The sequence below is a fragment of the Argentina silus genome (assembly GCF_951799395.1).
Source record: "Argentina silus genome assembly, chromosome: 15".
NCBI classification, from domain to species: domain Eukaryota; kingdom Metazoa; phylum Chordata; class Actinopteri; order Argentiniformes; family Argentinidae; genus Argentina; species Argentina silus.
The window spans coordinates 9,594,091-9,654,090 of NC_139669.1; the positions used below are offsets into that span (position 1 = coordinate 9,594,091).

Sequence of the window (60,000 nt, forward strand, 5' to 3'; positions counted from 1 at the left end):
CCTTTCTTCTAGATACATTTCTTCCTTAAATGTATTTACTATGGGTACTAATAAGGCATTATACAGTATCACGTAGTATGACGACAAATGAGTCCCAAAAGACATGGCGAAAACCAGGCGTGTTTGGGGTTCTGCTCTGTGCATGTGAACAGGGGATTATCAGAGTGGCAGGAGAGCACAGACAACCACTCGGCAATTCACTCCAGTTCTAGTGTCACCGCGGTAACAAGCTGAACAAACAGTGCCTCACAGGGAGGTAGGAAGAAGGAGAGAGAGAGAGAGAGAGAGAGAGAGAGAGAGAGAGAGAGAGAGAGAGAGAGAGATAAGACCAGACAGTCAAGACAAGACATGAGAGGCTAGGTCCCAGGAATAGAACCACCTCAAACATTCATTATTGCTGTGATGCTTGTGTGTCTGTGATGATGCTGCTGCTGCTGGCCCTAAATTCCATAGGATGGAAGCAGACAGCCGACATGGGGCTATTTCTGGCTCCAGCACAGATGAATGGTTATGTCAGAGAGAAACTCAGCGGAATCTGTGACCCTCTGGAATAGGACAGGTTCAGATGGGACATACAGGGACACACACACACACACACACAACACATGCGCATACGCGCACGCACACACACATGCACACACACACACACACACACACACACACACACATACACACACACATACACACACACACACACAGGCCTGCATGATCACAAGGGTTTTTGGCAAGCCTGAGCACTGATAAGCAACAGAGAGTCTGGCTCACAGAGACACACACACACACACACACACACACACACACACACACAGGGACACAGCTGGAGGGAGTGTGGGAATCCAGGTTTAGAATTCAAGCGCACTGAACATCGGAAGCAATCCGTCATGTGCCCCTACTCAAACAGAGCAGAAAACACCTCTCTCCATCTCTCCCACGCAGTCATCCAAGTCAAGGCTTCACCGCAATAGCTTAAAAAGGGGCTTGATCTCACCTGTCAGTTATATGAGATCAGTGCAGAATACGGAGGAGAACGAGGGGAAGGAGACACTTTTCTTTATTGAGATACAGTATCCCTAGAGTGCAGGAGAGGCTGGTGGAGGTAGAAATCGGAGGACAGGCTCATTGTAATGCATGGTGTTTGACACCATTCCTTATTCCATTCCATACATTACAACTGTCCTCCTGTTTCTACCTCCTGTTTTTCACCCCTGCGAGAGTGAGAGGTAGCATGAAGACAAACAAACTGTTGTTCCAACAGATACTGTCGACCACAGATATCATACAACAATTCTGTTCTATCGCTATGCTGTTGATCACGTTGACAAAGAAATAACACAGTAATTGCCGTAGACACCTCATTATGACAGCTGGTGACAGATGACCAAGTACTAAGTGTGTTGTCATGACCTGTCATGACCTTTGTATTATGTCATCCCAATGACAGCTCTATCTAATGGCCTTACGACACACTGCATCAAGTCAAGCACGACGCTGGAATCACAAATGAAACAATATCCGGTGGGCAGATACGAATCAGTGAAGCAGGAGACTCGGTCCGAGACGCCACCCGCTTCTTAGACCATCTCTCTTCCTCCGAGCGACGCTTGGCACTGAGGCGTGGCTAAGTGCCCCGATACACGATTGATCTTCCGATTAAAGAGCCAACGTACACTAATCCATGGAGACACTTCGAAGTGATTGGTCACCACTTTGTCCCACAAAACGGGCCACATTATTTCATTGTCAGATGCTCACAGTGAAAATGCATTACCTTTTGAAGACTATTATCCTTGAAAGGTGGATTAAGAATTAAGAACAAAGTGTATTGAGACCTTGGGAAACGTCGTAGTACATTTCACAAGTTCTCAACGCTCTGAAAGCACTTTTAATGGTATAGGAAAAAAACTCCCCCTGATTCACCACCCACGTGTAGCAGCCCCCACCTGAAGCCAGCGTTGCCATTTAAGGGTTGATGTTAACCATAGCCTATAACTAGGAGATTGTGTGTGGGAGAGGAGGAGGGGAGGATTTCTCCAGAGTAGTGTGTTAATCTGCTCTGTTTCCCAGCTTAGCCTGGACTGCTCTATTCATCACTAATTCAGTGTGTGACTAAACTCCCAGGCTTAGCCTGCTTCGCTAAATCATATGCTTTATGTGACACAGTCAACATTGAATTTGTTGACATGTAATTGCTAAAAATACTTCCACGTTACTCCAGTAAGACTTTTACAGACTGCTTATTCGACGTTAATAATACTGCAGTGCCTGAAGAGCTATTAATATGGAATCATATCCAGTCCCCAATCTCCAGAATCAGAATATGTGAACAAAGTGTGATTAAGCCACTTAGAAAGCATTTGATTAAACCAAAGCGTTTCCCATTACTCCTTCTGACAGGCTCTGTGAGCCAGACTCTCTCTGTTGCTTATCAGTGCTCAGGGTTACCAAAAGCCCTTTTTCACATCTAGGCCTGTGTGTGTGTGTGTGTGTGTGTGTGTGTGTGTGTGTGTGTGTGTGCACACGCGTGTGTGTGTGTGCATGCGTGCCTGTGTGTCTGTCTGTGTGTGTTAATCACGGAGAACTGTTAGAAGGCTAGTTCTGCTTCAGTACAATGGGGGCCATAGGGGAGATTGATGACTCATTGGATCTCAGGAGACAATAGCGGACGTGGTAGATTTGTAAGGAGACATGCAGGATGGCGAAGGCTGCAGATGGCAGTGCTCTGGCAAGACTCTGGCAGGGGAAACCGCCTACAGGGCAATGTATGGATGTTACTGAGAGATTGCTATTGAAGTTGACATTGGCCTGTCCCCTGCAGCACAGTTATCTCAGAACAAAACAAGATGTTGACTCCTAAAGGTATGGGATTCTACTATATTCACACTTTACAAACGAACGAAAGATCTCTTTTGCTTGAAAACCTCACTTGCTGTATTTTGTGATTAGATCTTTGTATGTTTGCGTTTATCTACCATATGGAGGAAATGTGATTTCACACTCTGTCAGTTTCAAAGGTTCACAAAAGGAGCCAAGACCAGAAGAGTTTATCTCTGGACATCAGAGGAACATCAATGCACTTCAGGACCAGAGACACAATCAGCAACCAGCACTGAGAACTGGGTTTCCTCACAGGGGGTAAGAGCTATTTTCCAATCATGAGCCTTTGGAACAATAACAATCCATGGGAGGCGTGTGCGTGTGCGTGTGGGTGTGCTTGTGGGTGCATTTGTGTGTGTTTGTGTTTGTGTTTGTGTGTGTGTGTGTGTGTGTGTGTGTGTGTGTGGTGCACATTGTGAACCTCAGAGCAATCACACTTGAAAAATATGTTTTTTCCCACAAAGATCCAACAGTGAGTTATTTATCCTCTGATGGCTTCTCTCCCCTCGCGCTGGTACCCTTGACTAAGTACACTTCATCTTCACCTTTCATCCTCAAACAGCCAGGACTCTGGAGACTTTTGTCTTTTTTACCCCCTTTAAAAGACAAAAGGGGTCTGGATATTCTTTTCTTTTTCTTTTTTCTTTCTCTGCGCCTGAAAAGGTTCATGCATTTTGCAGTCTGTCTGACACGCCTCCCACCAAGGCCGGAGCAAGCAGGGGCATTGAGTGTTGGTTTAATTTTAGGCCTGTGAATGTTTTATACATGGTTACAAGCTCGTGGCTAGGTCCTCTCAACCTTGCTCTCTCATCAGAAAAAAAATGAAATAAAAGGATGTGTGTACATGAGAACGTTTGCTGCCTGGGGTGTGGAGACACTAAAGTGCAAGACCTCATTGAGTGCAACATCGTCCCCATCATTGACATCACTGTCTGTCTGGGATAGAGAGAAACAGGCCTCAGCATCCCTGGATGGCCAGCTGAAGGAGCTGAGATCTAACATTCTCAGACAAGACAGAAATAGCTGAGGGGAATTTAATACTCATGAGTTTTAGAGCATTAAGGCTTGTGCGTGTGCGTGTGTGTGTGTGTGTGTGTGTGTGTGTGTGTGTGTGTGTGTGTGTGTGTGTGTGTGTGTGTGTGTGTGTGTATGTGCGTGTGTGTGTGTGTGTGTGTGTGACTGCGTGTGTGTTTGTATGTGTATTTACAATTGAGTTAAGATCAGGCTTCCTCTGTGAGGGGTCTGTCTGACTAGAGGACACTTGCTTTTTGGGGTTGCTGTTTTTTCCACATTTTGTGACAAAAGTACTTATAAAAAGTGCTATAGGAACAGACTTTAATAGGTACATTGAAGAGAATAATGGTTTTCTACCAGTATCACATACAGAGAACTGTACAAGTGGCAAGGCTCTTGGCCTCTGTGCTCCAACCTACTGTAGCATGTGATGCAGATTCACTTCTTCACTTTAAGTGGAAATGTAAGGGAGAGATGCTGGAAGACAGATCAGAGAGATAATGGCAGAATAAGAAGATGTGGCTGGTTACAGAACCCAAATCTCTAGCCGCCGAGAGATGGAGGATAAAGCTGGGATTGTTTTATGAAACACACCTGTTCAGCAGCTTTGAAGACAAGATCAAAGCGTCTCCCCTAATGATACCACTTAAAAAAAGTATCTTTCTTCACTTCTGACTGTCCTAGGTGTAATACCTACTCTCATTCATTTCCTTTTATGTCACATTTACGATACAATACTGGGGCCCTTTTGAGCATTGATCTTCAAATGTGTGTTGTTGTTGTTTTTTCCTTTTTCCTGTTCAATGGAGCGCTAGTCTGCTCTGCTCCCGAGTGCAATTTACACTGAAACCCTTCTCAATCACCCTCTCACTCATCCATGGACGGGAGGGGAGAGGACAGCTAGGAATACATCAGTCACTTGCATCACACAGAGAGGATGCAGAGTTCAGGGGCTTTGATTTGCTTTTCTATGGCAAAAACCTGCTACGGGCTAGACAAATGTAATGGAATTGTAAAAGTAGAGAGACATTGAATTCCGGTTAATGTCATGTACAATGAAGTTGGTGCTCTCTAATGTTAGGAGAATGCATCGCTGGAAAGCACAGGAGAAGAGGAGAGGAGAACACACACACACACACACACACACGCACGCTTTGTGTCAGATGTAAGAGACCTTCAGGATTAAGTGTATATTTGTTGTTTATCTTACTGAAGTATGAGAAATGAGGCTAATGGCTGTCTTGGCAAGCTTGATACTGATCTCAGAAAGTCTCACACAACCAACATCTGCCCCCTACTGGTTAGACAGCTGCTACAACATGACTGTACATCATACACTAACCTGGTCTGATCTTTTATTCACTGAAGCATTCATGATGAGGCAAACAACTGTTATCTAACTCAAAGGAGTTTAAAATGATACATGCTGATAAACTCTTAATATGTCTAAAATTACATCTGAGATGTTTCTTGAGATGTACAGTATTCGATAAACAAATAGTACAGTTATGCAAATGATAATTAATCTGGAAAACGAGTTGCAGTTACTGTACTGAAGTGAATAGAGAGGTTATTTCTACATCTAGTGGACCTTTGGAGTATTGCACGAGGCAAAAGCAAGATGATGATTATGGTTTTTGACAACTGAAACAAACTGGGATATACTATGACTAATGCTGATAATTCATGAGTAAAAGCGACTTCATGCGACTGGAAACAGAGTGAATGACAAACCAGTATGGGAACAAATGAGAGTTGTCCGTTATCTCAGGTAGTCTGGGCCACCTGAGCCTGTGAGAATGTGCCTGTCTCCCCAATTTGAGTTTCCCTAAAAGACTCATACTGAACTCCTGGGTAATCTAAACCATCAAGAGAGCTCGCTATCGGCCTAATGCCGGGTTTCATTTCAAAATGGAGGCAGGGAAATGGACTGTGAAATATGTGCTAATAGTCGCAAGACTCCACAGGGTTCTGTTCTGGGCTGCCAGTGAGCTGCTTAGTGAGGAGGAGAGAGTGAACCCACTCATATAATGTCCTCAGTTCGTTATCGTTAAGTACACAAGTACAATTTCACACAGCGCTGGAATAAAAATCACAGGATAAGCACAATTAAGCCGGGGCTTGCTTGAAGTAGAGCCTGGCATTCTGCAATTTTAGAGAGTTCAGGGACAAAACAGGGGGGGGTTCATTAAATCATTAAAGGTCTACAGTTTATGGATACAGTTTAACTCAATACATAAGGCATAGTCTCTGTGCCAGCCAGCAACATGGAAAACACATGTTAACAATCAAATGAAATGCAAGATGTGTTATTTGCAGAAAATGTCAAATGTTCTTGTAAATATAATTCTATGTGTTTAAAGTAAGGCACAACACCTCTTCATTTGGCCACCCAGTTGACCCACACACACACACACACACACACACACACACACACACGTATCCATGTTATTACAGAGATAGAACAGTACAGCTCCAGGCCATAGTATGACTCTAGGCTTTTAGACATTCTTTCTTCTAAGCACTTTGGAGAGATAAGGGAGCTAAATAGCACAGTGATCGGCTTACTGTACACTGTATGTTATGGTTCGTCATGTAATGACACCGTTTAATTAATTTCTACTAAGACCACCAGCATGAAAGAGAAAACCACAGAGGGGCAACTTCAAAGCCTCCAAAGATTATCAGCCGACTGGTTAGACCTGCCTAACCCCTTAACTCAATCTAAAAAGAATTAAGTCACTACCGGCCACCCTCTGAGTTTGTGGAGTGAGTCGGCCCAATGCTACGGTCATTTTCATCGAAGCAAATAATCAGATGATGTATTATAATTAATCATTAAACCACTTAAATTAAGATGTTGTTATTCATCTTAATAGCAGTGCTCCTGTTTAAATACAGTGTAGCCTGAATCTATATGGAAAAGTGAGTCAAATATTATAATTTAATAAATGAGAAATAATGATAAAATTCCCTCAAGAAAACTAGCATCAATTACTCGGGCTAAAAATAAATACAGTAATACTTTTATGAAGAGCTGGTGAAGGTTATTGCCAAACACTGAATCAGAGGACAAAATATAATTTTCAACATAGAACATTTAATTGGTTCTGTCAAAAAATATGAAAAATTGACACTTCACAAATGGATATACAAGTCATAAAATATATATTATATTTATTTAATAAATATTCAGCACTAAAATGGGGCAATCTGGGATTGGTACATCAATTTTTAGGCTTTTCAATTATTGATATAATAAGCCATTGATTCTTGAAGAACGTAACTTATACATGAGTTTAGTTCAATTGTCTGACCCCATCAGAACTAACATTGTCTGTAAACACTGTACAACTTCAAAACATGATTAAAACGATCATTTTGATCTCATGGATGGTCAGTCCTTGCATCCATAACTTTGTCTATATATTTGAGAGTGGTTACATTTCTCCAACCCCATCTCTCATTGTTACTAAATGTTATTGTTTGAATCCCAGATTGCCCCTTTAACAATTTGCAAGTATAGCAAAAATATACAAGTATTGTCAGTACTGTACCTTTGACGCAACTTAAACAACTTCAATATGTGACTTTTCAATGGGACTCATATATAAGATACATTTAATGAATTATTCCAAATCATTGGCTCATCAAACATGTTTGATTATTCAAGGTATATAGCTGAAAAAGCAATATCATCTGTTATGACAAAACTTTCTATAAAGCATGCCATTTTGGTATCAGAATCAGGAGGACTTTAGAAAACATACAGGAAGGGTAATAACTGTAAATCAATAATCTCAGTATAAAACTAATCTGGTATTCATGACAATAATCAGACACATAAAGCAAAATCAATATTCCACCTTACCGCAATTAGTTATCTTTGGTATTGAAAAGCTTTGACAAAATGCACAGAAGACTCTGTGAACTGATGAACTGCCAAAGAATTCTGGAACACACACCACCGAGAGAGAGTGGCACTAAATGAGTTAAGACACTTGTATGTTTACCCTGCAAAAAATACTGTAGTTTGTATTTTTTGAATTATGAGACTGACCTGGGATGTTGGGAACGGGCCTTACAATCAGGACACTTAGATACAAATGTAAATGTTGGCCGACAATGTTTAGGGCACCTGAGCAGCAATGTGTAATTTGAACTCAGATTGTAAAGTGCATTTTACAACATTACTACTGTACCCCTCTCCATTCAAATACACACAAACACACACACCAGAAATCCCTCCACAGTGTACTGGTCTCAGGACAGGTGGAACAGGCCGTAGGTCATAGGTGAGGCGTACATCCCCAGGTGTGCGGTGGGTAGCAGAGGGGTTCGGCGGTATGGATATCCCTGTCCGTACAGCGATGATGGTGCCGCTTGCAGATTAACACTGAGAGGGAATGGTAGCGAGGAGAACCCGGAGTGTAACATAGGTTTGGCTCCAACACCAGCAGACATTTTGAGTTTCTCTACCTCGGCCTCCTGCAGCCTCTTGGCTTTAGCTCGGCGGTTCTGGAACCAGATCTTGACCTGGGTCTCGGAGAGGGTTAGGGAGGAGGAGAACTCAGCCCGCTCGGCGATAGATAGGTACTGCTTCTGGCGGAACTTCCTCTCCAGGGCCAGCAGCTGGGAGGTGGTGAAGGGGGTGCGAGGCTTACGGTTGGTCTTGTGTTTCCTAAGGGGGCAGGGAGGGGGACTGAGCTGCCCTGCACAGAGGACAGGAGAAAAGAGTAGAAAGAGTCATGTTGAGGACAGGACTTTGAGAACTAACACTTAATTAGATACCTAGTGTCTGTTAAATGCCTCACAAGTACAATGTAGCCTAATGTAAATTATATATTAAGCAGTATAGTCTCTATAGTTTCTATAGATACTCTTTGGACATTAATACAGGTGTAATGTTGAAGAACTAACAGTATTGTTAATAATAAATAATCAAAAATGTGTCAGTGACAATTATTTCACGAACGAAAATACAAACACAAATTAAATTGCCTATCCTAATGATGAACAGTGAAGTGTTATAACACCTTTATAAGGGTTTTGTGACATAAAACTATATATAGTCATTTTAAACAAAGTATAGACGTATAAAATGTATAGGCTGAAAGTTTCCCCATGAGTTGAAGCACTTACGGGTCGGCGGAGACAACTTGGACAATGACATCCAGGACGCACAGTCCCCAGGTTCCGATGTCTCTGATTTGACAGGCGAAGCTGGGACAAACTGTGGAGGGAACTCCTCTGGACTGTGAGACTCTCTGGAGACATAAGAAGAATAATTCCCCCGGGATGTGGCGATAACCGTTCCACCATGTCGTCTCGCTACATCGCAATGTGTCCTCCTGTCCGACATTAACGCTTCCACGCTGAAAGGTAAAGGCGACACCTGCGCTTTGCGCTCTTTTGGCTGCGGTGGTCGAGTATCCTCATCGTTTGAAAACCCATCTCTCGAATGTAATGGAGAGGTCATGCTTCCTTTTGTGACAAAAGTTGAATGTTAAAAACACATTTAACTTGTTATATAATGAAAATTATGTTAATCTCCGTGGTGACACGGAGAGGGTAAACTCGGAAACTAAACTCTGCCAAAAGAAAACTTTTTTGAAGTACTTGGATTTACAGCCAATCATAACTGTGCCAAAACTACAGCCTCAGAAGAAGCCTTATGATTGGCTAGTGCGATTCAGGGCACTCGGGGTGGGGTCCTAAGGTTAAAGAGACCCCCGGGGCCACACTCCCGGGTCAGGTAAACATCAGCCTAATTTACCGCTAATTGCGCGAGGAAGAGGGAAAATTGCTGAAAATGATTTTCTTAGATGAAGTTCTCACAGTTTATTTCAACATGTAACATAACTATGACTATACAATCCATCTTACAAATTAATTTGATGAAAAATACCTTGATTAAGACAAAGACAGTAACCTAGTCCTAAATGATTGATTAAAATAAGGCTATACCCTTGATAAAAGACTATAGGTTGCTTATTATTATTGGTGTGGGATAGAAATAATAGTGCTGTTTTGGCCAAAGTCAGTCCAGTGCTGATAGTCTGGGCTGATAGTAGAGGCATTTTGAGTAGTATGCCAAAAGCCTGCCCTTGTGTCTCCTCCTGTGTGTGTCACTGCTGTTAGCCTGATTGATTTGTTTGGCTGTAACAGATTGTCTCAGGGCGTCGATGGCACACAGATGAAAGCAGTTCAGGGTGACATCTTAAGAGCTGTGTTGTACTTGCACCAATAGGTTCCTTCCCCACAAAGGAAACAGCCACAGGTCTCTGGAGGCTGACAAAGCCCTTGATTCATGTTGAAACTCGTATAACCTAAGAGACCACTAAAGGGAGTAATCGCAATAGTGATCAATAAGAATTATGGCAGTTTTAGACTTCAGACCTCTTCATGCACTTACCGAAACACTTGACTGTGAAAGGCACTTGAGAGAAGGATTATGGTTTTAGGCAGGCTTGAAAATGACTGTCATTACATTGTTATTATTAACACCTTGTAATTAGGCCTGTGGAATCCGGCTCTTTTAAGCAGGATTTAACGGTAATGACGGAAAATTGCTACCTTCCTGAGGTGTGTGGCGCCCGCTGTGATTACCTCTAGTCTAACGTCTCCCAGCAGAGACGCAGCAGGTCACATGACTGTTTGATGCTCATACCTGTAGGGCTGCAGGCAGCAGGTATAAGGAGACACCACCAGCAAGCCAACAGCATCATCTGACTTTCAAAACGAAGTCGTAATGGTGCTATTCAAGCAAGCACCGAATCCGGCAAAATCCGGAATTCAAGGGAAAAACAGACCACCGTTGCTCAAGTTTGCAACTCATTATGATTGTGCACTGCAGTGATGCAGTGCATTTATATTCTGCTTGCTGCAAAACCCTGCTTGCTGAAATACCTCTTCTTCTCTGCTGCTTCTACATGCTCTCAGTGCTCTCTACATGCTCTGCCCACTGTTCAGTGGGTAGTGGGTACCATTCTGCAAAATGGTTGCGCCACCTTGACTCCTTTCCTTCGTTACCACTGACAGATGAAACGTCTGGATAACTCTACGCTACATCGATTTCTCATGTCAACATGTCTTTCAGATTAGTGCTCCTTCAAGCAAGGAGAGAAGTTAAGGCTAATTGGGACACTGTCTCCCTCCCTCATTCACTCCTATTAGTGAACTACTGGGGTGCTCAGTCTGCCCTCCCTCCCCTTATACAGTACGTGCGCCCACACTGCACACGCACAGACACGCGCACACGCACGCATAGGAACATTTAAGTGCCTCCTATGTGTCTGAGCCTTTGCTCTGTGATCAGGCCCCAGAGGCTCTAGCTCTGTAATCAGATGCGGATTATTACAGCAGTGTCAGGAGCCTGCCACCGCCACCCCCCCCCTCCACACCCCCCCGGCCCCTCAGCCCCTCAACCCCACAGCATCATTAGACCCTGTACTGTATGAATCAGTGTGTGTTCACAGCGTGAGCTCACTCTCCTGTAAAAGCATGCAAATCAATTAGGGGCCTTTCTTTCATCCTTCTTAGTTTCCCACCGCTAACTTTATGATCTGTGTGTAAGTGTGTGTGTGTGTGTGTGTATGCGTGTGTGTGTGTGTGTGCCTGCGTGTGTGTATGCTTGTGTGTGTGTGTGTGTGTGTGTGTGTGTGTGTGTGTGTGTGTGTGTGTGTGTGAAAATGAGTTGGGTCAGGAATCAGTTGGAACATATTCACCTCAAGGGTAATAACAGTAATTTAATTACTTGAGTAGAGGAAGCAATTAGCTGGAGATGCAGTTAAGGGGAGAAAGAGCCAGAGGTTGACATCAGATCTGTGGAGGAGGAGGTGGAGAGAGGACTGTCAGAAGTCTATTATTACACCTTCATGTTCACAGTACACTGATAGTGAGTTCATTAAAAAAAAAACATAAAGCTCGATTAAATATTGATACAATGATTCCCTGTTAATGTAAAGTGCATCATCATAAAGTGCATGCCATGGATGTACGGGATGGGAAATCTCAGTAAGGGGAAAGAGTGTAGCCCAGGAATAGAGTAAACAAGTGTCCACTGACATCCTTCTAGTTTCCACCCATTAGGTCCTATCAGTTGAGACCTCTCCTGTCCACTGCCCCTCAGCCTAGGGGGTCTCTGCCCGCCCTGCCCCTGTTGGGGTGGGCAGAGGGGACGTGTCAAGCCCAGCAGGGGTCTGTCTGGGGGTAGACAGTATATCCCTCTAATCTCTTGCTATCTTTTTCTCTTTTTTTTCTCTCTCTCTTTCTCTCTCACACACACACACACACACACACACACACACACACACACACACACACCTCTTGGGACAGCCTTAGGGGGTAGGTGCCGACAGCTCTGGGTAGCCCTGACTGTCCAGCCAAAGGTTATGGTGTCATGGTCTCAGCATGAGCCTCAGGATCAGCAGACAGGTAGAGCGGAGGCCCACTGATTACCCTAAACACCAATTAGCACGGCTCTCCTTTCCGCCTGAGCTCAGTCTCACTGTCTCTACAGGAGATGGGGGAGAGGATACAGACGCCTGCTTTCGCACAAATGGTCATTTATTTTTACATTACTAGTCACCGAAAAGACTTTAGCAAGTTTTTCTATAACATTCTTTATACAGCAAAGACTACTCGAAGGACCGTAGGTGTAGAATAACCAGAATGCTTCATTTCTAGACCCGGTGAGAGCCTATAGGCTTAGCTGTGGGGCATACAGTACTATAGATCGTTCTCTGTATATGCCATTTAGCTGACAATTTTATCCCAAGCGACTTACATTGAGTGAGTTACATTGCAGTGAGTGCATACATTTTTCAGTATATATGGTCCCAGCGGGAATCAAACCCACAACCTTAGCCTTGTTAACGCCATGCTCTACCAACTGAGCCACAGAGGACCAGTCTCTGTCTCCTCTATAATCCAGTTGTACTTGAATAATGTTTTGTGACAACGTTATTGACACTGAGTGCTTCACAGAAATCCTCTGTTCTAAATCTACTCCAGAAGCTGGCCTGAGGCGACAGTAGCACTGACAAATTTCCCTAGGAGCAGACTACCTTGATGAGAACCCTTGACAGCCACATTCTAAGGTCCAGTGTATGGCAGCAGTGTTCAGGGTACGACAACCCATAATCTGAGCTGTCAAACCTAAGAGGGTTAATAACCCCGGTGTGTTCTAGGGGCGTGAGCTGTGTCAGCGGCTCTTGGTAATCATTAGTTTAGAGACAGGTTCAAACTAACCACTGAGTTAAAGACAGTACCCTCCTCCAAAACAGACTGGCCCATAACCTCTTTCACTGTGTCTAAAGACCGTTTTGAGGCTAAATAGACAGAGGTCTTAGCCTCATTTTTCATTTGGAACCTGTCAAAATGGATCCAACGGAAAGAGCCTTAAGAAAAGTCAAAAGTTAACTTCAAGGTAACTAAAGTTTGATGTGTAGTTTGGATCTGAGCTTTAATCCAAACAACAACAACAACAGTGAAAAGGGTACTTTCCCACGTAGGAATCAACTTGGAAAAGAGTGTTCTGGTCCATTTGGGGCACACAGAGACATGCAGGCTTTAGGATGAATTCACTGTTATAATGCTAACATCCATCACTCCCAAAATGGCAATTAGCTGCATGACCACAGTGAGTAAGCGTGAGTAAGCGCGTGTGTGTGTGTGTGTGTGTGTGTGTGTGTGTGTGTGTGTGTGTGCGCGGGCGTGTGTAAATGTGTGTGTGGTGTGTGTGTACGACCATGTTCTTTTACTCCTGTTCCCAATTTCTGAATAACCAATTCCAGAGAAAAATGACCACAGTTCTAACATGCCACTAGGTCCTAATTATAATGAATGTAGCTATTGCAACCACTTTCCAAAAGTCCATACTGTAAGAATAATTGATGGTGTATTTAGTTTTTGCTCTTTAATTTTTCCAGTGTTTGCTTCGTGGCACAACTCATCAAACTGAACCAAAGGGTCCCAGAAGAGGCTAGAGCCACAGTCATGGGCCACAATTTGTCAACAAAATCAGACCTAATTTCTAATTAAGGATGTGAAAATAGGAATACCAGTAAGTATTTCAAAGCAGTTGCTGTGTTTGGACAATGCCGGGTACAATGGCTGTGCAGTGTAAACCCTTGGACTGTCTTGTTTATTTTGATTGTGCTATATGTCCCGAAGCGCTCGCTATGCAACTCAACAAACAGGCTGGGAGGACCAAGGAGGGAACAAGCTACAATTTGAGTGTAATTATCTCATGGAAGACTTGAAACAGACAGCGGTCGGATGTGTTTTCTACTTATTGGTCATTTAGGCCCTTGATTTCTTGCATTTATTGCTTCATGGTTAGTTGATGGATCTCATTGGTGCTCTGCCTTATTTTCACATACTATCATTTACTGCACACAACTCAATTCATAATGTGAAAACCCAAACAAAACAAATCCCTTGATTGATGAAAGCATTTAAACTTCAATCCCCACCTCACCACATCAAATTGCAGTTGTGTACATGCGTAATGTGCATAATGTCTGGTTGGTGTTTGTCTTCAACTTTCTCAGGCTTATTGTAGCTTTACTGGGCAGACAACAGATTTTATTGGACCCCAAATCCTCATAATGTATATGACAATATGGAAGAGAATCATAAAGGTGGGCTGGAGCAGGTAGGATTTAAAAAGCAAGTTCTTTATTTATGTTTTTATTTCTGTAGCATACAGTACTAGTTTGTACTTAATATAAAGTTCATGCAGCTTAATGCCTTCACAATAGGCCAATTTCTCCACGTCAGGCTAGAGTGAAATATAAGCAAACAATTTAGCACCATTCAAATCACCAGAGAGAACATTACACACAGCATGCAGCGCTATCATGATGGGTGGGTGGTAGTCGGACGGAACATTTCTCTCCTCCATCATAAATGGTGGGGGGACACTGTGTCTCGTCCTACATGCATGACCGTGACATGAACTAGAACCAGAGAAGGTTCAAGGTCCCTTTCTGAAAGAGCAAAAAGACATCTATCAGTTTGACAGAGTCTGCCTGTCTCCATATGAATGCAGAGACAGTACTGTATGTCTCACACACACACACACACACACACACACACACACACGCACACACACACGCACACACACACGCACACACACGCACACACACGCACACGCACACACCATCTGCAGTCTCTCTGAGAGTGGCGCCTTCGTGCTGGCTCCTCCAGGCAGGGTGTGATTATACAGTACCTGTACTGTACCTCTATTCAGGTGATTTAAAGGCAAGACACTCTGAGTGCCACCTCACCTCCTATCTCCTGCTGAACTGGCACTACTGAGATGGGTTGTCCCCCCACCTAGAAATACAATGCCCTTTAGGCATTGGGAAGGCACTGTTTAAATCCAATCTGTTATCATTGTTCAGGGTAGACTAACAATGATTAAAAACATAAGAGGTTTCAATGTCAGTACCTGCAGACCAGTGGAGGCTGGTGGAGGTAGAAATCAGGAGGACGGGCTCATTGTAATGCATGGAATGGAATTAGGAATAGTATGTTTGATACCATTCCGGATTCCGTTCCATGCATTACAATGAGCCCTGTCCTCCGATTTCTACCTCCACCAGCCTCCACTGCTAAAGACCTCTCTCCACTAGTCTGACCTGGGCTTCACACAAGCCCTGTAGAAACTATGCTGAAGTGTACGCTGCTGTACAGTTTCCAGAGCTTTACAGTAACTGATGTTTAACTGTTGTAAATGTTTCTTCATCTTAGATTCTTTTCATGAGAGCAAGCATATGCAGAGAATTGGATACTGAAACCAAAGAATGGAAGAAAATATGAAACCGTAACAACTAATTTGTATGGTATGTTGTTTTGGGTGTTTCTGCTGCAAAACTGTAATTTTGACAAATTCTACCATTTCAAGCTGAGCTAATTACAAGGTAGGTGAGACACTAACCGTTTTGAAAAAGAATGATCTGTTTTAAATGATTGAGCTTGTTTGATCTTCCTGCAAATTATGGCAGTTTAAATGTGAAATATGGTAAACAAGCTGAAAGACGATAATCTTCAAAGACAAACCAGGGAAATTGTACATAGAATGTCTCAATGTGTGGGATTCAGCAAGAACTTAATTAGTTAAGTCACGATCACACATGTGCGCATGCACGCACACACACACACACACACACACACAATCACCTTTACCAGATGTAATTAACCAGCCAAAAATAATTACTGTATATCCTTGTTCTACCAGTTGCAAGCTTGTGAACTGCATGTTCTGTAGCTTAGGGTGTGGCACAATACATGTATATGCAGAGAGAACAGAGTACAGAATGTATACATTGATGCAGAACACTGACTGTGTCCTCAATGAGTTAGTGTGTTTCTCTAAACACCATAATAAAGAAATAACACTTCAGGGTAGCTTTGCTTGCAGCCAATGAGAGTCCTCCTTTTGCCGCAATTAAGACCTACGGTAAAAAGGTGCGGCCGAGTTTGCTCTGCTGCGTGTCTCAACACACAAGCCCTGAAATGAGGCAGGCTGTGAGTGTAATTACAGGCTCATCTGGTGCTGCCTGGCGCCCATATCAAACGCACTAGGTAACATTATTCTGCTGTGGTTTGACAAACCTAGCGTGTTTTTCTCATCGTCCTGTCTCCCAATGTCTCAAGGGAGGCTTGAAAGGAACCAACAGCTTTTGGGAATGTTGTCTAACCTGTCGGATTTTAATAAGGGCCCTTGAAAATGCATCAAGCGTGTTTGTGCAACATCATTAGATAATCTCACCACATACTTTAATCTTGTTAATTGGGGTGAAAAGAGTCACCCACAGACAGTGCTGAAGAAGCAGGCTAGTGGATGAATTGGTGGAATTGGTGGCTATTTGTTCTGAGTAAGCCTAGATGATGAAGGCATGATCAAGAGGTTTGACGTCGCACAGGAAACCAATTTGTTTTTAAATAAAATCAGTGAACAACAAAATTGTTTACATAACCTTTAATCACTGAGCCGCCTTCCCTGGGACGGTCCTGCTGTAAGGATCATTGTGTATAATAATCAGCTTCTGGAATCATAGCTCAGTTCTACACACAGGGCTCAGTGGACTCTAGCGATTAATCCCCATGTGGGCCTATGTTAGTGATGTCTCTAAGTCTGGGCAGATGCTCTATGATTGGGACCCTGACATACATATGCATGCATGCGCAAACACACACATGCACACACACACACACAGTCCATTCATTTGGTGCACTGGATGCATTAGTGGGAATTATGTTACAGAGGGGACTCAACAGTAATATATGTCCTCAACAACTGCTTAACTCAGCATACCAGTGCAAGAAGAAATGTCTCTCCTTAACTTTTAATAACCTCTAACACCGTAATTTGTTTACACACAACGCTCTAAGCGTACAGATTAATGATGACAGCTATTGGTCTGGAGTCCTCCATTCTTGTGTATCACAATATAGAGGCTGAAACAACCACAAGTAATATGATAAAAAAGTAGAATTGAAAAATGTTGTCCAGGGTTCTTTCCATAGTTTACTTTCAGACTGCAACATACTTCCACTTTTTGTTGACTACAGTATTTTCAGGGCAAGCCCAATACCCCAAAACCCCATAGTTTAAAAGTAAAGCCATGTACAAATGTCCTAAGGCTTCTCCACATAAACAAAGCTGTGGACCGCAGGGAAACAGGCTGGGCTATGTGGTTGGGAGGTAGAGCTGCCTTGGTCTGCCAGTCTCCATCTCAGACCACAGCTCTGATTAAAGGTCTATTTAGCTCCTAATCACCTCCTGAAAATGCACTTATCCACAATACTGTAATCACACTCAATAAATTGCCTGTTTATTGGTGCAAAACCACTAAAAGCTACACAGGATCTACAGGAACTACAAGAATGAGAAAGTGTTCCTCCACCATATGAGATGGCCGTTGTGGAATAGGCCTGTGTGAGAGTTCAATCTGTTTCCTAAGCAAGAGTTACTGAAAAGTTAGCCCCCCGCAATTAAAATGCAACAACAAAACCAACTGTATAATTTTGGTTGTGTATTAGCTTCTCTTAATCACATTTAAGAGGTAAAGCAATTAATTAGAGAACGTAGCATGTAATCAAGTTTTAAATTACAGATATCCTGCTGAAACATGTCTGATAATAGGTATAGCCGAGGTGAGGGAGTTTAGAGGTCACATGGAAGAATCACATCAACGAGTGAAATACATTCAGGACATGGGAGATACAGGCAACTCATGTGGTTAATAAATAAATACATTAATCCTACATTCTTACATTATTCCTACATATTATTCTGAGGTATGTATTTCTGCTGTGTTCCACACTGTACAAGGGAACCACACATGAAGTTCCCTTTGGGACGAAAAAAGTCTGTTCATTTCTAATGTTTAGCCTTACTGGTCTTCCATTCCACAGAAGTGTTGTGTTTTGTGAAGTCGAGGGCATATGGGGCAAAACAGCTGGAGTGTCAATTATGGAGGTAATGAGGCCCAGAAATCAAAACATTATAAAACTGCAGAACAATTAACACAGTAAATTATGCATAGCATAACAGCAATTATTTTGCAAGTTCAAATAACCATGACCACATGTTGGCTTTCAGTTGTGAATTTGCTAATGTGTGACAAAGATAAGGAGCAGAAAACCTAAACAAAACTGACTCTGAACTCTGTTGAGATTATCTAACTGAGGAGATTGGTGAACTATCAAAGGTGAAAGACCAAACGCAAATACATCTACTATCGCTTACAGACTAAAGGGCTGACCAAAATCATAGCGTGCTGGCTGTGATATTTTCATTTCACATTGTCCTTTCCAGCACTGTGGTGATTGTGTAACCCATGAGGGTTCCATTCTCAGTCCATCCCTGTTGGGAGTTCCCCTGATGGTGACACATCATCTACTGTGGGTTAGAAGAAGTGATAGTTCCCTCTAGTGGTTATCAATGAGAAAGCACACTCTTGTATTCACTAAGGACTGACCATTAAATTCAAAATACTGAATAACAATGATGACAGAAATGGCTACTAACAACACTTTCAATAAGGTGTTTTTTTATTCAAAACCCACAGGCAAGAAATCAAATGTAGGCCTTCCCATTTCTGTCTACATTTTTTCAAAATAGAATGTCAACCGACTTCCCATTTCATTCTGGGGAATTGTTATTTGTACACATTAAACATAGATAAGAGGACAACCTAAATATGAACTAAACCTGCAACATTTCTACAAGCATGTCTTTTGACTTTTCAGGTAGACCATACATTTGGGCAAAACAAGATCATAACATAAACAAGAAATAATTCCTGGGTTTGTGGGTTGAGGGAAAAGTGCATGCTTCATAATGTTTTGATGAATCACAGATTGGAAAGAAACTTGGCTGACTTCAAAGTCAAACTGCCTTCAGGTCAGTCTGACAACTGGCTGCTGTTGGCCTGAGTCTGACTAAGAGAAAACAGCCTCCCCCTGATGCACCTGTTCTCCTGGAGCATCCTGGAGATGGTCCTCAGGACAGCCAGCTTGGCATTGGTCTGCTCAGGAGAAGGGGAACAGAGAGAGCTGTCATCATTGATTTATAATTTCCAATATGCTTGCTTTGGCAATGTAAGAAGATGTCTTATCACGCCAATAAAGCTTATTCAATTGAGGGAGTGCACGCACGCGAGAGAGAGCAGACAGAGAGATGTATCATCATTTATGTTCTGTTCTGTCATCACTTATTTAATACGTTATTATATGTTTGTTTTGTCAATGTGAGATAATGTCTTGTTGTGCCAATAAAGCTCATTGAATTGAAAGAGAGCGAGAGAGAAAGATGGATACATCATCATTTATGTTCTGTCATCACTTACAATTAATAAGTTCTTATGTGCCAATAAAGCTAATTGGATTTAATTTGAGAGAGAGAGAGAGACTGTTTGTGGTGCTTACCGTTCCTTTGGTTGAGAGATTGTCTCTCTGGGAGAAAGAGAAAATATCTTCCTTCATTCCGTGAGGACCACCTGTAATTGACAAAAGTGAGATGCTTGTGTTAAGAGTATAGCGCTTGGCGGTTTGGTCACAGCCAGGTGCTGAAAAGCCAGTTGCTAGCTAATTGTCTAACTTTACCTCCTGGGCTACACTGACGAGGTCGCTGTCTCAGCTGTGATTTCACTCCACTTTGACTGACAGCCATCGTTCTTTTTACCGCAGGTTGAGTAGGTATCGACCTCCTCACTAATTTGCCTGTTTTTAGTTTCTTCATAGATTTGGGCTTGTTACATTCCATCAATTTGACCTTCTTCTTTCGTGACAAACCACCTTGGCTGTTTGTTTGCCTCGGTGTTGTCGGCAATTCAATGTAATACTCTTTCGTCTGTTGCCCATCTCTTGATTGACCACAACGAGACGACTGAGACCCAAAACGCGGCACATAAACAGCCTTGAATTGAGTCATTGACATTTTCGTTATCTGAGGTATCAATAAAAAAAGTTGTAGAGTAGTTTATGACAGCCACCAATGAAGAACAGTTGAAAGCACTTGCGAGCGGTAAGGGATATAATTTCACCCTTCTCGTGCCCAGGTCGTGTCCAACGGCAACCCATCGTCGCATGAGACAACGTTATAGCTACTTCACGCCAGCAGGTGGCGATACTGGCCAGTAAATCTGCTGATAATCAGGAAGCCTACATACCCTCTGCTTCAATGGGCTACTTAGCAGGCCCATGAGCAGACCCCTCCACAGTGCAAAGTAAAGTTGTCAAGGAATGCCCTAAGATGATATGATAAAACCCCCTTTGTATTGCACATACATCATGAATAGTTTGCAGTGTAGCCTACAACAGTTTTTTCATAACTGTTCTGTTATAAAGGCCTACTTTATATTGTAGCAGAAGAGGTCTACAGTATGTCAGTAGTATGGGTAAGTCCCTGTGATGTTTTCTAATAATGGCTGTGACTGCAATTCAGTCAGGCTGTCGTTTAGACTTGAATGACTCCTTCATATTAAGTGGAGCATGAGTCACATTGTGTGTGCCACTAGAACATAGAACACTGTGTGCCACTATTTCCAAGATCTCCAATATTGTAATGAATGGATTGTCTGTTATCACTAGTACATTCCCTTAGCATTCCATTATTTGACAGTATTGTTGATATTGGAAGCTAAAGGTTTGTAGTGTGCTGAAGCATTCGATCTGTTCAATAGCCTTCCCCCTCATTAAAGGCATCACACCCTGAAACAGACTGGAACTATAAATACCTCTGACCTGATTCAGCTCAGTGAGCCAGATGTGCCAGAAACCTCTGCTGCTGTCGCACAATCACAGCTACACTCGTGGAGGTACGTACTAATTGTAATAACCAGGAGTTGTTCAGTGTTGATTAAAACACACATTGTCTATGTAACATTGAATTAAAACATTCAACGCCCCGGCCCAGCCCAATGAAGATGACATCATCCACACTGTCTTCCTCACAGTTGAGTTTTATTCGTTCAACATCTCACATTACAAATACTTCAAATGTATGCATACAGTTATAAATAGTTGGCTGCAAATGATTATGACATTAGATCTTTGTTTTACTTCAGTACTACAAACCAACTATCAAAACTGACGTCCGTATCACATAGCATAACTTAATCAGGAGGAAAATATAAAAATCTAAACTTATAAATGTGAAATGACATAATAAAAATTAAGATGATATCTCAAGTAAAAAAAGTTATATCAATAAATACAACCTTCCCAGCATACAATTAAAAACTATTGAAATTTCGCAATCAAGTAATACTAACAGACATATCAATATTTTTTTTCCTCTGAAAATGTGGAGCACAATACAGCAATTAGAAAAACTAGACACGTCAACAAGTTAAACACATCACCCAAAAAATATAACAAAAATCTGATCAAAATGATAGTTATACATTTCAATTGAAAATATAACAAATGCTAAATACATTATCAACCTAGTATTTACAATGTTTTCAATCACAGTAGCATGGTTGTAGCAAAGTAAGTTAATAAGCACAAAACTAATGTTTAAAAATAAATTCAGTTATATATTAGTAGAAAGTTCCTTTTTTTTTTTCTTTGCAGACACCAGCATGAACAATATGAAAATGAAAACAGTATAATGTTTAAATGTTTGCATGGTTTATATGGTTTAAATGATTTACATTGCAGAGACTGTTTCTGGAAAGAATAAGTATTGCACATAATGGCTCGAAGTTAACTTGCAACATTAATCACATTCAAGTCTATGTCCCAAAGCATGCCACATCACAAAGGGGGTCAAGTGATCAAGTCTCTTCAAGAAGTGTCCTATACATAGCAAAACTCATCCAAGTGTATCTCATCCTGTGGTCTGCATGTACAGTATGTCTGTGTGTGAGGAAGGCAGACATCATTATGTAAAGAGAGGATATTAGGAGAGGTGATCCGAAAGAGAGAAAGGGGGAGGGGAGGGAGGGGGGGGAACTCAGCAAAGAAAAAAGGAGATCTAGTGCATAACAATAGTTCCTGCATTTACACTAGCCATGTTATTTTGTATTACATCATGCATGCCAAGAATAATTGGAACCTGCAGGCAGTTCCAGAATGAGAATCTACGTATTTCAACACCGGTCATTCATTCTGGTGGTACAGGGGAAGGTTTAACATCGACCAAAGCCAAACATTTACCCTATATTGTCCTTATCAACTACAACTAGAAGCTGAATATCGGTATATATGTTCAAGACTATCAAAATCAGTTTATAAACGTCTTGTCATGCCTTAAGATCCTGTACTTATGTCTATTATCACAGAGGAAAGTCTGTACGTGATTGGCTAATCTTAGTTGTAGCCTTTTATCTTTTATCTACAGAATCACATCAATGCACCAGACAAGTTTAAGATTTACCAGCACTTAAATATATAAAAAGCTAAATTGAAAATTATATTAATATCATTCGTTTTTTTCTTTTAAATTAAGTTTACCATAAATGCAGATCTCTTAGTAACAAAGGTACAAAATTATTTTTCACCAAGTGAAAAAAATGAGGTATTGCAAAAGGAGTTCTCCCATCTGTGAAAAATGTGCCTAAAATGACTATTGAAAAAAATATTTAGAAAAGTAGTGCATAATAAATGTATATATGTTCATGACAAAATAATCAGCTATAAAACACTGTACAAAAATCAGCAGGCCATGTATAAAATAATATCTTTATCTCTGTGACAGCAAATTCTTCAAAGAGTGTCCAGCAGCTACTACCGTATCCAACCATAACACCTAGAATAGAAGCTCCAGTCATAGTTGAGTGCAGTGGAACACCATGAGGACAGCTCAGGGAGACTGGACCGTGCATTCCCATTAGTTAGTACTACATTAGCATGTTAGCTTCCAGTGCTAATATCCCTGACAATATAAAGTGAGCAAATACTACTGCCAATACCTGAGCCCTGAGGGCTATGTCTTTATCATCTGAAACCGTTGTCTTTTTTTTTTTCATTTTTTTTTTCTCTCTCTCCCTCTCTCTCCACAATCTGAAACTGAAAACGCACAACTATCCCATCATTCCATCTGTTCCTCCTCTGCCTGACTGTGGAATCATCATCCTGACATCCCTCAGATCAACATCTGCTTTTGATCACTTGTTTTAGGCCAATCTTTGGTTTGCCCATTCTGGCTACAAAGTGTCAATTTAAACCGAGATCGAAAAAAAAACCATGCCGGCAATCTAAACACGCATGCCAGACTGAGGGGAGATTTTGTTTTACGTGAAGTAGCCTGATCAGGTACTGTATTCTGAACTGCTTGAATAAGGAAATCGCCCACCCATCATCTGCAGTAGTGTTCTTTGTCTGTTTAACCCAACCAGTTGCACTCAACCTTTGGTTAACCATACAGTTGTTTTCTAATCCTGCATGCGAAAAGTAACAAAATAAGTGCACCCTTCTTAAACGCAACTTTTATAGTCATATACTGATTCAGGTGCGACACATTACCTCACTCAAATTTTATATGTTACTCTTGACAACAAATGTAAGCAGCTTCGCCAGCTAATGCGAGAAAAGAAAGTACAGTCAAGTCAGAAAAACATCTATTTTCAAATCTAATGCATCCAAGTACTCATGCACACCTTAACTTAAATTCAAAACATAAATGGGATTTCACTTATTTTTTTCTTAGCATTTACTTCTCCTAGAAGGTCCAATTATAAAAAGAAAATTAAAAAAACAAATTAATTAAGCTTTGAAGTTCTTTTTTTCTTTTTTTTTTTAAACAAACTAAAAGAAACCAGCAAAAAGAAAAGTGCATTTATTTTCTATGACATACCGTAGCCCGTTACCCTCCCCGCTAGCCTCTCTTCTACATCCCTCCCCTCTTTCCCTTCCCTCCCCCCTTTCTCTCTCCTCCTCAGTTCCAGCGGAAGGAGATGTGTCGGGGCCTGTCCCCCCCCTCCTTCACCAGGGGTTTGTGGAACTCGCGGCCGGCCCTGGAGTGGATAGCAGCCCAGCAGTACTCACAGTAGTACTGCAGGCAGGTCACGTTGGCGCAGAAGAAGGGGGCAAACTTGCCCCCGCAGCGCGTGCCCTGACACTCATCACACAGCTGGTCATCAAGGACATATGGCTTCACTTCCACCTAGGGAAGGTGAGGGGGGGAGGGGTTGTGTTTAGGATACACAGTATATAGGATATTGCGATATAGGAAATACTATATATACACATGTATACGTTGCTACTGAACGGCCAGGTATCTACACGACTCTCCTACCGTTGGTTAAGACTATGAACAGTAACTCACCCGTTTATCGATCTCCCCGTGCTGCAGCTGGACGAATCGAGCACTAATGGCTGCGATGTAGCTTTGCTGATTGGAGAAGGCCACTCGCCCCGCCCCTTTAGGGTACTTCAGTTCCGGGTCGGTGTCGATCCCAGCGTAGCACACGCCACCATACAGACGGTCCATAATCATGGCCAGCTCCACTGGAAGGACAACACACACACACACACACACATTAGAACACACCTTCACCTACTGAACACAACAACATCACTTACAGCAGGGGAGGCAGAAATCGGAGGACAGGCTCATTTTAATGCATGGAATGGAATGAGGAATGGTATTAAAAACACACGTAATAGATCTGGAAGGAGTGGATGAGTGTAAGCAAAAATACATGATTCTAGCCCTGAAGCATTGGACAGTCTTCCTTTAGTGGCAGATACAGAGAATGGGGGGGGGATCAATATGGGATGTCAAATCTATCAATCTAGGATCCTGACTAATATGCTCCACCCCTGGTCATCACACTTATTGGCCCCTTCTCAATAGTTTGAAGCTCGATTCCTCCGTCCTCTACTCAAAACGTACTGCAGGAAAAGTTCTAGTTTCCTTGATTCCCTTAGGTATTCTCCTCCAGTGCTTTTTGAGAAGGAAGGGAGAGGAAGCGGGGAATGGAGTTTCTAACCACTGAGAAAGGGGCGCATGCCTCTCCAACGCGAGTCACACTCCAGTACCTGCGCGTAGGGGACGTGGCACACCCCCCACAAAGATGGTCTTCCTGGGGTCCAGCGGCTGAGAGCCGTCCATCACAAAGTCACTGTCATTCAGGTTCCAGGGCCGGATCTGGACCTACAGAGACACAGGGAAATGTCCACACAACACTCAGACAACACATTGACAATGTCCACACAACGCAGACAAAGCCTTTTTAAAGGGAGCCAGTTCACTCCGCTGCCATTTTGGCAATGCCTCTTTAGGCGCTTATTTTCAATGAGAAGACCAAATGGTGTTTTTTCAGACAGGTCATCTATGGGACGACAGGACAAACTCTACGAAAACTGCACTCACTCCAAAATTATATGGAATAGCAATTTTTTATTTTATATATATATATATATATATATATATATATATATATATATATATATAACTGAAGTGTGTGCAGTCATTTGATCAAATTTTAAAAAAGAAAAAGGAAAAAAAAAAAGAAAAAAGAAAAGTCACTTTGGCTTAAAAAGTCACTTTATTTGGCTCTGTCCTAGCCTTCCTAGCCTCCCTAGCCTCCCGCTCTAGTCGTCCACATACGTTGCTAGGGGAAACGGGGAAAGAAAGACGTAATCCTAGCAACACAAACCTAGCTATGACAACTGTCAGTCAAGCTAATCTATAAATACTTGGCAATTGTTCAGAAACGCATCCCCACGTGGGACTGGCGCCATCTTCCCCATCTCTTGCAAACCAATAGTAAATCAAGGGAGTGGCATACATCTAGTATATACAATGGCTGGCTCAGACAACACATTGACCATGTTTATTGACGATTCCCTCATTCACTTACTCACTCTCCCCTTGGGGTGAAAAACTGACTAAAGGACTGTGGACATGAAAGCAGTGATGCTAATGGTTATGGATTAAGGAGTATTTCCCATTCAGTGGGATAATACCATTTCTTGTTGAGGCTGTTACAGATTCAGATCAGGGGAGGCTGGTGGAAGCACAAAACAGAGGACTGGCTCATTTTAATGCATGGAATGGTATCAAAAAAACATGTTTGATACCATTCCATTCATTACAATGAGCCGGTCCTCCCAGCCTAGATTCAGATCTACAGTAAAGGGGGGTGGGTCTCAGGTCCACATGGTGTGTCAGCTGGGGAGAAGTCACAACTATTTATACATGCATCCGTCTGAGAAAAGAGGACAGATGGAACATTCCACATTGGTTTCTGAAGTTATAACAATCATAGCAGTTATAGTGTGGGTGAGAGTCAGACTCAGACAGTCATGGACTTGTCACTGTGAGGCTGGATGGACACACACACACAAATACAAACTCACAGGCTTGTCTTTGATGGTGGGGCTGGAGACACACAGGTAGAGCTTGCCGTCCTCCTCGATGCAGGCGTCAATCAGAGCCTGCACGGAGCTCTCATCTTGGAACAGTAAGAATGCATAACCTGGACGGGGGAGGAGAGGTCAGATCAGACACGCACAATTCCTTATCTACTAAACATCTCACATGTTTGGATTGGCAGTGTGGAGTGCAGGTGGGAGCATGGTGCTGAATCCTGGCAGGGTATTGGTACAGAATATGCTTCACCGGTTTGACTCACCTTTGGGGGGGAAATAGGACTTGCTCTCTGCCTTGTGAGGCCAGTCCACAAAAAGGTGACCGAACCGACGGAAACTGGCTGTGATCTCATCTGACAAGAGGGACAATCAGGACCGATTAGATACTATTTAAAACATCCGTCAGAAGAACAAATTATAACACTGAGTGAGAGAAAGGACTTCAAGGGTTAGGCTAATTCAAACAGTTTGGGAAACACTGGCCTATGCAGCTGTAGTCATACACCTTTAAACTGATGTTGTCAGGTCAACTCTATTGGCCTTACCTTCATCAATGTCTGGGGGCAGCCCTCCGACGAACACCTTGCGCGAGTAGCGTTCCACGCGCTCACCGTTGAGGTGAGGGAAACAGTGGGCGGAGCCAAGCCCAGGTAGACCCTGGTCACCTGACTCCTCCTCTCCGAAGGAGCGCTCATCCTCCATTGGGAACAGGTTAGAGTGACCTGGCAGGGGCAGAAAGCTTGTTAGAGACACCTGAAAGGAGAACATCTGAATGTAAAGTTACTGCAATTATTGCATATATGGTTTTGGTGCAAGTTAACCATTTTTGCCTAAAATGTCTTAGGTTGGTATTCAGACTAGGCTGCCATGCAGTGATACAATTTATTCAAATTACCATTTAGAAATGTTTTTTCTGTTTAGCAAATCAAATAGCCAAATCTTGTGTAAATCAATAAGTAGACTTAAGGAATGACATTGTGATAGTGATGCATCAATTATGATGAATGACAGATCATGATTTCCTCAAGCCTTTGCAACATTTGATTCTTGGCACAGGTAACCCCAGACACACCAGCCCAACAGAAAACGAGCCCCCCCCCCACCACCACCCCCCAAAAAATCACAGACAGCGCTTCGCAGCAGAGATCAGTAGAGGCAGGCAGCCACACTGAGTGAGCAGTCAGCATTTGAGAGGCAAACCACACAGGCCAAACCAGACAGTCAGCATGATGTCAGTGTAATGGCTTTGCTTTGCAAATGACGTTCCAGTATGTAAAACAAGACAAACACATCCACAGAAGCATTACCTCGTCGTCTGCCATAGCTCCTGGCTGCATGTAAAACAAGACAGAATAACCCTTGATACCTCTCCTCAACAGCACACGTTATGAAGTTATGACATGGATCAAGCCCCTCACCCCCCACCCCCGCACCCACTACGTATACATACCATTCATAGGTAGAGACCCATCTCCACCCTGGTGGGAGAACCCATAGCGACCTGTAGAGGAAGAGACATGAATTTAACAATACTCAAAACAAAACAATACTCAAAACAAACAATACTCAACCCCATGTCCGCCACTAGTCCTAAACAATAAAGAGGATTTCCTGTTCGATTTTCCACATATCTAAAATACCAAGTCTGTGCATTCCTTTGTGATGCATGTGGGTAAATTGGGTCTTCATATGATGAACAGAACTATCTAGATGTATAGAGAGAATTCTGACTTAATGGGCAACCGATAATAAAACATTTTTAGAGGGGAAAATATGTTGTGGGGGGGGGGAAATCAGCATGCGTGTATCGACTGGTGAACATTAACATACTTGTACTGTGAAAGTCTTTCAGCCGAGAAGTCTGATTCACTGTGATTAAAAACAACTTAAAAAATGCGATGCGACAAAACCTAACCAGAATGTTTAATTCATGAGAGATCCAAGTGCCAGCACAACAGTAGTTTAGCAGGTATGTGTATCTTGTAGCAGGTTAAGACAGAGCACAGTAATGCGCTGTGCTCCTACAACTTTCAGAGTTAGCTGTCCTAAGTAGGACTTCCTCTCCTAAAGCCTGCTCTCTGCATTATTGCAGGGGAGGGGCATTGAGCAAGATACATTTGACAATGACTTGATATACAGACAGATTACCTAGGAGCACTCGGTTCAAACTAACTTCTGGTACATCACTGTAATGCATGGAATGGAGTGAGGAATGGCATAATTCCATTCTATGCATTACAATGAGCCCATCCTCCGATTTCTACCTCCACCAGCCTCCCCGATACATACTACACAGCGTTTGTGTAGGTACAAATGATTGAGCTGCACTGCCATCTTACTATCCCTCAAGAATTGGGAGACATTTTGTATTTCATCATAAAAAGATCAATGTGCATATAATATTTCCTTATTGAAAACTTGCTGTGAATTGTATGCTATAATAAGATGTACATTCACATCAGGTTTAACAGGCAAAAATCAATAGCCGATTCTGTGTCTGTAAGAAACCAACCTTTCAAGGAATCCTGCTCAGCCCTCATAATGTCAATCAGGGAGTTCTCCAGAGAATGCATACTGAAGCCATCAAAGGAACGGGTTCTGTCCTGCTGGGAGAGGAAGAGAACAATTAGCCTTTGGGGGAAACTAGGAACATCTCCTTCTCTAGAACCTGTAGGTTTTGGAACCTTGACAGAGAATGCTGTGAAGGTAACAGCTCACAAAAGGTGTCGTTCTTATACTTTTCACCTCCACGGGGACATCCTGTGGCGATTTCTATTGTCTAAAATATCCCCCGGAATCCATTTCTCTAAATCTGCAGAGATACCTCCATACCTACCCAGATCACTTAGAGGACCTGATTGAACACTTCAGAAATGCATCTTTTCTTCAAGCCTTTTTAGAAAACCACAGAACTTTCATCTGATTTGTCATGAAAGGAGAGAAGGAAGAAGGTTCTTGGAGGTGAACTTTGATCTAAGAGGGCAAATACCCTGCAGGAGCGAGGTGGCAGCACAACATTAGTCTCACCGTGCAGTTCTGATCAAAGTTGTGTTCTCAAACAAGGACAGAGGAAGTCTGTGTGATTATCAGATTAAACCACAGTGTGTTCTTACAAGGCCAACTGATCTAGCTACAAGATAACGTGCACACACACACAACTAGTTCCATCAATTGTATCATAATCTGTTCGGTTTGGTTGGTTCAACTGTCACCTGCAGTATCAGATGCTCTACTTACTATATCCTGTTTACATTGATGAGTTAGTGCGTTGAGTGTTGTGTTGGATGTAAAGGATGATCTTAATCAGGCATACTGTATTCATCGACAGGGGTTAACCTGGGGGTTTTGTGGATAGTGGAACGGAACCCCAAATTGGTTGTTGTTCCATGGTTAATGTCTGAAAAAAACTATTTATTAGTTCCCACTGCAAGTCCACCCATTTCACACCTGACCACTGTAAATGACAGCCTTAGTGTACTGTAGCAGACTCCTCACCTGGAAAGGAAAGACGTTGTCACTGCGGCTCATGCTGTCCTCCATCCAAGCTTTGTGGTTGAACCCAGAGCTATTACGAGGGTACTTCTGGGAAGGAACCTGTAGAACATGGTAGGTTATACATGACAGTATAATATGGCACATGTACAATGGTATTATACAGTATATGATAGATGGTATCATACTGTACTAAGAAGTCTGTCAAATTGATAAATGGCTATGGTAGGACTATTGTAATAGTGTCTGCCCAGGCAAGTATGAAGTATGGCGACTTGAGCTGGTACCTGGTTGTTGGGGAAGGACTTCTTTAGTGGGGAGATGGAGTTGAGGGCTGTCACTCCTCCGTTGAGCCCCCTGCGGTACTCCCGGACCCCCTGTGTGCCTCCCCAGCCACCGTAGCCCCCACCACCAGGGCTCCAGGAAGTGGAGGTTGGGGTAGAAGGGCTCTGGTAGCTTCCCCAGGGGGAGGGGGGTTTGCTCTGGGCTGGAGCCAGGTGGGGCAGCTGGGTAAAAGCTCCAGAGCGGTGGGGGTGTGGGGGAAAGGAGGGCTGGGGAGGGTGAGGGCTAGCTGGGGACCGTCGGTGCTGCTGGGGGACCCCCTGACTGTGAGGGTGGTAGTGGTGGGGGTGAGGAGGGGGAGGAGGGGGGTGGTGCTGGGAAACCGGACCAATCTGGGGGGAGAAACTGCCCCCCGCCCCAAAGCCAGGCCCGGCATGGTGGGAGAAGTTCTGGAACAGCACGGGAGGTCCATTTGCATTGGAACCACCATGGCTGAAGAACCCTCCAACGTCCTCGCCCACCACAGGAGACGGGTTGGAGGGGATCGCAGAGGACCAGTTATTGAAGCTGGTGAGGGAGGAGGAGGTGGTAGACTGGGCACAGCTGGTTCCCATACCCAGGCTGTCCTGGTAGTCAAACCCACCCAGCACCGGTGACTCCATCCTCAGCTTCTCCTTCCCACCGCTACTCTCGAGGGACCCCTTCTCCAGTGAGCTTTCCTCAGGTAGAGCTCCCTCCAGCTCTCCTAGGCCTCCCCCAGCCTCCTGCTGACCCGGGGAGAGGGCCTGGGACTGGGGCTGGCACTTCTCTTGCATGTCCTGGAGATCTAGGGCCTTGGACTTGTCTGACTCCAGCATCTCATCTTGCATGTTAGAGTGGGGGGCTACGGCAGGGAACAGCCAAGCACTACCCCCATTGGTGGCTGAGGTGTTATTTACAAAGGTGGGGGGGCTGGGGGGGTTGGAGGGGTGGTGGTGGGGCTGGGGTTGGAGGTGAGGGGGGATCCTCACAGGGAAAGCAGATTTATTACCACTACTGTTCTTCACCAGGACTCCGAACCCGTAGTCCCCCATTTATGAAACCCGGTATACAGTATCCTCAATTGACTTTGTCTTTTCTCAGTGTCTTCTATTTCCTATAAAGTGGGTAAAGAAGAGGGGACAGGGGAGGGGGAATGGGGGAGAGAGAGAGAACGGGGGAGGAGGAGGGGGGGGGGACAAATGCAAATGCTGTTACACCACAATTTGATCTGGCCTCAAAAAACACAACCCTTGCCAACTGCAGTGACTTTGCTGCGACTGCAGCCTGCCTGAGGCTGGTCTTGTGATGTAATCAATGAGATTAAATCATTGACTCGCTTAGCCACGGACGGTACGCCTACATATTACACTAGCATAGCAGGCCACCAAGGAAAACATCCAACCATAACCTGCGTAGGCTAGGATAGCCTGCCTGGGCTACAGTGTAGCTGATGTCTCCAAAGGTCGTTATGTGGCTAGCAGCAAGCTAACAGCTGCTCCGCTGCCCTCCATGTGCCCCATAAATCATACAAGATTGCGATGATCAATTTTAGCGTCGGTCCATGCATTGCAATGAATGTGTATGATTGAGGGCTATATGGAGGATAAAGACACGGACACCTACCGAATATCTTCCTTTTTTCTGCAATGACCTCCTCCGACGCGACCATTTAAATAGAGGAAAATGCTGATGACGTCTCTTGTCTGTTCTGAATCTAGGGTAGTTCCCCCTTATACAAGCCGCTAGGATAATAGCCCAAGCTGCTAGCTACTAGCTACTGTAGATACATTGTAGCAAATTTGCTAGCCATCGAGCGAGCAATTGACGCAGATCGGAAACAATGTCGACCAGAAATAAAACAATGTATCCGAAAAAGAGAACGCCAGCGGCAGACTGGCAAATCTGCGGTGATATCAGCTTTAAATGGAGTGTGGCTCTTTAAACGACCTCGTCGGTTTCGTGTCCTGTATGTTCAATGTCACACAACCTAATCGTTGTCATCATAATTTGTTTGCTATTTCAAAGTACGCACACAACCTACGTGCAGTTCACTGATATACGACTAAATATATGTAACGGATTTATATTTCGTGCATAGATACCTCTACTTTGATGGCATGACCTTATCGTTTCTTGATGTTGCCATATTTCAGCTTTTTTCCATTTTCTGCATTTCCCAGGCAGCCGGTGTAAATGGTCTCTTCTCTTCGATGACAGCTGGGCCAGTCGGGGGACACTTCCGGCTCTTAACCCCGCCCCGTCCATCAACCACAACCAACCATAATGCGCATAGTGCCAGGGTTTCCCTTTACAGCCCCGCCTAGTTTCACAGATGAATGTCGTTTAATTGGATATTTTTTTAGGAGACCACACCTATCGCACCCCTTTTCAATGAATGGCACATGCATTCAAGACGCTCTCCTCCCAAATAAGGATGTCTAGAAATGAATGGGAGGAGTCTGATGTGTAAGCAATGCACAGTCATCACCAGGCTTATGCAGTCTTGACATACAGTAACCTTTGAGAACATATTCTCTTCCCTGCATCATTGTTATGGGATTAATGGCCTATTCTCAAACATCTTGTCTGTCAAGACATTTATTACATGTAGTTATGTAATAGATGTTCTGGTACAATGCATATAGCATAGGCTTGTCTTGTATTTTGTCTTTGATGTCAACATGGGTGTGAGCTAGTAACAGGTGTATGCCCTTTGCAGAATAATGTATTTGAGATACAAATGTGGACACACGCAGTGGGTGTGTACAAACCGGTATGCACTGGGTGAAGGATCTCTCTGTATCTGTTGTCAGCACTGAATTATATTGACCTAGTTACCCTTATTCATCCAGTCCATGGCCAAGAAGTGATATTATATATTTATTGAGTGCCATCCACCAAAAGGAGAGAGGTTACAGGGAAGGGGGGGAATGTTGATATGGTACAAGGCACAACTAATACACTCAGTAGAACTAATCAAAACAGGATAATTCTTAATTTGTAAATTCTTAATAAAAAGGAGGCTATTTTGGCTGTGGCTATCTCCACAGACAAACATACCTACCTGTGTGCTACATACATCCCCGCACCAGAATTACTACAATGAAGAGAGCTTCTCCATCCTAGAGGATGATATCATCCATTTCCAGACACGGGGCAATGTGCTGATCTGTGGGGACCTAAATTATAGAACCAGGGAGGAACAAGACACTTGGCACACACAGGGACAGACACATTAATATCAGCATTCCCTTCCCCTCTTATCCCCTCAGAAACTACTTTGACAATGCCACCAACCAAAATTTAAATCAACTGCAGCAGCTCTGTCGAACGCTTGATATGTACCTAGTTAATGGTAGGCTACGAGGGGACTCCTTTGGGAGTTACAAATAGAGCTCACCTTTTGCAGTAGTTCTGTAGACTATTTCATATCAGCCCTTGAATATCTTAGAGCACTCACAGTCAGCCCATCAACACCTCTCTCAGACCACTGCAAAATCACAGTGTGTCTGAAAAAGACCAACCATGAAGCAACACAGCCCAAGATAAACTGCATGCTACAAAACAGTCCTACCGATGGACTGAAAACAGCAGAGAAATATACCAATCAACAATCGGCAACAGACCAATTCAATCACTCCTTGACCATTTTCTGGCAGAAACATTTCCCTGTAATAGTGAAGGTGTGAATTTGGCAGTACAGAGCCTGAAAACGTCTTTGATGTTTCAGCTCCCTTATTTAAATAATTCAAAGAGAAAATAAAAAATAATTAACAACAATGAGAAATGGTTTGATAATGACTGTAGAAACCTGAGAAAAACACGGAGGAATGTATCCAATCAAAAACATATAGATCCGGAGAACCAAAATCTCCGCCTGCACTATGGGGAAACACTGAAACAGTTCAAATACACCCCAAGAACAAAGAAGGAACAGCAAACCAGAAACCACCCTTTTTTCTAAGGGTGTGTATAACAATGAACCCAGAACAAACAGTTAAACATGACACATTACAATCCCTTGAATCAGCTATCAAAGAATACCAGAAACCTTTGGATACTTCAATTACTGAGCTTGAATTACTGGAAAAACGCCAAACCCTTCAACCGAAAAAGGCCTGTGGTGCCAACGGAAAACCAAACAAAATGATTAAATATACAGACAATAAATTCAAAGTAACCTGGGGAAAAATACTCTGCAGCATCATAAACAAAAGACTTTTACATTTCCCCAGTGAACACAATGTTGTGATCCATGTCTGTCTGGCTTCTTACCAAATTGCTGCACATCAGACCATGTTTATACCCTGCACACCCTAACTGGCAAACAGCTAAATAAAAACAAAAGCTAAATCTTTTCATGTTTTGTTCACTTCAAAAAAGCATTTGACTCAATTTGGCACAAAGGTCTTCCATTCAAACTAATTTGAGGTGGTGTTAGTGGGAGAACATACAATATTGTACACAAACAACAAGCGTGGGTTAAAATGGGAAACAACCAAACAGATGACTTCCTTCAGGTGCTTGGAGTGAGACATGGCTGCTGCCTTTTGAGTCCTACTCAAAAACATTAGAGCAGTCTGCAGCACCTGGTCTCACACTGCATGACACTGAAGTGAAATGTTGACTGTTTGCTGATGTTCACACCAACAGAAGAGGGTCTACAGCATCACCTGGAACTACTGCATAGATTCTGTCAGAACTAGACCTTGACAGTCCAAAAATACCAAAATAGTGACATTCCAGAAAAGGTCTGTGTCAAACACTCCATAACAAAGCCCTAATCTTCCAAGAGCTGAGTCTGAAGAAGAATGCCCTTAGCCAGCTGGTCCTAAGACTCAGTTCATCTACCCCTTCCAACCCTACTAAGCCTCAGGACAGCACTCAGCCAATCTGGCCCAACCAAATTGTAACAAAAAAAATCTATATATATTTCACATATTGGAATGAGACAACAAAGATACAAAGTAAACTTGAAAGCCATTTGGCCCTAAACAGACAGTACACAGTGGCAGACTATCGATCACTGTGACTGAGCAGAAACTGAGGAAGACATTGACTATGTACAGACTCAGTGAGCACAGCCTGGCAGTAGAAACAGGCCTCCAGGGAGACATAGAAACAGAGCACTTCCTCTTACATTGCAACACATATGCAGAAATAAGAGCAACATTCTTTCCCCAATTACACAGCACTACAATGATTTTGACACACAAACAGACAAAGTTAAAATTCAATTGCTATTGAGGGAAAAATCACACTGCCCCAAATTGGCAGCCAAATATGTGGCTTACTGCCGCAACCTTAGGGACAGCTTGTGGAACGCCAACCAGAAAGTGAACTAGTAGCCTACTAGTAGGAGTTGTTATTATTACCACTGTTAGTGTTGTTGTTATTATTGTTGTTACTGTTATGTTACTGTTATTGTTCATTTGATATAATAATTTCCCTTTCTGTCATTACTAACTCATATGTTATTGAATTGAATTGAGAGAGAGAGAGAGAGAGAGAGAGAGAGAGAGAGAGAGAGAGAGACTGAGTACACAGCACTGCATAGCAATCTCATTAAAATAAGCTGCTGCTATTTTCAGCTCGTAATCGAGCTTGAAAGCTTGATTAATCTCGCCTTGGTCAGATCTGAACCACACTATTTCTCCTTCCTCTCTCTCTCTCTCTCTCTCCCTTTCTCTCTCTCTCTCATATCTCTCTCACTCCGCAATGCTGTCCTTGCTTGCAGCACCTCAACAATGTGCCTCTGTGGCACTCTGTGCTTGTGTGGTGGTTGAAATGGAGTCCTTGTCCACCGGGTCTCACACAGACAGAACAGAGCTCCCATTCGACACCAGAGCCATTCACATCACAGCACATCTCACCTTTCTACAGATCCTCTGTCTGTCCCCTCCCTGCATGTCAACACTGCAGCCCCAGTCCCAGCAGACCCCACCCTGGCCCTCTGTCAGCTACAGAGTCTGTCTGTTAGGCTTAGGGACACAATGAGAGGGCCTGGGTCAGGGCTTTGGCTTTTGTCTTTGCATAACTGAGCCACTGATCCAGGCGTCCCTATCTGGCGAGGGGCTAGAAGAACAGTGCTTTCTGACCACTAATGCAGTTTTAAATGCTACAGCCCAGCCCTCACCTTAAACTTAAACATATAGGGAACACATTTGAGCTATTTGAGCTATTAGGCCGTCTACTTCAACATCTGTTCAACTGTAGTTACTGTATGGCCTTTGTTGGCTTTATCAAACAGGGCACACAGCATTTGCATTTTCTTCCAGGCCTCTCTATCTCATGTGTCTTCTGCCTGGCCAGTCTGTGTGTGAGAGAGAGAGAGAGAGAGAGGGGGGGGGGGGGTGTTAAGCTCTGGTTGGCATCGCTTGCACACGCTCAGTGTCACTCTCAGGCCATGTGAGTCTGTACTCTGGCCATGTGAGAAAGAGAGAGAGAGAGAGAGAGAGAGACAGAGAGAGACAGAGAGACAGAGAGAGAGAGAAGAGATCTACCATGTTCTGTCCTGTGAGGTTGGGGACAGGGGAACTGGTCTGTGACGAGCTGTAAGAGGGGAAGAGAAACCTGAGCATGATGAGCTGTGTCAGCAGTTCTGTCTCAGTGTGTGTGTATCACCCTATGTTCTCCCCATGGAAACAGACCTCTGCCACAGGGGTTCCACTGATAGTGGATGAGTCAGCTGGAGAAGCAGTGTTGGCACAAGATACTACGTCCCATTGTTGATCGTATCTAAATCATTGTCGATCATGCTAAATATGTTACAAACACATACACACAGGCAGAATGAGTGTGTGTGAGACAGCTTGGGTCTGTACAATTATCAGGTGAGATGCATGTGATCTTATATGTGCTCATATGTGCAACTGAACCACGCATCGACATGTATGTATAGGCCAATGTATGTAACTTTGTCTATACTAGCTATTTAATGAAAATGTAATTTTCCTGTGACACTTTAAGCCACTTCTATTTTGTCAGGACTTCTACATCAGTGGAGGTGGAAATCGGAGAACGGGCTCATTGTAATGCATGGAATGGAATGAGGAAATGTATCAACATACGCACATGTTTGATACCATTCCTCATTCCATTACATGCATTACGATGAGTCCATTCTCCAATTTCTACCTCCACCAGCCCACACAGGTATATGCATGACCCTGCAGGACTCCCTCCCACGACCCCCCAGTGAAGTCCTACTAGAGACAGAACTGCAGTGCCTTCATTCACCCCTCTGCTTCTTTAATGATTCATCCATGTCACCAGCTCAGTCTCTCAGTCATTAATTCATTAGTTCACAGAGCACCTGGACCAGGACGTCTCTAGTTTCCCCTCTCATTAGACTCCCTAACAGACCTGCCACGTTGCCGGCCTCATACATTATCTGTTGCCATACCGACCTGATGTGTCCATAGCCCTGGGTGTCAGGCGGTTTCTGCTTCAGACGACATGTTGTTGTCTCGTAGCGCGATTGAAGTCTGTGTGTGACCTGAGGTGGGGTTTGAACCCTGGTCTCCCAGGTGGAAGACATGCGTATTATGTTTAGGACTCATCACATCCTTCCCCAAGCATCACCTCTTCAATTTTCTTGTATGTCATGTTTATAGAATGATCCTCTTAGGCCATAACACACAATAGCCTCAAATAAATACCGTAGATTCAATTGAATGCACTTGATTTGTCTCTAGTATCAAACTAAGTGAAACAGGTCAGCCAGCAGACTGACCTTTCAGTTAGAGAAGAGGCAAGCAGGGTTTGAGAGAAAGCTATGTGTACTAGGTGTGTTACTTTGCTTCTGTGGCAAACCTTTTAGAGACAGAGAGCGTGTGTGTGTGTGTGCATGCATGCATGCTTTGCCGTGCCATTCCTGTCACAGTCTCATATAGTCACACCACGCCATGGTCTATCTTATCCCAGTTCCATGGCTGGCCAGTGACACCAGTGTAGATAAGTGGAGCGACTGTGCCAGCACATGGCTGAGTGTCAGCATGTAGCTCACACAGCCCCTGTCACCCTGTGCACTGGCACACAAACAAGTCCTATCACTCCTCATCACCTCTTCACTGTCATAGCTGATGCTTGGTGAGGGTCCTGGCCGCTGTTGGGTGGGCGCTATGCATTTGAGGTGGAATTTGTTCCAGGGAAAAACAAAGGAGACACGCCTGACCAGCAAACCAATTTTACAAATGTGGTTAAGGTTAGGGTTAGGGATAGGGTTAAGGGTTTGATTTTGACCTAGTCAGGCTGTCAATGGGAGGCTGGTCAAGAAGGTCCCTTTAGTCTCACCTGTTTGTTTCTTTGCTGCCATCTTAGGACATATTCCCTTAAAAATTGTTTTTAATAACAATTTGACCACCTGTATGAATTGAAAAATAAACTATAAGTACTAGCCAGAGGATTATCTCCTACATCAACCAACATGAGATGTGAGATGTGTAATACATGTACTAATCATCAGAACCCAGTGCACTTGGGGAAATCAGTGGAGAGATGTCGCCATCTAGTGATCCTTTGACATTACAACAAGCATATACTCTTCCCTGGGTGGTAGGGAGGCAAAAAAACATTGCAAATACCATTAAATACCATACTTCCCAAGGGCTGTACATTCACTTGTCATATTCAAATTAACTACAGTTAGAGTCCTACAGTTATACTATACTGTATAAATAGTGTCAGTATGATGAACTGTTGAAACAACAAGCAATGAAAGCCATGAGGTAATGTACTGTGAGCATTATGAAAGCACTCACTATAGTTGTCTACTTGAGTGAAGCAAATTTAGCATGGGTTGGTAGTCCTAAGAAATGTTTAGAAGTTTTCTCCTCTTAAATTTGCACCCTAGTCCAAATGTTTAGTGAGACAATGTATACAGCATTGGGACCACACATAAAAAAACAGACACTGTTAACAAACCCATTGAACAGTGTGCATTCCAGAGCCACTGACGTTAGCGTATACACGTTTGAATAGGACCTATCTTTCCAGTCCTTGAAACTTGAAAAACAGTCTGTATTTCACTGTCAGAGAAGAGGCAGCGCCGGTGCATTAAATGAGAATGAGGTGTCTTTTGCCCTGGAGGTATGTGTAACGCAGGCTCGACTGCCTTCTCTGCTAACCTGCTAAGCTTGTTTAATTTAATGTCAATGACCCAGTCTGTTGCTATTGGAGAGACACCTTTCACAGGAAATCAAACTTACAGAATGTGCCATTAAGCTCCGCTAACTCCACCCTGCTTTCAATGGGAAGAGTCCAGTCTAATACTTAATAATGATAATCTTGTACAAATTGCCTGGATGCTTGGTTGCTCTTCAATGGCAGTACAGAACATGTCAACAGTAGGATAATGCTGATGTTTTATATACAGTGTAAATGGGGGCATTTTTTCTTATTTTGGCTCTACCCTCAATTTGAAATTAAACAATTACTATGAGGTTAAATCATCAATGAAGACATGGTAGTTTCAGTGGAAGCCATACATGGCCAAGCCATAACACCCCCTCTACCATATTTCACAGATGAGTTGGTATGCTGTGGATATTGGGCAGTTCCTTTTTTTCTCCATACTTTATGCTTGCCATCACTCTGGTACACTCTGGTATGTTAATCTTTCACCTGTCCACGATACTTTTCTTCAGAACTTGCTGGCTCTTTTAAGTACTATTTAGCAAACAGTAACCTGGCCATCCTGTTTTTGTGGATAACTAGTGGTTTGGACCTCGCAGTGTAGCCTCTGTAGTTTTGCTGGTGAAGTCTTCTGCAGATGGTAGTGTCTGATACACCTACCTCCTGATCTGTGGAACAGTTGTTTTGGGGGTTTTCTTAATCATGGTGAGCATTCTTCGGTCATCCACTGTAGAAGTCTTCCTTGGCCTACAAGGCCGTTTGCAATTACTGAGCTCACCAGTGCTTTCTTTCCTTTCTTTCTACTGTTTTTTGTTTTGTTTTGTTTTTTGTATTTTAGCCACATAATGGCTTCCCTGCGTTTCATTGACGTCTCTTTGGTCGTCATGTTGACAGACACCAATAGCAGACTCCAAAGGCAAATGCAAAGCCTAGAATTGATATTAGACATTGAGAGCTCTCCTATGACTGCACAAATGATGTGACGGAATACACCTGATGAACCAGAAACACCTGTCAAGCCAATTGTCCCATCACTTTTGGGTACCCTAAAATAGGGGGACTGTGCATAAAAGGTGTTGTAATTTCTGAATAGTGAAACCAAAATGTACACAAATACCATCACATAAAAGCTGATAATATATACTGTAACCTCATAGTAATTGTTTGATTTCAAATCCAAACTTTTGGAGAGTAGAGCCAAAAGAAGGAAAAATGCTTCACTGTCCCATTACTTACGCAAGGCACCCTCACAAACACTTATAAATATACAAATTGATCTTCATCATCAGTATCTAGCTCCTGTACAGACAAAAATCTCCATGCAAGAAACAGTACATACAAAATACCCTCAAAAATCAGTTTTAATGATATCAAGATACATTATTTGTTGATTTGATTTAATGAGTCCAAAGATTTTCATAGTACCGTATACACAACTTCAGACAAGTGAATTACAGCCAGACCACATTCTGCTTATTTACTAAGGTTGATGAAATTATTGTCCGTTCTGTACATGTGCACAATTAGGGGATAGAAGTGAGGCTCTGGAACAATGACAATGAAACACTGTTGCTGTATTTTCCTATAAACACAAGACTCAGAGGAAGTCATTCAAGCCACTACAGTGTAACAAGAGTCATCTTGAAAGACAGAGATAGAGAGCTGAGCAGAATGACAATAGTACATTCTCAATGGGGTGACAACACTGGCGTCCAATGAAAACCAATTACCTGCTATGAATGTGCTGTAACTTCATGGGAATCATCTCAATAGAAATGTTGATGCTTTAAAAGGGAGGGGAAGAAAAGCCAGGCCAACAGGAACCTTAGAGCTGAAGGAAGGAGGAAGGGAAAGAGGAGGAGGAGGAAGAGAGGGAGAGAAAGAGAGCGAGTCTCCTTGGAGCCATTGAGTGGAGCTCTCTCCCTGCCTCTCCTCTCCTCTCCTCGGTCTCCCTCTGTGGCTGGCACTTGGCTGCGGCCCAGAGGAATTCTCTGGTGGCCTTGGTAAATATAACATTTAGAATAACAGCGCCAGAGCCCCCGTGTGTGGACCTAACCCAGTTTCTGGGTCCTCGCTGTGCTGACTGCGGCTCGGAGGGGGGAGAGAAGCACGCGCTCATGCCTCTCCTGGCTCCGCCGGGACCACCGCTGGGACCTCCACAAGACTAAAGGCTAATTTAGAGTTTGGAAGGGCCAGTGTGTTGCTTCTAGACTGTCCAGAGTGACAGAATTGGTGCCTACGTTTACATGATCTAGAGCCCAGTACTACCACTGCCCCAGCCCTGTAATAACACACTTGACTCAACAACTTAATAATTAAGTGTTTAGCTGAGTCAGGTGTGTAAGGACTGGCCTGGAATAAAAGCCTGCACACCCGTAAAGACCCCCCAGGACCAGGATTTTAAAAACAGAGCTGACGTCTCGTCTTTTCCAGAATGGTCAGTCTGGTACAGCTGGTCAACACACACAAACAATGGTATCACCTGACACCTGTCAATCATTCAGCTGATGTTACTAACATGCCATGACGACAGGGCTGTAGCTATAAGTCCTATTAATTGGATGAGGTAACAAAATTGTTATGAATCGTCTCAATAATACCTTTGAATCTTTCTATGGTTGTACAACATTACCCCCCCCAGTCAAGTGTACAAGAGCAAACCTCTACTCAGAGTCACAAGAGAAATGGCTACAAATAGGATCAAGCAAGCTTAGGCACCTTGATGCATGTGGTTTTTACATTTGAAATAAGATGGAGGATTTCGGAACGAAACATCAAATATCATGCTGCTAGACAGTGTGTCCTTGCTGCCCTATAGGGTTAGAGATGCTGGAGGCAGGCTGTTTAAAGAATGTACAAGTTTGTTACTCAGCCATGACCCTCATGCACTACAAATCATATGTGCCAGAACTGTACTTCATACCTGTACAGTTTGTATTTAATCATCAAGTATCTAGAATTATAATACAAACACATTCCCACTTTGAAACAAAAAAAATAATGATGGTATGTTACATATCTACAGACCAAGGTGTGATGGGTGTGATATTGTGAAGAATACAACAGAAAGCACACCTCATACTATAATCATATATAGTATATCAGTACTGCATATGGTGACTATATTTATACATGTTTATATAAATATAGATAAGTATATTTCTATGTACATTTGGATATTTAAACATTGCATAAAGAATGAAATAAATAATACAAATATAATCAAATCTTACAGTAGGTACGATTTGAGAAATACTATATTAGAGCCAAAATAGATCTAACACTTAAAGTATTCATGATAATAACAATTATTATTCAATAATAAACAAAAACAACAAACGTGGCCTACAATCTGGAGTAACAGAACACGCTACACCACATTTACCCTGCAAGTTTACCATTTGGGACTGCTGGAATGACTGGAGAGGGGGGAGTCAGGACAGAAAAGGTGAGGGTCTGTTTTCCTTCTGCTCAGTCTGTGTGTGTGTGTATGTGTGTGTGTGTGTGTGTGTGTGTGTGTGTGTGTGTGTGTGTGTGTGACAGAGAGAGAGAGAGAGAGTGTAAGTATGTATGCGGGGCAGCGATGGTGATGGGGTCAGGAGTCAGGGGTCAAGGTCTCCTGCTTTTTCACCTCCGGATGTCGGTGGCCTCAGGGTCCTCCTGCTCGGCGACCACCCCAGTGTCGGGGCTCTGGCGGCGGGGGCCCTGACTCCGACTGCGGGGGTGGGCGTTAAAGCCCCCCTTACTGGGCTTGTCTTTGTCGCCCTGTCGTGGGGGGCGGGGATGTTCTGGCTCGGGGTGGGGAGGTGCTGGACGGCGGTGGTCGGGTGCGGAGCCAGGAGGGGGGGTGAGGGAGGAGCAGAGACTTAGGCTGTCACACAGAGCCCCCCAGTTCTGCTCACACTGCAGACGAACGCTCCGCGTCAGCGCCTCCTTCACTTCCTCACCACAGCTTAGCAGGATGTTCACCAGCTCCACGTATGGACTGGAGAGAGAGAGGCAGCACTCGAATTACACGATATCATTTCATAGAGAGAAAAATACTTCCAACCAACACAGACTGGACATCAAGTGGTTTATCTAACACCCTATTTACAGGAGGATAATTATATCCTTCCTCAAAGCTGTCTGTGAACTATCTGACAGAGAAGCTGAGAGGATAGGAGAGGCGGAAATGGGTAGAGATGGACAAAGATGGGCAGAGTGAGCTAAGAGTGAGAGACGGGTAGGGAGGTCAAAAGGAGTAGAGAGGGGGAGAGTTAAGCTGAGAGGCGCAAGAGAGCGAGGGGGGGCAGAAGAGGGGTAGAGAGAGGAACAGAGAGTTAGAGGGGTAAAGAAGGGTGAGCCAAGGGTAAGAAAAGAGTATAGAGGGGTAGAGAGAGGTAGAGTGAGTAGAGAGGGGTGAGAGAGGGGAAAGAGAGGTGCAGAGAAGGACAAAGAGATAGAAACAGGCTGACAGAAACTGGGAGAGTTATTGAAGAGAGAGAGTGGTAGAGAGAGGACTCACCCTTTAGGGAAGAGGTCTTGGAAATGGATCATCTCCACCATGACGTTGACGTTCTCCTTGGCTGCGGAGCAGAGGTTGTGTTTTATGTAGCACTCTCTCTGGAGCTGAAACACCATGTCTTTAATGGCCAGGCACTTCCTGCTGATACAGCTGAACTTGTGGCGGAGGCCATGTGCCATACACTTCAGGGCATCCTTGATGAAGGACTTCCCCTGCACACACACACACACACACACACACACACACACACACACACACACACACACACACACACACACACACACACACACACACACACACACACACAGGAAAGAAACACTTTTACTCCACTGCTGACAGTATCTAGAAGGCTGGTCTTTTTTTACACACTAGTATTGCTACTAGTATTGCTGGCTCTGAGTCATGCTCTTTGGGGGGTTGGATGTGTGTGTGTGTGTGTGTGTGTGTGTGTGCATAGATGCTTATAGGGAGGGGGGTGGGGGGATGGGGGTTAGGTGTGTGATTGCCAGTTAACCGGCGATATTCCATCATTCTAATAAAACCTGCTAAATTTAACCCCTGGACGTGCAGGTTCTAATGTAGCCCTCGTCCCTCCATGACCCAGCCCTGAGGGACATCTTGAGACTCAGTCAGTCCTGGCTCTGAGGCTGGGGCACAGCCACCTGTACCCATATGAAAGAGGAGCTGGCTGGGCATGGTCCCAGCTGGCTACTGCCTAACCCTGGTTACCCTCCACCTCCCTCTGATAGGGACTTGAACTCTGTGGGAGAGGAGAGGAGACCGGGGCAAACAGAGGAGGGCAAAAGTGTGTATTCAAAGAAACACACACACACACACACACACACTGTATTTTACCTGAGAGTCGAACTTGCCGGCGTTGTGGAGGAAGGTCATGCAGATCTCCTGTAGCCCTCGTATCTCACAGGAGTTATTCTCGAAACACTCAAACACACCGCAGCCAACATCCCCTGCACTCACCAGACAATGCTGGATCTCAGCTAGAGAGAGAGAGAGAGAGAGAGAGAGTGAGAGACAGAGACAGAGACAGGAAGAATGTGTTAAGATTACTCAAACAACCCCTTTTCACTTTAGACATAACAATTTTGCATAACAAATCACATTAGTGGGTAAGTTAGGGTTAAGGTAGGCTATGGTCTGTGGTTGCCATCACATTTGTGTTTAGAAAGCTCCATACAGTACTTCTATCCTTAGTAGTGACAATAAGGGCAGATGGTGAGAAACAACTAGTCTGGTGTCCAAATCATTTGACAGGGACTGGGAAAGGTTGGAAGAGTTTCTCTCTGCACCGTCAGAGTGGTAAAACACTGTGGCCTGCCCCCAGCCAGAGAGAGAAGACAAGTACATTTCCACAGCAGATTCTAGACCTGAGGGGTCTGCAGAGGAACACTTGGTGACAGAGATTATTGTGTCATTCTGCGTCAAAATCCATCTGCACTGCCTGCCGTTGAGATAGGATGGTGCATTGCAGATACAGCATTGACAACATGCGGAAGAAGAAACACAAAATGCAGCCACTTGCATTCCCTTTACAAAGTGGACGGCAACAGGTGTCTGTTTTTGCTGATACATGCATTGCGTGGATGGGAACTGTAGGCTACTACTGTTATGCTTCGCTTAACAATATTTCTTCATCTTGCTTCATTGTCCTTGAATATAACAAAAACAACAAACAATGTGCTGTCTATTTCCTCCCCATCACACAACATGCAGGCTTTTCTGTTGATTTTATTCTAATTTCCTGGTTGTGAGGAGAGGGTGGACAGACAGATGCTGGGTGGGGGGTGGGGGGGGGGGGGGGGTGACATCAGTGGTGGACGTTTGAATGGAAGTGGACTGTACACGTCCAGACATTCAGGGAGGTATCAGATAGTCCTGGGTTGTACATTGGCACTGTCACTGGCCTCTCACTTTCTTTGGCTTTCTTAGTCAACAACTGCAGCCAAGGAAGACAAGAATAAAACAAATGACAGTGGACAGAAATGACCAGGAACAAGGAAAAGTCTCCCTTTTAACCCGTAATTGTAATTGTAGTCTGACATGGGTGTATTTCGAGAGAGATGCCAGTCCAAATGTAGAAGATCTACTCACAGCATGCTTTGGGGATGTATGACTACTGTTGTGACAATGTTGAGTAATACAACATGTTTATTGATATTGACTATAGGATCAAACATGAAAATGCATCATTAGGTCCTGCTCGTGCATTATGGTGGGTATAAACGCGCAAGGTCTCCTCATACAATGGGAATCTGCCGGTGTTCGGGGCTTGTTGAGGGACCTCCCATCCCCCCTTACTTGCCACTCACAGTCACAGTGAAGCGTGTGACCCATGAGGGAGGATGACTACGCAGCTGTGCGCCAAGGGGATTCTCTAGATGAGCGTGAGAACAAACTTAGACATTTTCATCTTCAACCGATTTTCTGTGAAGTGCACGATCATTGTAACCATAGTTAAGAGCGTCACGATTGATCGTCTAAAAGATATAACCATTACATCAACACCGGCTCACATAACTCTAGTCATCGATAAAGCTTTTTTCAATTAATCCAATGCGCCCTACGGTCAAAGCAAATAGCGAAATTACGATGATTTATTTGAGAAATGATGGTTGTCAACAAGGAGCCTCTGTTGGGGGGTTGTAGCAGGGGAGGGGCGTGAGGGGTGAGAGTTATGTAGGCACTGAGTTGAACTTTGGTGCGCAGGAAAAGTGAGCCGCTGTCGGCATTGCTTGTGTTGGCATTTGTACGGGAATGTGCTTGGATCGTACGAGCTGGCCGCAACGTGCATTGAATTACACAGTGGTGTGACCGACTGAGGGACTCAACTGTGCAAACCTGCCTCGGAGTTGTCCCTATTTTGCGACAAGGAAACTACAGATATTATAACCCTTGTATGATTTTACCCAGTCCCAAAAATACAGATTTTATATAGCAGACACCATACCACTGCGATTTCAAAGAAAGGGGACTCATGAACAACGAAATGGAAATGGGATTGCCGCTGAAATGGAGCAACCCCCTAAGAGACATTGCATCATCCCTGGACGGTATTAACAGCTTTGTAGTTAGAAACCTTGAGTAATATGTGCTCCCATTATTTGCACACAAAAAACATAAACAGTTAGACTAACTGCGCAAGTTTCTTAAATGCGTAATGCAGGCCTGCTCGTTCGTTGCTGATGGTGGCCAACTTTGAACTAAGCACGCTGTTACAAGGATAACTGATTTTTTTTTAAAAACTAAAAAAAAACCGAATACACACAGGCATACACACACGCACGCACACACACACACACACCTAGAGGCGCTGCCGTATACATTACCTATCATTACCTACCTTGTGCCGTTCTATTAATAGTTTACTAACGTATTGAATTTCTGTCTCTGAGTATTTACAAGATATCGACTTTCTTGATAATAGGAAAACGTAATCTCCTACATGATACGGTCGATATTTCGGTCAAGAAACGGCGATTTGCTGCGCGAGATCGGAGTGATCGATCGAACGTGTTCCCCTGCACGGTTTAATTCACTGCCCCGGGGAGCACGTGCACACACAAGCCATCCCGCTCGCTGCGAGTTCAGCAGAGATGTGTATGAGCTGATAACACACCCCAGCCTCGACCCAGTTCCCACTACACGTCATTCTCTGTCTATTTGTCTCTTACCTGTGTTCTGCAGGGAAAGACGTCCTTTCTGACTCGCCGGTTTTTCTGGTGGGTTGTCATGAATATCGATATTATCCGTCCCCACCACTTGCTCAAAAACTGTCAAAACCAACAGCGCTATTGCCAATTTGACCAACATTTCTGTGTGCAAAGACGAGTGGCTCTGTCCTCCAATCTCAGACAATGATGAGGTTCTGTAGCTACACACGCCTGTTACCTCTGCTCTATATGATTACTATGTAGCAGTAGCCTCAATGAGCAGCTCTAGGACTGAGCGCAGGGACGGGAGGGATGCTGGCTATATTTCCCGGAGCCCGGGTGTCAATTTGGATGAAGGAGTTAAGCAGGTGTTGTCAGTCGGGCTTCGCGACCAATCAGAGACGCAGACATCCACGTCCAAGGTTGAGGGGAGTGTCCAGTGAAAGTCCCTTCTTGCCATAAAATCAAAGTTGTAAAGAAGTGCTCACGAGTAGGTGGTTATTAACAAGTGTTTAGGTATGAACCCTCTGACTGTGTCTGTTGTTGTCTGCATAAGAAGGAAAACATGATGTCAATAAACAAACTCTAGACTTTCAGACTCTGTCATGTTATAACATGATAATAAGCCTATAACACAACCTAACCTGCAGACAAAAGCCAAGTTAGATTCAGTGATATTGGATGAATCTCTTACAGTGGTTATGTGGCATATTTTCTTAATAGTCCAATACTATGCAAGTCAAAAGTGTTTGCCTGCAAAAAAGATGTGAAAAAAAAGTGATAACAGACTATAGGGAAATACACACACACACACACACACTGTGTGTTGTTTCCTATAACTGCAGCAACGGGGGATAGTGTACAATGCCACACACTCCACAGTGTTGAACTACAAAATGATTTTGAACAATAGAACATCATGTTCAGTTAGCCAACCCAGAGAGTGATCTAGGAGAGGGGATCGTAGCACTGACCAGAACATGTAAACAGTTATGCACACAGTTTGGATTGGAAAGGATAAGTGGACATACTCCAAGAGCAACAAACATTGTTGAGTGTGAATAATTCCCTGCATGGTGGAGGGATAAGGGACATCCACTCTTAGCTTTACTGGAATCCCTCCTGGCGGATAGTTGCTGCTTGAATATAACGGCTCATCCAGATAGGAGAGACACCAGTGCTGGCACTGGTGACCCAGGAAAGCCTTAGCTCTGGTGGTATGATGTACCAGTGTGCCAAGACCACAACGAAGACAAGAGAGGGCAGCAGTTGCAGGAATGGTAATGGTTGGCAGGGATTGCATCATGCAGGCCACCCCCTACAGGCAGGCCATGTGTGTGTGTGTGTGTGTGTGTGTGTGTGTGTGTGTGTGTGTGTGTGTGCGTGTGTGTACGTGTGTGTGTGTGTGTGTGTGTGTGTGTGTGTGTGTGTGTGTGTGTGTGTGCGTGTGTGCGTGTGTGTGTGTACATCCATATGGATGAATGTGATGTTTCACTGTGTTCAGACACCAAGCAAAACTATAGGCCTACTAGATACGCGTCCCCCAGATATCCACTTTTGAAATAACACCATGCGAAAGCGCTACTCACATTAGTAGCATACTACTATGGAAAACGTGTTCCATAACTGTGAATGGCTACTAAATATACAGAAGAAAATAAACATGTCATTCGAGTTATGGACAAAACACTTTTTCTTTTGTTTTTAAGACCTTTTAGAAGCTTTATATAATTATTTTTATATAAATACATTTTTCTTTTGTACAAATATGTCAAGGTTTTATGGGCCGTTTTGGCATGTCCTCAGGTTGACTGATATCTATATTTAGATTAACCATATGATCACAATTAGGCCTACATTTAGGCTACCGCATCTGGACCGTCGCCTTTGTATGTGTTAACCAAAGTTATAAGAATGCCATGATTCGGTAATAATTTCCGTCTGGTTTGGTTATTCATCCTCTTAAATTATGAGTGGAATGAATCGTGCGAAATCGACCACATCTGTGAAATAATTGGTCCAATGAGATGCAGACCATCTCTAGGAATTTGAAAGTGCTGAGAAATTGCCTTGTAATTTGGCTGTATTCCGTCGAGGCGCAGAGGAGCAGGGATAAGATCTATCGAATATCAGTGGTGCGTTTAATCTTAGATCATACGATGTCGGGATGACAATGACCATGCTTAGGTGCAGCAACATGGTATTGCTGTGAGAACACAGATTAATCAAACAGCATATAAGCAAGCTACTGTATTCCTTTTGAAAAACACTATTGCTTTGCAGAGCTGTAATGTTTCACTCTCCAGGAAAAGGCAACAACCTTAACATTTGATTTGAAACTTACGAAGCGAGAAGGGACGGCATAATTTCGGAGGAGAGTGCGCATGGCACACTTTTGGAAACAGAGATCAGTGTTTTGGTGGCGCGCACTGGTAATAGGCTACCTACCACAGTTTGAAATGTCTTACAGAATCCACGTTTGTAAGAAGAAAAAAAAACCTTCCCACGCTGAGAACACACCCTCAATTTGGTCCAATCAGCGCCGACCAGTATAGACCGCAGGCTTGCAATGGTGCATGTCGCCACTGTGTCATGCCTGCGGTGTGCGTCGAGGTACTGACTGGCGGACGAAGCGCATATACGAGACTTCAGGTCTCAGATCGCAAATTGTGAAATGTAAATTTGGTATTCACATTGAATGAGTGGGCGGCATTTCAGAACATTAAACCGATGTACTGCATGCGTGCCTATTGACAAGAATAAATATCTCACACCACACCAGATGCACATCATGGCTGCAACTGTGACAGCTACTTAAAGATCTTAAGACCATGCAATGCTGTCGTCGCCTATTATTACGAACACATTGCATTACCGTTAAACACTCTCATCTGCTCTGAGCTGGTTTAATCTCAAGAAGAGTGGTCTATTTCTGTCTGTATTTCAAAAGCAGAAAAATCTATATTGCCCGTGATGAGTCTGCTGCTTGTCAGTGACACTGTCCAGAAAATAGACAAGAATGCTTTGATTACAGTTACTTTAATTCATGTTGACTGGTGGGCTGTAGGGACAAAAAGCAGACCAGATCATCCATTAAACCACAACAGGAGGGGCCAAGCTTAGCCAGGGTGTGATGCACAGGCTGAGGCAGAGGGACATTCACAGGTAGCCCTATCAGTTCCCATTATAGCTCACTGTTTGAGAATAAAGTATTATGTATCACTGGAGGCCTATACAGTGAATGAAGCTACTATATAATGGGAGCTAATGGAGCTCTTTCAGAGTTTGATATGGGGACGGATCGTACCTCTGCATCCATACAGATGATGTCTTGCTAGAACACAGCAAATAGGTTTGGGCCTGTGAGCGCTTTTTGCATGTGTGTGTATGTGAGAGAGACAGAGAGAGAGAAATTCGACTCAAGTTCAAGTAATTGAAAGTGGTGTTGGGGGGCCATTTTCCCCTAACCCTAACCCTAATTAATATCCCCAAAAATGCCATCAAATTCTATAATCATCTAAAATCAAGTGACCCCCACTCCTACCACGACAAAGTCCTCAAATGCCAAGAGGTGAGAAAAGTCCCTTCAGCCAGCTGGTCCTGAGGCTCAGTTTATCTTTGCTTTTCGACCCTACAAAGCCTCAGCACAGCACTGGGACAATCAAATACATCACCTATTGGAATGAGACAACAAAGAAACAAAGGAAACTTAAACGCTATTTGGCCGTAAACAGACAGAACAGTCTCACCACAACCTTAGGGACAGCCATTGGAACAACACACCAAGCTGAATGTTATTCCTGTTATTTGTGGAGTCATTACAGTAATGTATTATTATTTTGTATTTATCATCATCAGTGTTCTGTTCCGTCATCACTTATTTATTAAGTTATTATATGTTTGCTTTGGCAATGTCAGATCATGTCTTATCATGCTGAAAAGGTCAGTGAATTGAATTGAATTGAGAAAGAGAGGAAGAGGGAATGGGGGGAGGTGAGAGGGAGATGAGAAATGCTCCTGAAATATCTAAGGAAAGGTGACACCAGAGAAGGCGTCTTTGAGGAACCTTATGATGATAGATATCCCTTGCCAGTTGCTAATTTGGGGTCAGTTTGTGTATGCTTGTGCTTTGTAAGCACGCGTGTGTGTGCGTGTGTGCGTGTGTGCGTGTGTGCGTGTGTGTGTGTGTGCGTGTGCGTGTGTGTCTGTGTGTCTGTGTGTTTGTGTGTGTTTACATCTGAGTGCTTGGAGTGTAGAACTAGAAAAGGGTTTTGAACATCTCTCTCTCTCTCTCTCCCCCCTCTCTCTCTCTTTCCCCCCCTCTCTCCCTCTCTCCCTCTCTCTCTCTCTCTCCCTCTCTCTCTCTAGCTCTCTCTCTCTCTCTCTCTCTCTCTCTCTCCCTTTAAAGCACTCTGTAGTCTGTTAACTCACCTGACTCGTGAAAAGACCAGTTTTACTGGCCCAGCACAGCGAGCCAGCTTTGGGTTCTCACTCCAAACGGTGTGAAAGTACTACCTCTCAGACCCCCTCATTTTATTTGCCTCAAACAATGTGCTATTATAGACTTTGTGCTGTGTGAATTATATTGCTACAGTCCTGGCAGATAACAAAGTACTCTAACTCATTACTGTCTATATAAGCCTGCTCTGGTCCTGGCCAGCACAAAGGAGTGATTGAGTGATAAGCAGGGAGAGATGGGCCAAGGCTGCCCATGTGAGTCCTTACCTTGGCTGCTCCATCCCTGATGATGAGGGTAGAGGTGATGTCATCCTGCGCTGAGACGTAGCAGGTCGACCTCTCTCTGTTAGGTGGACATGCAGGGACAAAAGAGAGCAGCTTGGACACAAAAGCCCCATTTAATGAGTGTGAGACATAATGCTGTGGAGGCTCCATGGGTGGCACATAGTGTCATAGTAATTCAAAAGACTGGAGAGCAATTAATCGTCCGTTTAGGGTGGAATTGGGTAAAGGCTTTTTGTGTAATGTTTTGGATTTCAGTGAGGCAACAACTGAGGACTTTTCTGGGTTATGCTTATTTCCACTCGATCCCTTAACATTGGAGCCTGGGATGCTATATTTGTCGCGGTGAATGGCCAGAACGATCGGCTGACACAATGTGACACACTTAATCCTCATTAGAGATGAAGGCCTCTTTGTGGAGGGACGGGGGTCCCAACAAATCATTAAAACTTCTCCTCTTGGCTTGTTTACTCTCTGGTCATTATGGCCATTACCAGGTGATTGTGTGGCCCGTGACCCACATTCAGAGTCATAAGGGGTAATTGACAATGTTCTGAGAAGTGCACGTAGAGTTAGAAGTGTTGAAGAATGAAAGAAAGATGACAGCTATTTAGTTGTTGCTTCGTTAGATTGTGTTTGACAGGCTGGTGTATAGTCTTCTCACTGTGGAACAATAATGTCTATTTTTCCAGAGCGAGACTGAGATGTGAGCGGTGGTGCGTGGCTGCGTGATGTGGAAAAGGGCATACGAGATCTGGCTCCCTGTGTCTATCAGGTTTGACAGTGAATAGTGTGTTAGAACACATGAATTAGAATTGAATTAAACATTAAAGAAGATGGAAAAAAGGGTACAGTATGTTTTGATTCAATGACAAAGCAGACACCGTATTATACAATGTGTTTGTATAATGTGTTTGATACCATTCCTCATTCCATTCCATGCATCCACTAGCCTCCCCTGCTGTGCCCCCTCCATCAGCCTTCCCTAGTGTGATTTCACACCCCAACCACCCCCCCCCCCTCCCGGCAGACGGAAAACTGTGTGTGTGTGTGTGTGTGTGTGTGTGTGTGTGTGTGTGTGTGTGTGTGTGTTGTGTGTGTTTGGGGGTGGGGGGGTGGGGGGTGGTCAGAGGGAAGGGGGTGTAGGATCAGATTACTGGCCATTTGTCAGCAGTGGACTGTTCACTTCCTCCCTCCCTTACTTCCTTCCTTCTGCCCCCACCACACACACACACACACACACACACACACACACACACACACACACACACACACACACACAGTACACACACACTTGTCTTTATTTGTCTGATAAGCCAATATTACCTCACTCATACTTTGGAACATTTTACTATTTTGTATTTGCAAACAATGATATCCCTGTTTGGTACCTCATTAAAGGAAGGTACTTTAAGATGTGGTTTGGTCTGCGAATGTTGCTGCTATACTGGCGCCCCTGTTTACAGCAAACAACAAACATCACTGAATTGTTATGTTGATATGAAACAGTCTTTTATAAGTGTGCATATTTCTTAAAAAAATAAATGCATAAAGAGCCTTCTTGTGAAAATATCCTATGGGTTGAGTCTGTCTTCAGGAAAACTAGAAATGATTCAAGATGTCATTCCATGGTTTGTTGATAAGTAACTTTATTGATAAAACACATGGTTTAACTAATACATAATGTAGCGTATAGACAAGGAAGGAATAGTCAACAAAGAAGAGTTATTTAGTAATTTTAGAAAAATGGTTGGATGTGATTGTAACATTTCATTTATGAACATCTGCATCATGTATCAGGAAAAAAATGGCTCGTAAATCATTTGTTATTTTCTCTGAGGGCAAGCGGAAATGTGTCACACTTCCTTTTAGAAATAGTTGTTAGCTAGTAATTAGCATGTTCATGAATCATGAGTTATGAGCTTCGGTCCAAAACAAATCAGGTCATATTTGCATAAAAACCTCTGTGACATGAGATTGTACATGTTGATGTTTTGGGTTATTTGTTTACGACGTGTTTACTGGGGTTTGAGGTAATTGATTGCTGCTTTAGTGTGTGTAGGAACATGTTGTATTTTTCCGTGAGGCTGGCGGCTGCGAGGGGGCAGGGACACTCCAGCAGATGAAAAGACCTCAAGGAGCGTCAAACGTTCCCAGGAATTCACGGAATTCTGCCTCGTAATTATGACATCCGCGGTGTAGAGGCCCCCCAACATCCCCTCCCCCCCCCTCTTCCTCACCCCTTCTCACCTCTCCCCTGTTCACCCCACCTCCCCCCATTCCTAATGAAAAAGGAGGAGGGGGTAGAGGAGGAAGACAAGGAAGAAAAGAAGAGGAAGAGGACAAAGAGGAGGTTGGAGAGGAGGATGACAGAGAGGCAGGAGAGCAGGAAGACGCGCGGTAAGATAAGGAGTTGTGTTAGTAAGAGCAGGGTCCTAAATCATCAGGGTTCAGGGTTCAGACACTGACAGCACAGTATGTTCCTTAGAGAGACTGTATCTCATAATAACTTTATTCATAATACAAATATTGCATTCGGTCAATCTTTACTTTGGTCATTCCTCATACTCCTCATTCCACATCGCTCTGAACAGCATTCTTCCACCTCTTTTTCCCAACCTGGCATTGCCATCTGGTGAAGCCAGACCATTACGAGAGTACATAGTTGATATCCAGACCACTCTCTGGGTCGGCATCTCTGTCTAAAAGCTCTTTATTAGAGATGGCACACACACACACACACACACACATGCACATGCACACACACACACACACGTATGCTCGCACACGCGCATGCTTGCACGCACACACACACACACACACACACAAACCTTCTTAAGGCACTTCATAAGGCATACACAAGCTCTTTATAACATCTGACATAAGCATTTATGAGTATAGTTAAGAGTGTTCTGGGTTCCCACAGTGAGGCTGATAGGCTCCAGAGCTGCGGTGTTGGAAACTGCTCTCCCCTATACTCCTCTCCAACCAGTAAAGAGAGGGGGGGGGGGGGGGGGGCAAGGGAGAGAGAGAGCCAAAGGGTAAAAATAGAACCAGGGGTAGGGGGTAAGGCAAAAAGTGCTGGTGTGTGAACACAAACACAAAGAAGCAGTTGGATGAAGACTCTGGGCTCCATATAAAACCTCTGAGGAGGCTTTGGCCAGTACTACATAGTCGTTAGCCAGTGTTAGCCAGTCTTGCACATGTGTATCAGCTATATATCAGCTATAGGGCTGTCTTAGCCAGGGTTGGGCAGGAAATATGTGTGTGTGTGTGTGTGTGTGTGTGTGTGTGTGTGTGTGTGTGTGTGTCTGTGTGTGTCCGTGTGTGTGAATATTTGTGTGTCCGTGTGTATGTGTGTCTGTGTGTCCGTGTGTGTCTGTGTGTGTCCGCGTGTATGAATATGTGTGAATATGTGTGTGTGTGTATGTGTGTGTGTGTGTGAGTGTGTGTCTGTCTGTCTGTGTGTCTGTGTGTCCATGTGTGTCTGTGTGTGTCTGTGTGTGTCTGTGTGTCTGTGTGTCCGTGTGTGTCCGTGTGTGTGAATATGTGTGAATATGTGTGTGTGTGTGTGTGTGTGTGTGTGTGTGTGTGTGTGTTTGTGTGTGCATTCCTCACACGGCCACACAACATCAGAAGTGAGTACACAGGGTCAGACAGGTGCTGGTAGTCCAACCCAATGACCCCTTGGGAGCATGTTTACCCCTCCTCATTACCTTGTGCTGAAAGATCCCAGCTACTGGGTGGGAGCAGGCAGGCATCACTGCAGCAGGGGGAGGCTGGTGGAGGTCCAAAGTGGAGAACAGGCTCATTGTAATGCATGGAATGGAATGAGGAATGGGATCAAACAGACATGTTTGATACCATTCCTCATTGCATGCCATGCATTACAATGAGCCCGTCCTCCTGATTTTGACCTCCACCAGCCTCCCCCTGCTGCAGTGTACGCCAAGGTATTCTACTCCAACCCTCGAGAGATCCATCAATGTCACTGATTGATTCTCATAAACATGTTGTCACACAGTTAGGCTACATTTAAAGTCGCTTTGTAATGACATTGTTAGGGGGTTAGCTGTGGAGTGAGGACTGTTCCAATGTCCACTTGTGTAATAACCAAAACTGCTAAACTCGATTCTATAGGTCATTAACAAGGCAATTACTAAATGACATGGACACGGCTTGTTGATATAAGAGTTGTTACTAGAGTAAAATGACAGTGCTACTATACAGGTTAAGTGCATCTCAATGTTTACCAAACCCAGCAGCGACTTTCAGTCTGCTGTATTTCCCTGGTCGTATGGCGGGTCCTGCCTGGCTGGGTGGTAAGTAGGTAGGTAGGTAACCTCTGGCTTGGGTTGTGAATTCCTGGTTGTGGAGAAGCAGCATACGAACATCATAATCGTCAGGAATGTGACATCTATTTCGGGACATTAAAGCCCTGGCACAGTGGGGGGGGGGAACCAAGTTTTCATGACATGGCAGACCCTGTTCACCCAGATGGCTGTGGGTTCTAACCCCGGAGTCCATGATTACTCTGTCACGGCCATTCCGGCCTGCGTTGTCATACCTGTGGGTTGGACAGGAGCACCAGTGAGTTAGTGAATTGAGTGTTTATGGTGTGAAAAACCAGCCCCGCTGAGCTAAATCGGTCTCACTAGACTCAGTCACGTTAGGGGGCGGTGAGAGGCAGCCAGAGACAGACGCTGATGGTTGCTCTGGTTCCTCTGTGGCTCAGGCCCGGGGAGTTAGAGGGAGCAGGGCTGGGGAGGGAGGGAAGGAGCGGGGATGGGGAAGGAGGGAGTGGGGCTGGGCAGGGAGGGAGAGAGAGAGCAGGGCTGAGGAGGGAGGGAGTGGGGCTGGGGAGGGAGGGAGCAGGGCTGGGCAGCGGGAGGAAGGCGCTGAGCTCTCTCTTGGTCCAACCAAAAGCCTGGTTCCAGGTTAGAAAGAGCAGGGAGGGAGCTTGTGGTGGAGAGACGCTGCAGACATGCACAGTGGTGGGAAATATGTGGTAATTACTGTGTTCAGGATCGTCATCTGTCATCTCTCCCTTTCCAGATATTTACAGGCCCTGCATTCCTGCAGCTTGGTGGGTGGATAGGACACGCTGGTGTGTGTGTGTGTGTGTGTGTGTGTGTGTGTGTGTGTGTGTGTGTGCGTGCGTGCGTGTGTGTGTGTGTGTGTGTGTGTGTGTGTGTGTGTGTGTGTGTTTGTTTGTGTGCGCATGCTCATGCATGTGTGCATATGTGTGTGCGTGTGTGTGTGTGTGTGTGTGTGTGTGTGTGTGTGTGTGTGTGTGTGTGTGTGTGTGTGTGCATGTGTGCGTGTGCCTGTATGCATGTATGTGTGTGTGTGTGTAGGCAATGGGGGGTTAGAGGAGAGAAAGAAGAGGGGGAAGGAATGAAGGGGGAAAGTAGGGAGAAGAGGGAGAAGAGAGAAAAGACTTTGGTCTATTCATTGGATAAACAAATATAGCTCAGTCTGTTTATGTGTTGTGTATATGTTAGATTCCAAACATTCCCCTCGTAATGATGTGCTAAGCATCGGTTGCATTAAAACATTTTTGGACTTTGGACGGAAGAAGAACACTGAGTTTTGTTTTTAATGAAAACAAATACGGCTGTATCTGCTTTGCTTCTAGCTCAACATCGCTGTTATCTTGACACATATTTTGGATTTGTATCTGAACATGACAAAGTTTCATCTCCACACATGCAACATGGAGAAAATTCTCTCTAACAAGTCAAGAGCTTACACATTCTTTTTTTTAAGGTGTAGATCAGCTTTGAAATTAGAAATAGCATCAAGTTTTATGAGATAGCATTGTTTGCATCATTTCTAGTCCTTTTTGTTTATTAAAAGCTTACAAATTGTTGCCACAGTTTATTCTGTGAGCTCTCCATAGCTGGTAAGAATTCAATTACAAGTTTGTGTGAGAGCTGACAGGACAACGGGAGGAAATTAATTAATTATCTTTAAGCTCTTTCTGTCTTTTCTTCATTCGTTTGAAAATTCATTCTTTCTCTCTGGGATAAGAGAGGTAGACCTGAGGCCTGCCGAGGGAGCACGTTTACCCGCCTCTCCTGCACAGAAGGGCCTGATTTGGGGGCTTATTCAAATCCAGGACACTAACAGAGATATATATATATTTACACTAACAGAGATATATATATATTTACGCTAACAGATACATATATATTTACAGACACAGAGAGAGAAGCACAGAGCACTGGGGAACACTGCAGAGCTGTCACAGTAGGAGAGAGAGAGGGAGAGAAAAAGGGAGAGAGAGGAATATTGTGATAGAGAGAGGGAGAGAGAGAATAGAGGGGGAGAGAGTGGGAGAATGGGAGAGAGGGAGAGAAAGGCAGAGAGAGTGAGGGAGAAATAGGAATAGAGGGGGAGAGAGAGGGAGACAAAGGGAGAGAGACGGGGGGGGGGGGAGAGAGAGAGAAAGGTTTCAGCAAGCTTCTATGAATAGCTGACACGTCCAGTAGTCATTTGTACCATTCCTTTTGTTGATTGGATTGTGTCTCTGGGAGAACGTGACAATATCTTTATACATTCTGTGATTACATTAGACTTTGTAAATCTGTTAGGTAGTGAGTTTGTCACATTGTCTGATGAATTTCGGTTAGATGAGTTGGTAAGTTAATTGGTTAATCATGTAGTTATTAGTCAGTTTGTTCGTTACGGTAGATAGCTAGTCGGCTCTCCTGGCTCTGGTTCCTCTCAAGGTCTCCTTCCTCCAAAGGGACTTTCCCCATGCCACAGTCCAGCGTGCCCGGACAGAGAGGTGAGTTACGGGCTTGTCTGATATGGAGATCAGGGGAGGCTGGTGGAGGTAGAAATTGGAGGATGGGCTCATTGTATTGCATGAAATGGAATGAGGAATGGTATCAAACACATGTGAGCTGTCCTCCGATTTCTACCTCCACCAGCCTCCCCTGTGTTGTATATACAGCCTGGGCCTCCCAGTGGTCCTGGCTGTGATGGTGGGACCCTATGAGGTGTCTGTGTTGTTCTAGGACCCGTCCCAGGCCGCAGCATTAGGCCCTATTCCCCCATGGCCTCTCATGACAGACCAGCGGGCCACAGATGTGGCTTTTCCACACATACAAGAGCAGAGTGGTTCAGACTAATATTTTATAGACCTGCAAAAACAACACTGTAAACAGAGGCTTCACTGAGCAACACATGAGGGCCTCGGCCCATAAACCAACAACTCAAAGAGGCTATGGTGTGTGTGTGTGTGTGTGTGTGTGTGTGTGTGTGTGTGTGTGTGTGTGTGTGTGTGAGTGCTCATGCATGTGTGTGTGTGTGTATGTGTGTGTGTGTGTGCGGGTGTGTGTGCACGTGCGTGTGCACACATGCATGTGTGTGTGTTTGTGTGTGTGTGAGTGCTCATGCATGTGTGTGCATGTGCGC

At 43.9% G+C, this 60,000-nt stretch overlaps 3 protein-coding genes across 7 annotated transcripts; all 3 read right to left on the reverse strand.

The window, feature by feature from the left end:
- Positions 1-8,151: 8,151 nt before the first annotated feature.
- LOC310815864 (homeobox protein MSX-2-like) lies at positions 8,152-9,367 on the reverse strand (the record flags this gene model as incomplete). Its single annotated transcript, XM_083685808.1, has 2 exons — positions 8,152-8,600; positions 9,031-9,367. 2 exons carry the CDS (start codon positions 9,365-9,367, stop codon positions 8,152-8,154), a joined length of 786 nt encoding a protein of 261 aa, XP_083541934.1.
- Positions 9,368-21,352: 11,985 nt separating this feature from the next.
- Positions 21,353-32,724, reverse strand: LOC310816196 (cytoplasmic polyadenylation element-binding protein 4-like). 5 transcript variants are annotated; one of them, XM_083686240.1, is made up of 12 exons: positions 32,628-32,724; positions 30,510-31,639; positions 30,226-30,324; positions 29,243-29,333; positions 28,181-28,231; positions 28,038-28,061; positions 27,276-27,452; positions 26,994-27,083; positions 26,719-26,837; positions 25,396-25,510; positions 24,680-24,861; positions 21,353-24,517 (listed from the first exon to the last, which is right to left on the reverse strand). In XM_083686240.1, exons 2-12 carry the CDS (start codon positions 31,575-31,577, stop codon positions 24,290-24,292), a joined length of 2,244 nt encoding a protein of 747 aa, XP_083542366.1. In that variant the 5' UTR covers positions 31,578-31,639; positions 32,628-32,724; the 3' UTR covers positions 21,353-24,289. The 5 variants fall into 5 exon arrangements, with proteins under 5 accessions (XP_083542366.1, XP_083542364.1, XP_083542365.1 ...); XM_083686238.1 differs by having other exon boundaries at positions 29,243-29,336; XM_083686239.1 differs by lacking the exon at positions 32,628-32,724 and adding an exon at positions 32,149-32,183 and having other exon boundaries at positions 29,243-29,336.
- A 10,563-nt stretch (positions 32,725-43,287) lies between these two features.
- Positions 43,288-47,995, reverse strand: stc2a (stanniocalcin 2a; the record flags this gene model as incomplete). The annotated part of the gene is made up of 4 exons (XM_083685878.1): positions 43,288-43,645; positions 44,168-44,379; positions 45,023-45,165; positions 47,857-47,995. The coding sequence occupies 4 exons, from the start codon at positions 47,993-47,995 to the stop codon at positions 43,288-43,290; spliced, it is 852 nt and encodes a 283-aa protein (XP_083542004.1).
- Positions 47,996-60,000: the final 12,005 nt, after the last annotated feature.

What these genes read in the sequence shown, in the direction of transcription:
- LOC310816196 (XM_083686238.1), bottom strand. Translation starts at nt 31,577, where the DNA reads ATGGGGGACTACGGGTTCGGAGTCCTGGTGAAGAACAGTAGTGGTAAT. An exon ending in GAGCTATGGCAGACGACGAG is followed by an intron (nt 27,453 to 28,037) that starts GTAATGCTTCTG and finishes TGCCCCTGCCAG; the next exon opens with GTCACTCTAACCTGTTCCCA. An exon ending in ACGGGGAGATCGATAAACGG is followed by an intron (nt 24,518 to 24,679) that starts GTGAGTTACTGT and finishes CACCTTCCCTAG; the next exon opens with GTGGAAGTGAAGCCATATGT.